The sequence below is a fragment of the Atractosteus spatula genome, chromosome 4 (assembly GCF_055471065.1).
Source record: "Atractosteus spatula isolate fAtrSpa1 chromosome 4, fAtrSpa1.hap1, whole genome shotgun sequence".
Lineage (NCBI taxonomy): Eukaryota > Metazoa > Chordata > Actinopteri > Semionotiformes > Lepisosteidae > Atractosteus > Atractosteus spatula.
This window is the reverse complement of record NC_142709.1, coordinates 66,012,481-66,068,312: the sequence shown is the minus strand read 5'-3', so window position 1 is coordinate 66,068,312 and position 55,832 is coordinate 66,012,481. Positions and strand designations below refer to the sequence as shown.

The following is a 55,832-nucleotide window of genomic DNA, read 5'->3' as shown; positions in this document are numbered from 1 at the left end:
GTTGGACATGGAGCGATCACAAATTTCCAGTCTTCTCTGTCTTGGAGACATCATGCAAGACTCTTCTTGACTTCCTCCATCCCTCTGACTGCTCCTTTTTCCTTTTAATCTGCTGCAGCCTTGAGTTATTAATTACAATTAAGTTATTTTGTTTCTTTATGTGTGAATAATGAGCAGACAAATCTGTAATTTAATATTGTTCATATTTCCTAAAGCATAAGCCGAACCCTAACACTCAGCTCATTTTTTGGTTGCTCCAGCACTTTATCTGCTGTGCTATCTGTATTTTGAAAAACCAGTTTACCTTTGATAAACTTACTGTAGACCATGTTTTTATAAGACCATTATTAGTACAGCAAAAACTCACTGCAGGTAGGTTTCAGTATAATTTGTTTGTTAAGCCAACTAACAGCTAGGGGGCTGAAGCATCTGGTTAGAGCTCCAAATCCATAACTAGGTTTTTGTTTGTGGTTGGTTTGGACTGTGTGTTGTGTAAACTGGAAAAAAAAATCCTTCTAGTCCTTTTTATGCTTGAGGATGAAACAATAAAGAGCTTGTCTCTTGTGGTCAGCACTCCAAGGTTGTGGGTTTGAATACATGAGCTAAACAGGTGGGATTATTTGTTGCTAGTCTACCAGACTAGTTAATGCATCCGTTATGAAGCTTCTGAGGTCACCCTATTTAAACTAATTGTTGAAATAATGTCTTCCATGCTCAGAAGACACAGATTAGATGGGAGTAACTGCTACTGAAGTATGAAGTATCCAGTGCACAAAATATATAATTTGGAATGATCTACATGGAGCTCAAGGAGATGAACAAAACTACAGGGATTCAGAATTCTTTCAAATAAATGAATCTCCTTCAACTGAGAACTGCCATAGAAGGAAAACAGTACAGATAAGGGATGGATGCAGACTGAGGTAACGTGGTAGAGTACCACAGGGATCTCTATTAGGTACCACTGCTGTTCTTAATTTATAGTAATGATCCTGATTTGGGAGCATTATGTGCAGGTAACAGATAAGAAATTATAATTACATGATGGACAGATGAACAAACTACTTATTTCTTTTTTCATTGACCATTTCAATGTTGTGTTTATGATGTATATCTCTGGTCAGGTTATGATTGGAACTGAGAGCTTGATCTCATTTTTTCTAATTAAAAGCTTAGATACATTTTGGTTCAGTGTATTAATAAGGCAATGCTATATACCAGTCCAGTTTACAAATTGACACAAATAAGTGACTCATTCCTTCGGCATAGGTAATATATTAGGCAGTTTCTCACTTCACAAAGTTACACACATCAGTGTAACTGAACACCAGGAATGAACTCAAAATAATTGTTAATTTGGTATGTGATTAATTCTTCACAAGTGTTTTTTTTTTAAATCTGTGATATTATGCTAGCAACAGACTGTGTAAAGAAGGAAGTTAATATGAAGGATAGTGGGAGAATTAACCTGAGTGTGTAAGATTTATAGGATGTTTGTGGATTATTTTTAACTCTCTGCATCCCCATGTCTTAGCTGATATGGGGAGATACATTTTATTTACTAAAAATGATTCTGTAATAAAAAACGGAAATAATATTATAATAATAAACAGAAATATAAAGTGTGCATACTGTCATTCTTTATCTTTTTTGATCCATTTCAAAGTCCTAAAATGTTATAAGATGTATTTGAGATACATGGCTCATTTATTCATCCATTTTCTAGCCACTTTATCCAGTTCAGGGCTGTGGGGCAGCCAGAGCGTATTCCAGAGAGCAACAGATGCAAGACAGTCTACGCCCCTGGACAGGAGGCCAGTCCATCACAGAACATGAGGAAAACATACATCTCCACACACATGGCTGGCCTGGTCTGGAATTCACCCCAGTGCTCCAGCAGTGCAAGTCAGAAACACTAACCACTGCACCACTATGCCACCCAGAAGTAGTATCAAGTAATATAAAATGAACCTGGATACCTCTCTTGAATCTATTTTTACACTTTCCTGGTGCATTAACTCTGTAGTTAATATGAAGTCAGGAGGAGATGAGTCATCACATACAGACTGGTTGCCAGGCAGCAGCTAAAGTTTTTCTTCAAGGTTGTGGAATGTGTTTGTTTTAATTGTGTGATTTTGTTCCATATTTTTAAAGTGTAAAATTAAAAATTGCTTTTAATCAAAGTTTTTATAGACTTTCCTCTATTTTTTTCCAATAGATTTAAGTATGTAGGTATGTGTAGCAAAATATAATTGTTGGGTGTTATGTTATAAATAACTGCAGTGCTTTGTTCCTTCTGAGAACGATTTTCTGCTAAGTGCATCATAGAAAGTCAGGGGCAACAACAAAAGCAGACAATTATTGAAGTCTTGCAACATAACAGAAAGGTGTTAATGATCATTTTGACAAGCAGTCAGAGAAGGTCCTGGAAATCTCTCAGCAGCTGAGCTGAATTGTGTAAGTAATACACCCAGCAGAGGCTGCATTATTAAGAACAGTGTGCATTTGCCAGACTGTGGGCAAAGTAGGCGTTTGACGTCAATACCTATTAAAAGATAAATTGTTGTGTTTCCTCTTTAAGTTATCCTAACTTCTCTCACTGGAAGCAAAGGATTGCTATTGTTAATCTCTGATATACATGAATAAGGAGAGCTGGAGCCATTTAAAATGTTGACAGGGTTTTAAAAAGGCATATGTCACACTAGCAATTAAAGGCCTAGAAATCGTTTTTTAGTGACATTACTTGGTGACGCATCCTGACACAAATTTCCGCATGCTGTTTACTTTAAATGTTAATTGGCATTTTCTTTCTGCTTTGCAGCCTTGAAGGTTGCAGTTCATAGGTGTGATCCTTCAATGTATTTCATTAGATAGTGATGGTGGCTCCAATTTACACCCTGCTTTGAGAAGAACTACTGCTTTGATCCTGTCCACGTTGTTCCAAGTGAACTTGCCCAAGAGGGCAGAAGAAAATCTTTCACAGATTTTCCTATAAGAATTGTATCTTTCCTTCAAACATTAAATCTAGAATAAGCAGGTAATTATCTCTTGAATCTATGGAATGCCTGTTGCCCATATATGCACTTCTGGATCAGTCAAAATAATCTTCCCTGAATTATTTTAAAATGTAGACTTCAACCATTGTTTGTTGTTTGTTAAAAGGAAATTTTATAACAGTGAACATGTTTTTTCCTTTTCTTTTTTCCATTATAACCCATAGTAACATCACCTTGCAACTTACAGCTGGCAACCCACTGAAACTGAGCAGGTGTGAGCCTGGCTGGGAGTAGCCTTGGGAAAGCTGAGGTTGCTGCTGGAGGAGGTGTTAGTGAGTCCAGCAGGGGGCGCCCACCCTGCAGTCTGTGTGGGTCCTAATGATAACACTATACTGAGAAAAAGGCACTGAAAAAGTATGTTTTAAGGAATTAAAAGAATTGCTTCTTTTGGTACGGTATCCCATAGCTTTGATATACAATAGCTATAGGCCCTATAATCCACACAGTGTTGTAGGGATGTAAATGGGTGGTGCAGTACCTCTGTGGCTAAGGATCTGTGCCTGTGGCTGGAAGGTTGCCCGTTCGTATCGTGTGGCCGGCAGAGGAATCCTACTCCGTTGGGCCCCTGAGCAAGGCCCTTAACCCCAATTGCTCCAGGGGTGCTGTATAAATAGTTGACCCTGTGCTCTGAACCCTAGCTTCTCTCCCTCTCTGAGTGTCTCATGGAGAGCAAGCTGGGGTATGAGAAAAGACACATTCCTCATACAATAAATTGTATATGGCCAATAAAGGGATCTTATCTTAAATTAGTCACACAGAGAATCTTATTTTAACTAGGTTTGTATAGTAGTAATAGTCAACTTTGAGGAGTCAATTATTACAATTTAATGCAATATGCTCCCTCATAGCACAAAAACACAAAGGCCCTCTCATTGCTGTACTTTTCTCTCAGTATTTCTTAATAATCAAGTTACACGTGTCATTGCGGAACAATTGGACATTAGGGTAAATGGTTTGTTGCTGGCATGAAAATTGGGTTTTTGTCCTTTACAACAGCAAAACAGTGTAAATTTAGTCAATATTGATAAATTGGGACAACGAGCTCGCACTGTCAGTGTACAACCGGCGTACTGGGTTATAACCTACAGAAAGCTTACGAAGGAAGTTAGGAACTTGTTTACACGCTGCTGTAGGACGGCACTGACATCAATCTTTGTTGGTGTGCTACCAAACAAGACCCGCAGAGGGCGCTCAAAATCAGACTGATTTCTTGCTGAAAACTAAGCAGTGCTTAACTTAACAAGTTATTTTTATAATAAAAAAATATAAGAAATCAGAATCACAGTAATGGCTTGCATTTAAAAGGTACCTTTCACCCCCAAAGGATTCACAGAACCACAGCAGTGTAAAACAGCTCAGTCTGAGAGGTGAGAGAAATGGCATCACCAGTTGAATTAAGACCACGTCATATATCCCTGGAGTGCAATTTAATCAGGATGCCGGGGTTGTCCCCCTTAAATTTTCAAACTTTTGTGGCCATGTAGTCAGGCCTTTAGTTTAGCTTCTTACCGGAAAGATGGCACTACTGCATCTCTGGTCACCACACTGGGGCAATGTCTTGGAGTTTCTAGATGAGTAGGAAGAGCGTCACCTACTGATCCAACAACACCACCCGCAGCAGCAACAAGGGTTTCTTCGATCCTCTCCTCCCTTGTCTCCTGGTCTTTTCTGTTCTGTATTCACAACATGTATGGTCACTTGCTTTGTTAAGCGCTTTGGGGCAAGCTTGGTTTAAAAGGCGCTATATAAAAATGAATTGAATTGAAGTTTCTTATCCCCATATTGGCCAGACTCAGTTTTGCTTAGCTTCCGAGATTTGAGAGATGAGCTCAGGCAACAATGTAGTAATGCTAAATCCTTTTTCACACACAAAAGTAAACAAGAATGTGGAATTTCCTAACCATATCTTAAAAAAATAATAATAATAATTCACCTTTATGGGGCATTTCTGAACACTCCACTCAGAGTGCTTTACAGGTAATGGGGATCCCCTACACCACCACCAATGTGTAGTCCCCACCTGGATGATGCGACGGCAGCCATAGTGCGCCAGAACGCTCACTACACATCAGCTATCAGTGAACAGTAGAACAGAATAACGAAGCCAATTCATAGCTGGGGAGGAGACATCTTTTTGAGAGGCACCCTGGGATTTTTAATGACCACAGAGTTCAGGACCTCAGTTTGACGTCTCATCCGAAGAATGGCCCTTTTTGTGCATTAGGAATCACACAGACCACAGGGAGCGCGCCCCCTACTGGCCCCACTAACAACAGCAACTTTGCTTTCCCAGGAGGTCTCTCCGCTAGGCCAGGCTCACACCTGCTGTGCTATATATCCTAACATGCTGTTCATCTTTTAAATTGCTGCTGCACATTGCCCAGCTCAGGAAGAAGAAAATGGCAGCAGAGACATTTTTCTTTTTCCATAAGTAGTTTCTTCAAGCTCTGTATCGCCCATCTTAAGTGTTTGTTCCTACAAGACAAAACCCAGGCTGCATCGCAACGAAGTTATCCTTTTATCTAATTACCTGTTTGTAACGCTAGCGCTACTGTGTCCTGCATATTTGCAACCTCTTTCAGACTCTGTGGTATCAGGAGATGGACCCGAATTCAGGACGGGCTTGGGGGATGTGAAGAGTGGAGAGGGACGTGTAACACAATGTACGATAATCTTGGTGGGAATCTGTTCTCCCTGTTAAATCGTGTTCTACCACCAGGTGGAGCTGTGAGCTGAGCTGGCCCTGGCTAAAACCCATTCCATTTCTGAGAAAAATGTTTAGTCGGAATAACCCCCGTTGTGTTTGATTTCTTTAAACATTTAGCTCTTTCTTCCTGTCCCAGTAATTTTCTTTTTCAGTGGTGTTCTTCTTTCTTTTACTTCTCTGACATATTTGAGATTTTCCTTCTTAAAGGAAGAACTCACTAACATACTGTCCATTTGAGTTTCTTTCGCGTCCATGAATCTCCTGTTTCTGCACCGTCTCACGTCCTTCTCCATATATGTTACATATAGACTTCCTATAAGGATTAGCGGTTTTGAATAGTTTAGTTGCATGAATGTTGTCGATGCAGAAATCCTTAGACTATGGAATGGGTTGGATTAACCTAGTTCCATTTTTTTGGTATATTCTGCAGGCCAGCAGGAGACGTGCGGAACTCATTACAATTGAGAATGTTTATAATATGTAGCTGTAGACTAACATAAGCTGACATGATCATTGCAACTGTAGATGAAGCTTGTTAGTCCAGGCCTCTCTATTAACCGTGTGGTCAGTGTATTGCAATTGAACCCCAATTACCGCAAATGGGAGATTTTCTTAAAGGGTTTGCAAGGTTTTGTCAATGGCTTTGTGTGAAAGGACTGTACAGGACAAGACTGCACAGAATGACTGTGGTAACTGTGGCTTCAACGGTCGTTCTTTGTGTGGAAGATCGAGTGAAATGGTAGAATTAGTGAGCTTCACACATTAAAGTTTCTTGGCACTATACTACAGAACAGTGCCCGTGTTTTGAATGTTAAATAATAGATACAAACCATGTCACATTGGAGCAAAATAAATCTGGGCTCTACCCACGCTGGCTAAACAGAGGCAGCTACTCTCTTACCCAGGTGTATATAAAGAAAAAAAAGGTCATTTTAATTGAGTTCGGCTTCCTCACTCCGTTTATTAGGCTGTGGCTGATAGCTCCCGGTTGAAACCTTTTACACTTTAATAACTTTCTATAATAAGATAGATGAGTCAACAAGCAATCTCTTGAGTTGAGCTGCTGAGCTAGTCTGCTTGTTGCCTTCCCACATGCACCTGCACGACTAATTAAGAGAGAGAAGACACTTTCTCTCGCCTGCCACTTTCCCACTGGTGTGCCTCCGTCACGAGGGCTCCGGACTGTGTAATTGTGTCTATGGAGCAGTGGGTGTGGGCGGGTTATCTACTGGCTGTTTTCGGGAACTAGAATTTTACCCAGCTTGTAAAATTCCCACTTTGTAGCCCAGCTGGTACAGGCTCAGTAGTATGCAGGCCAGGGATTTCGCATGGATTCAGTCAGCTGACAAGACAAAGAAAGTGGTGCATGGCCGTGGACCAGGAGGAAGAAAAGATCAACTCTTGCCTGCCGAACTGCAGGATCTTGTTACAATTCGGGCAGATTACGTTATTCAAGGAGAGCTGGGTTCTGGAATGGAATAAATTTAACATATTTAATTGTTTGCTCTATCCAAGACACCTTTTATGCAGTGACTCTCCATATACACTACATGTGACATTATGAGCCACAGCCTGGGTATCTGAGCCACACTGCACAGGCTCACCTCGGTTCAGGTGCACCAGTGGAAAAAGGGCATCTCCCCTTTCCGTAGTGTTGCTGAGGCTTCAGACTAGCAGCATCCTCTGGAGACCACCTCACAGCAGCTGCACCTAAAACATCTGGTGCAGGCGGACGGTCAGAGGCCTCATGGTAGATTACCATGCTATGCCTCGGTTAGCCTGCTGCCATTTGCTAAATTGAGTGTTGTCTGATTAACCTTGAAACTAGACACTTGTGGAAAATTATTCAGCTGCTAAACTAATTTCCAGATGTGTTTCTTAAGGAGCCTTAATCTGAGATCATTTTAATAATCAGCCACAGCAGCTTTGGAAGTTCTTGAATTTGTATGAGAGGGTATTCTTGACTGTCACCTGTTGCTCAGGCAAATAGAAGGAGCTGAGAAGTGGTATTCTGAGGTCAACACACTTCCCAACGTGTCTTAATAACATCTGTTTGGATCCCAAGGATCACCCAGAGGGGTGGTGGATCCTACCACCCCAAACTAACATCAACAGGGGTCACCAGTGACATACAAGTGTGAAGGAGATCAATTTAACAGCAGAACAGCCCAAATATACATGTCGTGCCCATTTCTATCGGTAATCAACAGGTCAAAAATCCTAATCTCACAATAACCAAGCATTTGAAATCTCCTTAAATATTCATGAAGTGTCAGAAATTCTGAAATGTTTATAATACACAAGTCACTCTGATTTTGCAGAGTTTCTTAAGAAGTAGGATTTATTTGTCCTTTAGTTATTTTTATCTCGATAACTTATATGCTCTTATTCCACAAGTTTCATTCCTTGGTTTGGCTTATTATTGGAAAGTATGTGGAAAGACAGACTGCACTAAAGGAAATCCATATTATCCCTGAGGACAGCTACATTCCATTCAATAGCAGTATTTTTTTTAAAGATTGCCATCCCTAATTTTGTAATAGACCGAATATGGCTCCCAAAAAAAGATTTTTGTGGGTTTTTTGAGGGGGCTGGCTATCGGTCATTTTGTTGTAATGTTTATCTGAAACTAAAAAAGAGCTTTTTTAAAATTCAGGAATATTTCAATGGAAATACTTTCCTAGAAACAGGAATTTCTTGTGGCTCCCAGCCGAGATGGAGGTTGAAGCATGTGAGCTCACACTCGGTGACTGTGATTTTTTTTTTAACTAACATTGTTCAAATTCATTTCAGAGCAGTTTATGCAGTTTCGTGCCTTTTTTTCAGCCCTTACGAGAAGCATGACTTGTCAGCAAAAGAGCTAGGAATTCCTCTCTCAGAAGCAAAGATCAGAACTCGAGACAGCAGCATCCTACCCTGCAGACCATCACAATAGACACCCCACTGTCTTGTGATGACTCACTGGGGGACTAACATTGATCTCTGACGCAGCCCTCCACTCACTGAAGGATCTTATGCTGGGTTGCCTCAGGGGCTCTCTGAAAGCTGCATTCACTGAAATTAAAACTGTCTGCTCCACTCTGTATACTTTTTCAGTCTCACCCTCCGCAGTTACAGAACGGCTTAACAGCAGCAGATAATGAAAGCAAGAGAGAGGCCATCCTCCATACAGCACAGTCCCAAAAATACAACTGCATCAGAGTCTCAGAGCAGGACATATCCCTGCTTCAACCCTGTCTGAACAAATCACAGCATAGAAGCCCCTGACCTAATTTGTGCTTTGTTCTTAACTTAGTTCAGACATCTCTCCCAAAATGACTACCCTTTGCATATGGGATCGAGTCGACCCTTAAATGCTATCCATTCACCTATTTTCAATCCCCCCTGTCCTTAGCGGCTTGCGGTGAGCTGGAGCCCAACCTATCTGGCACAAGGCACAAGGCAGGACGACACCCTGGTTGTAACGCCAGCCCATCACTGGGCACATTCACAAATGGAAGCAATTTAGAAAGGTCCGTCAACCTGAGCACTATGTCTTTGGTCTGTGGAAGAAGACTGGAGCTCCTGGTGAAAATTGCTCCCGTAAAAAACTCAGCACAATAAATTGCTCATTTTTCATGCCTTCATATTTGCTACTTTTAAGAAGCCTTAGTTTGTAGAGTAATGTAGATCGTTTGTAAAATGATACACACCAAACGTTAAGCAAAATGCTGGCCTGGCTGAAAAGATCCCATTCCAAGGCTGCATATTTAACCCATTTACAAAAGAACTAGTTTCTTAGAGTATATGCTTTGCATATCATGGTAATTTAATAAGCAGTAAGGTTTTGCGGAGGTACTGAAGTGTTTTTAATGGAAACAAATCGTATACCCCAGGTTTTGGCTGAATTCCGATGCTTGCTTCAGCTGTTTTCTGAGGTCATCTTCCTGTGGTTTCCTGAGGTTTTGTCTGTACATCGAGTACTTTATAAAGCCACTGAATTTTTTACATTTCAGCTGCTTTAAGCGGTTTTGAATTTTAAGGAGGATTTAGACCATCTTAGGAACGTCTGATTATGAACAAGCCAGGTCAGAAGAGATCTGTTTCTGTACAGACCAGAAAGTGATTTCACTGCAGTTCCTTCAGGCAGATCATTGCTTTGTTGTGTTTGCAGGTAGTGGAAGCAATGGAGATGAACAAGGAGCAGATGATCGACTCCAAGCTGTCTGAACTTGATGAACTCATCCTAATGTGAAACCAGCACCGCAACACTGGAAGGAAAATACAGGTGGAAAAGCCACTGAAAGAAATAATGCACATTATTGCAATTTTCCAGATGTTGCTCCAGATTATATCCTGGTGCTGGATACCAGGTTAGAAGTTATGACTGGTGTGCTTATTTTTAAGCAAGACTTTTTAATGTTTGTGCCACAGTATTAGAATAGGGAAGCAATTTTTTTTCTAGCACGAAAAAACGTTGAAAATCCCCCCTGTTAAGGCTCATCCTGGGGTCTTCCCCATGGTGTGGAAGGAGCCCTCCTGTGAAAGGTGGAGTACAGTGACTGCACTGACTACAGTGTACTACTCTGCAAGGTGCCGTGATATAAAGTGCAGAGCCTGTAGGCAGAAGAGCACGCTCAGCCCTCGCCCACCTAATTCATCAAAGGTGCTCATCCAGGAGGTCATGTTTACACAGTTTGAAGTGTATCGTGAGCAATACTAGGAAGCTGGGAATAACGGGCAATGCCAATATTTCTAGCACTGTAATACAAGTCATTTCAGATTGTCCCTTCCTTTATAAGGAGGATTCACTGTATTAACAATAAAATGGTAAAAGCGTGCCTTATTTGGTTGGTTTTTTTTTGCAATAAATGTTATCTTGGAAAACAGATATAATGTAGAATGTTTAAAAGAATGTTAAAAAGCTTTTGTAGTTTTACATTTTTTGTAGTTTCAGTCACTGTTCATCTCTCTTTATACCATTTTGTTATTTTCACTCCTTCTCATAGATGATAGTAGAAGGACTTTGTGCAGGTATTGTTATCATTGTATTAGGATATAATTAGCAAGGTAATTGCTTGTTTATGTTTTTGTTGTGCAGTGTTGAGAAACTTTAATATAATGTGATCATCCATCACTGCACAACATATGGACTTCTATACTAACATAGATTGGCTTCAAAATGCATTCTGAGGATAAAGACCCTTGCAAACAGGTGCACTATAGATAAGATGTATGCTTCAGTTCAAATAGCAGCCAAAAGGCATACAGTGACAACATTTTCAACACATATTCATAACTCATACAGCTGCTACTACCAAACATTTTCATTTCAAGTTGCAGTCCCAGTTTTATAACCTCTGTAGGCTGTGATGAAAGATTGCACTGGATAATGGAATCCCAGCTCCTGAGGTCTAGGGTCCTATTGTCCATCACATGCACATAGAACACAAAGTTAATAGAGGTCCACTGTCTACAACAGTCTTACCCGTCTCAGCAGTCTCTGGAGTCACAATGATTACAATTTGTATTAGTCCAGATTATTACTCTATTTTGAAGTAAACAAATGACTACGATTCTGTCAGGAGCCTGAGCCCTTCACAAGCCAGGAAGTGTGCACTTGAAAGAAGGCATGGCAGCTGAAAATGGCCACATCCTAGCCGTGTACGCTTTCTCTCTTGACAGTACAAAGCACCGTTTACTGCATGCAGTGAAACGTTTGAATGAGCACAGAATGTTAAAGGTTAAAATGGCCCCAAACCAAAAGTATAAAGAAGAACAAGAATGTTATGAATTACACAGACTGGTAAATCATATCCATTTATGAAAGCTCATTAGGAATTCAAGTGAGTTTTTATTAGTGAGCTGTTCAGTGATATTCATCAGTGCTTTTGTTGTCAGACATCTTCTAAATTAATTCACTTGTTCTAAATATACCACTTTATACTTTCCCTGTATTGCATTCGGTTTCAGGACTGGGTGGTAATCATTTGGCTTTTCTTAAAGAAAATTGAGTTTCTTTGTGACGGCTAATGATATTAACGTGAATGGACATCATTTTCTCATTCCTGATTCATGTAATCACATTCTGAAGAATGTTTATTGATGTATTCTTGGAAGTGCTTTTCAATGGTAACCTGGGAACCAGGGGAGATGACTGACGTCATACAGCTGCGATAACTGTGTTGTACATACGGGCAGATAAACAAACAGGACTTATTTTCAACTCTCTAAAAGTATCTTCTCTGGCGACAAAACTGAGATATCATTGTATGAGTGAAATGTATGACTGACAGCAGGCAATGTGTGGAATGCATATACCACACACTATCATATGTTTCCATGAGATGGGTAACATTTCAGATTTTGTTGCTTCTTTAAAATATTTCTGAGTACTGTGTGAAAGGGAGCAGAGTAAGGTGGCTGTATTAAGAATAGAAAATCAACATGATTGCAGAAAAAGAAATGTAGTGATTTCAAGACCCTTAACGCCATCGAATTATCATACTGGAAAAACCACCATCCTTTTTTAACCATTCTTTTAAACAAACTTTTTAACACGCAGGGTTACCTTAATCTTAACTTTTATTCCCAGCAAAAAACTAAATATTCTTGGTAGCCCACTGTGTTTCTAAGATTTACACTGGTCAAAAATGAGGAAACATTCTGTTCTTTTCATTAATCTATTGCAAGAATCAACAGTGTGAAATATTAAACAGCCAATGAAAGCAGTAAAGAAACAGTTTCGTTGTGAATGCCTATACATTCATATCCAGAACAAATGGCTCATTCTTTTCTGTTCTGCCCCTCTGAAGTCCTTTGTGACCATTACTTATTCTTTCATTTGTATAGCAGAGACTTTCTGTAATCTGTATTTCTTTTTTACTGCAGTTTATTTTGCACCGAAAGAAAGGTTACAAAAAACAATTATATGCATCTACAGTATATTATCTTTTAAGACTCCTTTACTATATTTGCTGGTTATGTACCAGAGCTTTGCTTTTAACAATTCTTTGTTATAGTTAGAATGTATGTTAGAATACTTTGCTCAGCACTATGGAGTACTGTGTTTGACAACTGTAGCAGCTAAACACTGCCAATGTTTTCTGAACAGTCAAGTCTATCACGTTTTAATGTAATATGTCTTATTTGGAAGAAAACAGTCATTCATAATGTGCTGTAATATTGCTCCCTTTTCTCTGCTTCCATCACAGTTTACTCATTCCAAAAGTCATCTTTGAAACGCTTAATTTTTCTTGTTAAATTTAAATAATTCCTAATTTTCTCATTATATTAAGGAAAATCTTTGAGTTATTCAATTTAATACATCACAAGAAATTAGGAAATATGATACTGTCTGAATAATTGCTTTTAGTTTATGAGCCACAGGCTAATGAAGATAAAGACCGATTGCAAAACATGACAGAAATTGTGAATTGTGATTGGGGATTAACTGTTCTTTAATCTGATTGTTATGCTTTTATTGCCAATTTGTTTGCCTTTTCAGTGTGTTCAAGAACTGTGATCAGTTCTTTATATGTACAAAAGTGTGTGCTATTACATTAATGCCAAATGGATAATGTCTTCTTCAATTGCCATTACAGCTTCTGCAACAGAACAGAGTTAGCTTGCTTCATTTTGCCAATTGTGTTTACTAGAACTAACTATTATAGATATAAATGTTTTTCTTAACTTTTTTTCTTGATTGACTCATATTAATATTTTTCCTAAAACTGCAGAAATATTCATTTGGGATTTTAAATTCCATCTCTATATCTGCAGTTGTTAAATCTGAAATTACTAAATGCTTTCCCTCTGCTACCCACAATCCTCAATGCTAAGATAAATAAATCTGTTAAGATGATTTTTCTCTTGTTCTTCAATCAGTTGCCTTCTTTGTCCTTTGTTTAATAAATCTAAACGCGACAAATTAAGGGCAGTTAGATGAACTAAACAAGAAACAGCTGTTTATTTCTGAGTAGCAAAAGGTGGCAGGGGTGCAGTATTGAATGGCAATGAATATGAAGATCGGTAAATAAAAGCTGTTGTCTTCAAACTGCACATTTAACAATGTTCATTCTAATCCTCATTTTACAAACTAAACCTTTGCATCTGTGCACAAAGGAAGCTTCAAATGAACAAAGGAAGGCTTTACTTCATTAATTTAGCTTACATTCATTAGCTACCTGTAGTTACAAGCCACTTTACCTTCCTTTAAACATTGGCTTTATAACAAACTATAAAATAATACCTTGGTAGTTTAATGAAGAAGTCTGAAATACTTGTCATTTATACTCATTTGCAGTAAGTCTACTATTTTTATTGTTTAATCAAGCTACAGTTCATTAATTTTAGATCCTTGTTTTAAGTAAGCAGTAATTCTTCTCTGTGCCATAATGATAGTGTGAATCCAACCGAGAGCTTGGCTTTTGGTGGTGGAGGAAGATGCTGATCTATGCAAGAGTTTTTTGCTAGGTTGAGATTAAACAAAGTCATGCTAAGTCAGGGGGATGTGATACTGGAATCCTATGGCACTGAAATGTAACAATGTGACTTCAGGGGGATGCTCACTACTTCATTTATAATTGGAGCCATTCCTCAATTCTACTCCCCATGTTGGACACCATACTGACAATAAACCTCAAGCATCAGCCATCCCCTCTGCCAGATGCCAAAGGGAAAAAATCTGAAGACGTATTGGCCACTAGACAGGAAATCATTGAGTGTTCTCTAATCTTTACTGTCTGGAAGGAGTATTTGCTGAAAAAGGTAGAGATGTCACACAGGCTTGGATAAGATCACTTCTCCTCAACCAGTCAGAGATGGTGTTGAAAAAAGTGGGCAGTGATTCATTTCATGGTAGAAATTAGGGAAGGCATCTTTTAAACAGTTCACTGTACCTCCTCAGCTCGATCTACAATCCTCACAACACAACCTCTATATCCTGAGCTAACATATCTCTAGTTCCTGGCATTTTTCTTACATTTCTGGTCCAAGCAAATTTGGTGCTTGTGATAAAAACACTTACAATAAAATAATATTAGCAAGACATTTTAAAAAGCTTCTTTTAGTTAGCAATTATGTTCCCAATCTCTGTAACACAAACAACATTCAGCTCTTTATTAGATATTCATGTAACCTTAAAAGACAAAAGATAGTAATCAAAACAGTTTTGTGAATATGGATTTTTTTTCGTGCTATAAAAATGCTTCTTCAGTACTCTTTTTATTTACTGTATATTCACATGTCGTCTTAGTAATGTAACTTTTAAAGTGTAATGTCAAAATACTTAAAAGTTTATTTAAATTGTTCAGCTGTTGAAATTTCAATGGTGCAATTAATGTTTGGACTGTACACTGGTATTTCTGCCATAGCTCGTATGGAAATAACATTCACTATATTTATCTTTTGTAAGAGTTAACCACTGTGTCTGTATCAAAGAAGTAATCCAAATAGCACCTGCATAGATCACTTACAACTTCATCAAAGGTTCAAAAGGATTTCACTTTGAATTTTTCCAAGGTAATTCTCCAGTGATTCTTACGAATGTTTCCATACGACTGAAACCTACTGAGGCATAAATTCGGAAAAGGGCATGAATGAAACTTTCCAAAATGTACAGCTGTTTTAGTTTACTTTTCCAATCTGTGGTGAAGTTGGGCTTATAACTTTAATTCAGGTATATCAGGTATTAAGAATATACCTACTGTAATGTAAGGTTTCATGGAACAAAACCTCCTTTATGATGAATTATGTTTTAAAGGATTAACTGTCTCAGGCTCTATCACTAAAATAATTTAATTCTTAGTCAGAGTAAGACTTTTCCACCAGACATCCTGCTGTTACTTTAAAACATTTTTTATGTGTAAGCCCAAGTACCCAGAGACATTCCTTTCTAGTGGAATACTTGCCAAGATTTTTTTTTAGCAAATGGAAGTTTTACGTCATTTGTCTCTTCAGCATTTCCTTGTGTTAACCAATGATACAGTGTATGTGCCAATTCTGGAAGTCATCTTAAGGTCGCTCCCAATTCCTTAATGTTCCTCCTGGAAAATACACGGTTCAATTTTGTTTGATAAAAATTTTTATTTTGATTGTTGCAACAGTGAAAATTCTTACAGTGCATACTTTATATCTTGTTGCATGGTAGATTTAAACATTCACAGAGTTTATTGGTACTGTGCCCTCATGTTAAAGCGAATGCAGTTGTTTGAATTTGAATACAATTTGATGTGCAAGCAAATATCACAAAAAAAATGTACTGTAATATAACGCAAAAATAAAATACATGTAACAGAAGTAAACAACTGAGAAAGAAAGCACAGTAAAACTCAAACACTCAAAATCTGATGCAAAAACTAAAATCAATAGTAACTGGGCTCAAGGAAAACAAATAGTTGTGGATATGGTGTTATACACAAAAAGATCTGTTGCCTGATTATGAGGAAATTGGGCTTTGGTAGTGTAAGAATCTCAGACTAAGAATGGGAATTGGACTACATTCATGCATGAAGTATGAACCCATGTATAAACTATCTCCTTAGGATAATCTGGAGCTAGACTGTTCAGTGCCTTATAAAGTAGCAGGTTAAAGTCCTCTGACAGGGAGCTAGTGAAATGTTCACAGCATAGGAATTTCAAGCTGATGCACAAGTATATTTATTGGGTGGACCATAAGGGGTCACTCTTACCCTTACACTGGGAATTCCAATCTGTTCCTCAAATATGGAAACAAGGACCGTTGGACTGCAAGAGGTTCCTTCCTTCGGATGTGCCTCTAACCTGTGATCCTGATTGCTTGCCCAGTCAAGACCTGACAGCACTGTCAGAAAGAGTTGTTCCCTCGGTGCCCTGGCCAAAGTCCAGTCTTCTCAATTCAATCGGTGAAGTAATTTCTCACTTCTCTACCTGATTTGGTGGTGCATTATAACTGCCCACACGTTACCTAGGTATCCAGCAAGAGGCTTGTGAGAGGGACTGACATTTCAGTAGTGAGTGTAACATGCTTGCAACCAAGATGGATTCTCAGGCTCATGTTCACTACATCCTTCTTTGACACTGTCTGGACAACCACAGTGTAAAAAGAAGTCAAATCTAACAACTGTCATATTGTTTTAGAATTTTAGGGGTGTTATTTTTCATAACTGGCCAACACTATATAATTGCAGTTTTTACAGTAATTATAGCAGAGAAAAATAGTCAGTACAACCAGGGCTTGAAGAAGCTTTGCACTTAAATTGCTCCTGTGAGGATGAATTAAGTATTTTGAATTGAAATGTTAGTGCTCCCTGAGTGCAAGCCTGTAACAAAAATGTTTTTGCCATTGTGGTAATACACACATGAACATGACCCACTCCTGCCCCACACACTGGGCCTCAAGTGGCCCCAGGAAAAAACCTCAAAAGACATTTAAAAATTCATAAAAGATGTTACCGCACATCACAGAAGGATACTTTCACTGAAATGTAAGAACTGTACACTGAAGTGTATAATCTGAATTTTAAGGGATCTATAACATTATGGGGCAGCATGGTAGCTCAGCAGTTAGCGTTCCTGCCTTGTAGCGCTTTAGGCCCTGGGTTCAGGTCCTGGGTTGCTGTGTGGATGGAGTTTGTATGTTCTCCCCATGTTTATGTGGGTTTCCTCTGGGTGCTCTGGTTTTCTTCCACAGTCCAGAGTCATATGGTAACTTACTGTGCCCTGCAATTGGACTGGTGTCCCATCCAGAGTGTATCCTGCTTTGTGCCCATGGCTTGCCAGAATAGGTTCTGGCTCCCCCATGACACTAAAGCACTTATAAAATGTTATAAAAATTACACATGCTCCACCCAAAAGGGGTTCTACTGCTCTACTAGCTCTACTGTACTACTTTCTAGACTAAAGCACATAGGAGGACGTTTTCTCTTAGCAGTAGTTAAATGACAATATTCTAAATGTAGTAAACGACTTCTTTCTGTTTTCTGCTTAGAACTTAATACATTTTATTCTGCCGCTTTGCCGGTTCTAACGGTTTTACCGAATAAAGAATCGTATAAAAGAGAAAGACTAGCACAATCCACGTGAAAAGTGCTGAGATAAGCCATGCCTCAAAAATACCGTCTGTTTTGGAGGTGTTTTAATAAAAATGTAGCTCCATATGACAATATGGCCCGCAGAGTCGCCTTATGTAATGGGAAAACATAGATCTTTGTGATTGTGTAATGATTCAATTAAAACAGCATTCCTGTCAACACAGCGTAGCGCTTTCACTCATGACTCATCTGGTCCAAAAATGATATACGGCAGTAGCCTTCTTTCATAATAAAAAGCCATTTACCATGGGATTAATGGAAGTCTTATAGTAACGGTTTTCGTCCCTCGACGCAACAACCTCCATCTAATAATTTAATTTCTCTTTACTATACAGTACTGGATAATGCCTCATCCCCAGAAGACTTTTAGGAACAACGTGGGCTGGTTTCGCTATTTAAGCCCCGATGCAGAATTATATTCAGTGGAACACACTGAATTTCAGCCCGTGCACGCGTTCTCTCCTGTTACCTCAGAACCCGAACTGGGTTTCGTGAAGAAACCTCGTCCACACGGACAGCATGAGACCACGGAGCAGGTGTCGCCGGCGTTACACAACAGTCACCAGGACAGACAACAAAACAAACTCCAAAAACGCATGGACACATACTGTACGGTAGGTGCGGTATCTGCAACAACCACACAATCCCAGGACCAACAAAAAAATAAATACGGAGTATCTGCACGAGTGATCTATAAAATTATTCCGAAATGATCAACGATTTGTGAAGGAACTGCATTGTGTAGACCTTTTTATACATGCTTAAACTTTATTCTAACGAATTCATTTATCTGGTAAGGAAAGAAAATGGTTAATGGTTGTTGTGCATTTGATAAATAAACATTGATTGATTAATCAGAAGTCTGTTGTATTGCTGGATGCATGAATTTCATAGTGTCTCCACCACGCTATTTCATAACATTAAAAAGGTAAGTGCCAGCCGACAAATGTCTCTACGCAACATCATCCAGACGTGCAAGTTGACAAATGCCGTAATCACTTACTTACATAATTGTGCATGCGTGCCCTCTTGGAAAAAACTGCACCACAGAGTAGTTTAGAAAGGTTCACCCCCAGACTATTACGTGTTTAGTAAAGGGAATGCCAGCGAAACACACACAAAAAAATAGTTGTATAATAGTTTAGATAACAATCAACGAAATTTCACCATCCAATACCAAACCCTCTCCTTCCAGCAGCATCGTTCATTCAGTTAGCATAGGGCTTACTCTACTACGAAATCGCCCACATTGCCTGCAAACATGGTTTTCCATGTGAGTCTTATGACAGCCTTACATAAATAGATTGGCGGCGCGTCGAGCCAATTGGCGTCCTCTGACTTCATCGCCTACTATTTGCCATGGAAACCCGGGGCTGGGAGCCAATGGGCGCCGGGCGGGGGGCGGAGCCCGTATTGAGGTCACGTTTGCCACTCCGGGTTTTCGGGGCAGCTGTGGAGCCGAGCGAGACTCAGAAACTGGAGCGCAGCAAATGTTCCTGAGGACACAAACGGGAGGCTACCTGCCGTAAAACCAAACACAGGAGAGCAACGGGAGCTTTTCGAGGGACGAGCTGACCCCCGTTTTTTTACTTTTTGGGTTTCCGCGCAAGGTTTGTCTTTGCTTCTGTGCTCTTGCAGCTGAAGAGTTATCCGTGTTACTGTGCTAGACCGCCCGCTAGCAGGTTGTGTAACACTTAACGAGAGAATGGGTGACACGCTTTTGGATTGGTGATTCTGTTTGCTTGAATGAAATAAAGAGTGATGCGGTGCTCTAAAGTTTGCCTGCTCTTCCCAGTCTGTTATTGCATGTATTGCCTTCTCACAGATGAGAATTTTCCGCCGCGCTGATTTATTTAGCGACTTTATTTTTTTTAAAAAAGGGGGTCTGTTATGTAAGCATACCACCGGTGGGTCAACGTTTTTTTTTTCCTCCTCTGGGATTGCGGTGGGTCACTGGAGTAGCACTTGCTTGACAGCACCTGCCCTGCCTACTGTACATAATCGTGTCGGTTCATTTTCCTGCACGGAAAGAGCTGGGGGGGGGGCACGAATAAGTTGCCTCATCACGGAGGCTGACGGAGCTGCAGGCGCTCGGAGAGTTTTATCTTCAGTCCTGCCTCTCGGTTTTAACCTCGCTGATCTAGTTAAAAAAACCGTGCAACTTTGCTACAGTCAGTGCAGACCCTGCTGTTCGTGAGCTTGTGATTCTGGCGTTTTTAAGTGAATAAGGCAAGTATTTATTATTATTTTATTTCTTAGTGATGGGTTATATATATCAAATATTGAAAGGGGGAAAACTAAAGTACATGGAGCTGGAAAAAAGATGCTCTCAGAGCTTCACTCGGTATCATATCAAGCCGGTTTTCTGTTCTGCCAGGAAGTGATATATTTTCGTCACCCATGGAGGCTCATATGCTGTAAATAAAAAAAAATATAACGTAGAAAAAAACTCAACCTATTAGCACTGGGACAGTATTATTCTTGCACTTAAAATGACGACATCATTTCTACCATTATTGCATTTCTGATTAGAACGAATAAGCCTGTTAACAAGTTAATTCGCTCATTCGACTGATACAGTAATGTATAATTTGGTATGTGAAATGAATCGTATTGGATATACCTATGCAGTGTGCTCTCTATAAGCGTTGGGGTATTTAAAATAGCAAGTTTTTGGTGGCGCTATGTGGGTCAGTTGCGAAGGGAGGATGTAGGCTAGTGTAGCCAGTTGCTGACTAGACGCGTGATATGGAGAAAATCTTTTTTTTTCCTCCTAATTTTCAAATGGAAAGTGAACTAATGCCTTATGCGTGGGTGTAATTCAACAAAGCTGTGTAATCCTGAATGTGCGGCTATTCCAAATCAACTGACAGAGATTCCGCAGTTTTTTTTTTCTTCAGCGTTTGCGATATAGGATTCTGCTTTCATTCTGTTTTCACCCTTGTTTGTCTCGACATGTTAGATGACACAAATATACACTCCTTAATATTTATTAGTCCATTTATTGGATATGCCGGTTTTAAGAGACTGTTAAGGGTTAGCTGCATTGGTTTGCTTCATGCGAGATCCCTACAGCCCATTGTCCCACTGAAAACAGGTTATTAGACATACAGCATGATAGTTTCTCCTACATTATATGCCCTAAATACCTTAAGCTGGCTTTACTGAGCTGTGCCTCTATATGCTGAGTTGCCAGTCACACCTGTTACATGGATATCTGAGATGTAAGGAATTTTAAACATTATGTTCATTATTTTTGAGATGTAGTTTGGTTGTGTTACACTATATTTCCATGTTTCTTTATTGATGTAACATTTTTGTGGGTGTGGGTGTGTGTGGACTACCTGTGGGTACTACTGTACATCTATGGATTTAGATAATCAATTGTCAGAATGACAAAAAAAGGTTTAAGTTTTTATCTGGGAATAATGAAACTTTTGAAATGAAATGATTTCCCCACCTTGAAATCAACCTTCATTTTCTATCGGGTTTTAAAATCCTCCTTATCTTTCATTTTCTGAACAGGCAGGCAAATAAATCTTTGAACCCTAATTGCATGATAAAGGAGAACTGCTGAAGCATATCGAGTACAGCTTGTTCCATCTAGCTAGTTTTACAAAGTTCATTACAGTTTACATGATCTTGGTGAGTGAAAAGGGTACATTTTTATTTTCTCCTTTTATACATGTATAATATATTGTGATTGCAAAACAAGTTGAATCTTCATATTCATTTAAGGTCGTATATCCAGGTAGAAATATGATTAATATCAGAAAAAAAAATGATACGAACATGTTTCTTGGAGGTCTTTTGTTGATGAATGTCCAGTTTTAGCGTACTGTGGATTATATACTTTGATGGCTTTTAATTTGCATATCAAATGAGAGGGGTTTTATATCTGCCCTTAATTTTCCATCATGCTTTTATAAATAATTCATATAATATAAGACAAGTTGAAGTCCTCCATGTGTTTTAGTAGCATGAGATCAAATGCAGTTCTAGGTTTAATCAAACTTCATTACATTTTTATTAGTTTAAAGGGAAAGTGGAATTATTATAATTAACTTAAATGGATTAGACCAAATCTGTCCACATTCATATAGCAGAACATTTTACTGAAGCAGTTTAAGTCAAGCTCCTTGCTCAAGGGGTAGACCCAAAATTTGAACCCACAGCCTTCAAGTTGAGAGTCAAGGGACTTAAATGTTGCTTCACACTCTGTCCTGATCTGCTGCTACTTGAAGGACAATTGTTTTTTTTTGTATTGAAAAGCCAAGACTAAACTATCTTCAGTTATTTGAATACAGTGCCATATGGAAAGTACTTATTATAGATGTTGCATTCAGTTTTTAGATTGTATTGAATTTCATATTGAAGCTTATCTGCAGCCTGTAGAGGCTGGTGGGGGGAAAGCTGACTATGTACTGTAAGTGCTACTGAAGGGCAGCTCGATAGGAAAAGGCTCATTTCATGAGTCTAACTGTTTGGTTTGACTGGAAAAACTGCCGAAGAGCAGAATCTTCACTTGATTCATAAGATGATCTTTTGGAGTCACAAATGGAATTAAAAAAACAGGAGTTTGCATCCAGATCATATCAGCCTGTTCTGGAATGTAAAATTATTGGACTTTGCTGACCTTAGATATAATACTTTTCTGCTGACACACTATAAAGACATCAAGTATACAGAAGAAGAAAAAAACAGCAAAATTAAACGTGTGAAATAACTGTTGGAGTCCCATCATGGTATTGTGTGAAGGAATGGCAAAGAAAAAATGTATTGCAGTACTTGTAAATTTGAATGTAGTCTTTGAGGATGGCATATTTTAGTCACGTTTGGTTTGTGTCTTTTTTTCTTGCTATTAACCTCAAATAATTAGTAAAGGTATGAGAAAAGCTAGTTTTAACTTATTTCATTGAGGAGTTTGGAGATTGGTGAGGTGAGATTGCTATGAAACTGGACCAGTGTTTTTTTTTTTTTTTTAGATTTGTGAAGGAAATTGACTTGCGTAGAGGGAAGTAGGTAAATCCAAAAACCTTCAAGGAATCTTAATGCAGAAGAAAGTGTTTGGCTGTCCTTGTGATACAGCCAAAATTTAAATTGCATTCTGTTTCAAGCAGAACTTGTTGTTGTTTGTATGGAAAGAGTAATATTGATTGGTTTACAAAGAGCATGTACCATAAATAGATGTATCATCTGGGTTGTGTGTTGAAATAGACTGGAAAATGGTTGCGGGGAAAGTGACAGTCAGTAGGAGTGCGCCATTACAGATAATCTTTGAGACACATTCAGAGCTTAAGACTATGGCACGTTTTGTGTAAGGATGGGGGGCCATCAGTTTACTTCTTTGGCTCTTGGAGTAAATGTAGTAGATGGCAACAGAGACTGACTGAAGATCTAAGCAGTTTAAGCCTATTATAGTACCTTAATCAATCATTCAGGTGGGGACTACACACTGGTGGTGGTGGAGGGGAGTCCCCATTACCTGTAAAGCGCTTTGAGTGGAGTGTCCAGAAAAGCGTTATATAAGTTAAGCAATTATTATTATTATGATTATTATTAATGTACCACAGACACTTATGTACAGAAATTGTTGAGTCCTACAATTGGGAACTACAGAGGATGGGCTAGAAAACCTACTCAAAATGGAAAATGAGCCAGAATCTGAATAAAAAAGCGTGTGTTTTTTTTTTTAGATTGTAGACCTTTTCTGAAGGGGTCACAAGTGGGTTGTCATGAGGGGACACCGAATCGTGCAGGAAGCCTGTTGGGCACTTGTGTTTGACAGTGAAGTGAAGGTGGAAGCTCGGTGCGCCATTGGCAGTGATGACGCACACACAGGCCTGCCAGGGGTTATTGTAATGATTATTTTCATTGCGATGTACAGATGTGCACCACCCACTCTCGAATCATATTACAAATAGCGGGGGAGAGGTAAAAGCAATTTCTCTTGTACAGTCTATTCATTTATATTTTCACATCCGGTAAAGTTGCCTAGCCTGGTGAAAGCATGGAAACGCATTTCAGGTGGTTTTCCAGAATGCAGAGGAGGTGCTGTGCATTTCTGTACAAGTAAACGTCGAAAGTAATTGTTGGTTTGGGCCTTGGGCCAGATCTCAGAGGAAGGTTCAAGTTATAGGAGCAGTATAAATAGCCTACCCATCATTGGTGCCTTGTACAGACAGCATTGCGAAAATTAATATGATATTTATTTTCTTATTTTGTGTATCTAGCTACGCATTCGTGCTAAAAGCAAGTTGGGTTCTTATCTGTATCCAATTAAATTATGTAACGTATTATATAAATTGAGCCTTCAGTTTAGTTTTGTACTTTTGAATTATATAAATGTCTTGAATACAATACGGTGTTATGAAACTCTTGGTGGGGGGGAGGGGGGGATAAGAAGCCTGAGTTTAATCAAATTAAAAGTACACCTCAGACGAGTAAAAATAGTTTACTTTACCTTTACAGGATACATTAAAAAATTTCCAGGAGACATTACAAAAGTACTAACTACAGTATAGGTACAGTAGAGAGATCATCAAATAACCTGTTCCTCAAAAATAATGACTTACAGTAAACTCATGTTAAATCAGTGTGTCCTCATTTATAATTTGTTTTTCCAGTATTTATAGGAAAGATAATAAGCGTCTTACTCAGCAATGTGCTGATTTTCAAGACATTCAGCATTTTGGTAAGCTTTCTTCAGACCAGGTTACTGTTTTTTTTTTTTTCTGGGGTCTTTTTCATTAATCCATTATTAGAAAGTGGCACATTCTTGATAGGAGACTAGTAATCTGCAGCCTGTCCTGGTAGCTTCTGATTAATAACATCACAGGGCATGCAGGGGCAGTTTAGATATGCCAGTTAAACTGTCCAACCAGAGGAAACCCATTGAAAAAATGTAGGGTCCCCCAGTATTAATCCACTTAAGAGACCAAGAAAACTTTCTGTACTACATCCCTAGAAAGATAGGGAACCTTTGCTTTTTCTAACCTGATTGATTTAAAATTTATTGATTTAATAATAAATAGATCTTTATTGTGATATTATGGGAGATTCAGCTGAATTAAGAGTATTTTGTTTTCATTAGGAAGGTATTTAGTTCTTTGGTGTTTAGCCTGATGGTAGCATGAGTAAGAGGCAAAGATTTTTAATTTCTCAGAATTTAATTCCATTTAATACAAAAACCAGACCAATGTCAGTCCAAGACAAAGCTGAACTTTTTTGGATGTTTTTTTTGTGATGAAAATGCTCTGGAAATAGAAACATTTTCTCAGGTCCCTGGGAGGTGTTTGTAGACACTGCAGTTTGTTGCAATAACATTAGGACGTCATTCGCATGTATCACAGCTAAAGTCTGCAATTAGCTTTTTTTGTACATTTAATGGGAGAGATGAGAAGTCCTATTCTGAATCATTGCATCCCATTTTGGGCACAAAATCATAGTGAGAAAAATGCCTTTGGTGAAGATGGTGTTTCCAGAAACTGGTGATACAGATTATTCTGTTTTAGTAGGTCTCATACGAAAAGACTATTCCCACAGATAAATGTCCTACTGTTCTTACTGTTACTGGCTGCATAAAAGATTAAACAGTGAAATAGGATGTATATGTTGTCTCCCAGGTCACATTTAAAAGTAATTGTAGTACAAATATATTGATTTTTTAAAATGTTTTAATAATTCAGAATTATTTTTGAATTGAGAAGATATTGATGTCTGTTAAATTTGTTAGATATAAATTGGTTTTATTCAGTACTAAGGATGCGATAGCAAAAAAAAAAACCCTTACAAACGTAATACGTGCAAAATGGGATGTTGTGCTGCAGCTTGCACAGGAAACTCGCTGTCTCTGATTGGATTAAACTGGGAGCATTCGAACAGTTGACTGTCATAATGATGTTAGAGAAACTTTAAGTCATGTCTTTCCATTGCCACAGGAAACTTCTGATCTTACAAAGCGGTGCTGCTGCTTGTAGTCAAAACTTGGCATGGAGTGGAGTTGGGTTTTGTCAGTCGTTTATGCATGACTAGCAGATTGAACTCAGTTTAATCATAATTCCATAAGCAGCGTTACCACCCTGTAGCCTAACCTCATCAAATCCCAGAAGTTCAGCAAGTTTGGGCTCTGATAGCACTAGTGTGGGAAGCCTCCAAGTTAAAGAAAGCTGTCGTTGTCGCTAGTGTCAGTGGACCAGTAGGTGGCGTTCTTTCCTTTCCACCCTTTTTCCAAACTAAATCCCTTGTAGGTTCATCAGGGACATCGACCTGTAGTCCACATTAAGCCAAGGTCCTGTCTACGTGTGCTCATTAAAGACCGCATGGCAATGTTCGTAAGGGTAGGGGTGCTCACCCTGGTGTCCTGGCAAAACTCCCCTTCAGGCCTGTACTGCCTGGCCTAAATTAAATGGGCTGGTAAAGCAGTTGCTCATGTCTCTGCCTGGTCTGCTGTCTCGTGGGGTTCCTGGCATGTCATGGCCGTCACATGTCACCTGAGGGCTACTGCACATCTCTGGAGGAGAAGTGGGTTCCTTCCTCAATGTAGAGTGCTTTGGGATGAAAGTCTTATACATATGTGAACAGCTAATTAGTCTTTTAAACATCCCTTTACTGGGTGAGAGGTAAGGGGCATCAGACAATTCCCAATAAAACAGGACACTATTGTCTTTCCGGTACATGGAGCTTCAGCCCTGGAAAAGTAGTATTCTTGTTTTAGAAGTTACCCCACATTTTTAATGTTGAGTATCAAGACGTGTGCACTGAAACAAAATCCACTTTTAACAAAAAAAACAGTTTCGTTGTTAATTATGATATATAAGCAGTCTAAGTGAGCTTCACTTACAGTATCTACTACAGTATACAACATCATTCTGTTGTGATTGTACCGGTCTTCACTTAATGAAATGGCTTCTCTTGAATATCGCCCAAATTCTATCTGCACAGGTCACTTTATTCATATGTTTAATAGAAAGTATGCGTCATCTCACTAATTTAGTACAGATGTGCGTACAGTATTGGTGTATATATGTTCCACGCACAGTGCTCTGTTAACAGCTGTCAACTCATGAAAGCTGGCTTTATGTTGCTCTTTTAATGAGACTGTTTACTCGTTAGAAGGTGAAGATGTGAATAAAGCCAGTAGTTTCACCTGTGGTAGGAGAGATATAGTATATTGAAACAGTGTAGGAACTGTGAATTTGAACAAGCTTCACAATTATTATATAGATTTATATAATTTGAATTATTTGCTTCATTGTCTCATCTTTTTCTGGGGAGGGGATTTGGTATGTGCAGTTTAGTGTACAATGCGGTAGAAGTGTGTATACATTGGTTATTAGGGCTTTGAAGCGAAAAGGGGTTTTGCAGAAGGCTATTCAATTACACCTTCGCCCACGACAGACAACCACATGGTGAAGCAGCTGAGTCATGTGCAACAAGCTAGTGACGACTGACTGTGACGTGTCAGGTTGGCAGCAGATCTACACGAATGAGCTCCATGGTTTGATGCTCAGTACAGCCTTGCTGTATGTGACCTCAGAATGCCTCTTGAACTTTTTCCATATGCCACTTTCGACTTTGTGCCAGAGATTGAGTTTGCAGAACAATGAAGCAGCGGTTATCAAGTTGAGTAAACTGAAGTGAATTCAATTTCGCTGGCCTGGGTGCTGTTTGCATTTGACCTCTACAGTCTTGGTGTGCAGCCACATGGACATTTGTGCAGGACGTAATGTTCCCGTAAACTGAGTGTTAATTCTTGTCTCCTTGCAGTTTTCAATGTGTCTCTAAAAATACTTGGGTATTTTTAGTTCACGCTTTTTTTAGTTCATGTTAAACATAGTCTCAACTTGAGGATTTTCCCCTACTTTGTTCCCATCTAACTGGCTGGAGTACTTCTTTAAACCTGTGACCTACTGTAAGCTTGTTTTCAAATTGCAACGAAGCCTGTTTCTATTTGTAGATACAGTAATCTTGCCATCGTATTTAGTGCTGTAGTAAACAGCTGCTAATCACTCTTAACATGTTGTACAGTAGCACATATTACTAACCCAAATTTAAATAACTGTCCATTGCTACTGTATGTTTCAAGTGGCTTCTGTGAGCTTTACTTTGTGTTGGGATAAATTTATTTTCCTATGTAGTCTCGCTGGCTTTTCTTTATACTCCTCATCAACAAGCCTGGAATCCCCTTGTGGAGTACAAGGCCTTCAGTTCTCCATACTACTGTGACCTTTTTGTTTCAGACAGATTCATTTGAAAGTAAGTACACAGATACAAAAGAAAGCAAGTTAAAATTATTCTGTCTCGTCTTTGAACCTAGCGGCTCTGGTAAAGGGCACAGAGAGACAGGTAGAATATACCGTTCACTGATCTTTCTTTGAAGATAAAGCATTGCTGCTTCATGTGCTGGCTTTTGGCTTTAACTGAAGGTGGTCTTTATAATTGTCAATAAATTGTGAAACCATATATTTACCAGAAGTGTTTATTTTTCTTGCCAATCATTTGTTTTCTGGTTGAGTCTTTTGCGACCTGTTGGCTGTGATTTTAATGCGAGACGCTCTGCGCTGCAGTAGTCCTAGAACTTTAAACCTAGACAGCAAACTCTGTATTTTATTCTTAAAATGGCAATTTAGACTGGGATCCATTGGCCTCAGATGAATGTTTGTATAAAGTTAGGATACGTTGCAATTTTATTCAGTCTCATTACGCATTTTGTTCATCACAATACAGCAGAGGAATGCTTTCTTGAGGTTGGTAAAGGTGTATCTTTAATAAAGCACATAAGGGGGCTTCTGCCCTTCTCTGGAGTATAAAGTGGGTTGCTTCCTAAATGTAAAGCGCTTTGGGATCCTTGGGATGAAAGTCTTATACATATGCAAACAGCGTATTAGTCTTTCAGACTGATTTATAAGAAGATCTTCTTATGTATTGTTTCCTTTTTGCACAGGACTCGATTTGCTTCTGAGTTTCTCGCCGGCACACAGCAAGAAGGGAGATGGGATGATTTAATTCCGTGCAGAATCCGACCTTTGCAGAATTCGATGTCCGAAGATCAGGGTACCGGAAGGTACCTGTACTCCACCTTAGAGGAGCAGACCCCCAGCCCGCGCTTCTCCTACGGAGACGACGCGCCGGGCGGCTCGCCCGTCCCGCCGCGGCACAGGATGAGCGGCTTTGCGGGCGCGGGCCGGCGGGAGGCGGAGCTGGCCCTCCACTCCGACGGCAGCGACAGCAGCCAGGACCAGCGGGCCTCCCCCCGGCAGGACCCGCGCGCCTTGCACGAGGACGTGGAGATGAAGAGCAGCGGCTCCAGCGCCAACGACTCCAACGGCCACGAGTCGGCGGGGAGCTCCAACGGCCACGAATCACTGGGGAGCTCCAACGGCCACGGGAAGGACTCCGCCCTCTTGGAGTCGTCGGAGAGCAACAAGAGGTGCCCACTCTGACTTCCGCCTCGCGCCGGCGTTAAATCGGGGCTTGTTGCGCTTTTCGCAGGCGGCGCGGAGTGTGTGAAACAGGACGATGCCACTTGTGATGAAGCTCGGCAAACGCTGGGCTTCTTTCTCACTCTGCAGGGTCAATACCAGTATAATCCAATTTCTGAGAAGTAAATGAGCAATAACAGGCCTGTTGGGTTAAATAAAGCAGAGTTGTGTGATTGGCAGTTTTGTGTGAATGTTAGTTTGTTTTGTAGAAAGGCCTCATTCTTTAAATCATTTCTTAAACCTCTTGCTTGACAAAAACTGCATTCATTTTTTTTACTATGTATGTCCAATTTTGTGTGCTTTCTATGAAACATTGAAAATGCTCCCATTTTGCTGTTTTGTTAGGAGACCAAACATTGGTAATCAAATTGTGAAAATCTAATTCTGGACTTCCTTTTTTAAAAAAATTAAATTCTTGTGCTGTTTTTTTCTTATATAGTTTATTTTCAGTGTTTTTGCCTTTTTGTAAGGTGCGTGAAATATTTTTGTAGCATCAGCTTTTTCATTAAGGTGAGACTGCCTAGATACTAGACGAATTGATATAAAATGTACATTTTATAATCTAAAATTTTAAAATCTGCAGTTTGTACAGTGTAGGAGCCAGAGCTCAATAAACAGAGAAGACCCTTTCAGAATCAAGAGCAGTAGGCCTGTGTGGCTGGGTGTAATCATATTCCTGTCTTCTGTCAACACTTCCTGCGAAAAAATGGGAAAATAATTTTCCTATTGTGAACCACAGTCCGTTCCCATAGAAACAGACTGCTTTGTGTATATGAGTAATCATGGGCCGCCCATGCTGCAGTTGCACTAAATTAATTGTTGGCCCTTCCTCTACATGTTCTGATGTGCAGCGGTGACACAATATTTGGAATTGTTGCCCGTAGAACATACTTGGCGAAACACCAGCTGAGCACACACCCATTGATGTTCTTCACATGTTGACGTCACGCGTCCCATCCTTCAGCGAAAGCCTTTAGTGTGTGGTATTGGGTGTATTACAACGTCGGTTTGTATGTAGTAAGACCAGTATTGCTCTCCGAGTTACTTTTCAAAATCTAAAACACGGGGGCTGTACAGGCGTGTGCTTGTCCTTCTAGCTGTGCAAAAAAAATCAGTTGAATTTTAATTCTGGGGAGAAGTAGGAGATTGTAATAATGTGCACAGGTTTTCACTTCCCTTCAGAATGTTTTCATGTCCTGAAGAATTTTTGATCATAGGCTTGCTAAACCTTTTCAAGGAGTCCCACGTGATAAAAATCAAATTGAAGCAGGTCATCAGTATATATCATGCTGCTATTAATCGTAAAATAAGCAAAATGTACTGTATTTGGAAATGTCAGGTCCCCTGTAAATGCTGTCCAAGCTGTGTGATTTTACCCACTATTTGTTTCTAGGGACCCCTTGGATAGTCTTTGAGAAACCTCAGGGGCCCATAAAGCTCTGGTGAACGATACATACCCTAGACAATATGTATGGAACTGTGTCACTCTGAGCCTGTTCAGACTTTTACCCACTTGCAAATCTTCTGCAGTTGTCCCATCATTAATATCCTCAGATAAACACTATAATATTACCTTACAGTGTATTTAAGAAAAGCAAAGGTAGTTATTTTTAGATGTTGTGTTCTTGTTGTGGATTATTTGTGAAGTTGCTTTCTAAAATAAGCTCCTTGCATGGCTAAATAGCTCTGCTAACCCATAAGCAGTGTACTGCAAATAGATGGCTGCTGTTTATAGCACTTCTATTTCTTAATACTTAATCTGGATGAGCAAGGCTATGGTCCAGAAAAGCGGGGATTTACAGTACATAGTGGACACACAGAAATTATTATAATCTCTTGAGTCTATTAGCAAATAGTGTAGTCTTTATGGATGGCATCATTAAGGTGCCTCGGTGCTTTTGTTATCTTAGGTCAGACTCAATTACATGTTTACAAAGGTCTTGATACTTTTTTCTAGCACTACCCACATATCCTTAAAACTGCCCTTCAGGTACTCTGAAGTGCTTTGAAGATGTCTGCAAATGGTTGTTTCTTAAATCTACGAAGATAAATGCTCTGCAATTCTGTCTACTGAAATGTGCTTTGTTGTGTATTAAGCTGCCATTGAAACCACCATGCAGTGTTTTGTGTAGTTAATAAGAATGTCCTCATTTTGTCTTCGTAGTTCGAACTCTCAGAGTCCATCTCCGCCCAGCAGTTCAAATGCCTTCAGTCTCCTCAGTGCCAGTTCCGAGCCTGACAACCCCTCCACAAGTGGCTGCAGGTTAGTGTTTCTGAAGGTTATGAAGGAAGAGTTAAAGTGAGGTTGCAGATTGTCTAGAAGTTTGGTTATGTCTGCTAGTGGTTTATGCAATCTTCATATTTTGCTTGTGTTTCATATTCCCCAGTGTACATTTTCTGTTTATTTGCTTTTGTTTGCGTTTCTGCATTTCTTTCGCGTGAGGAGTCTGAATTACAGCGCAAATAGCCTGGCTCTAGTTACCGTGCCTTTCTCTGAATTGTACCTTGCAGTAGCGAACAGTCTGCCAAAGCCAAGACCCAGAAAGAGTTGATCAAGACGCTTAAGGAGCTCAAAGTGCACCTCCCTCCGGAGAATAGAAGCAAGGGAAAGTCCAGCACACTGAGCACCCTGAAGTACGCGCTGCGTTGTGTCAAACAGGTCAAAGGTAAAAGGCTTGCAATGCATTTTCATGATATTTCGGCAAGTAGTGCTGAGCTATGCCTGCTCAGTTTGACTGAACTTTAAGATTGGATGTAATATGAATGTGGCACAGCAGTGTGCAGCACCATGGATTTTAACATGCTGCAGGGTTTGAATGTGAGCTAGCCTTAGATGCTAACGTAAAGGGTTGAAATAATATATATGTAAATGTGTTCAAATTTGTTAGAACAATTAGTACCTATTGTGCAAGAGCTTGAAGCTTTTAACACCTGTGCTTTTTTAGAATTCCTAAATTAGCAAGGATCCATGATTAATATATGGGAACGTGCATTTTCTCCAAGTAAAACAAGTTTTATGTCTGTGTTGACAGCCAATGAAGAGTACTACCAACTGCTTATGATAAATGACAGCCAGCCGTCAGGCCTTGATGTTTCCTCTTACACAATTGAAGAGATAGACAGCATTACTTCGGAGTACACATTGAAAAACACTGTAAGCATGCTGTACTGTAAGGAAATATCTGTGGAACTCCCTGTTCCACAAATGTTGTGTTTTTTTATACATTTGCTGTGAATAATTTAGCATCATTTACAATTAGGGGGTCTTATTAACATAAAATTGATAACTGTTATTTGTGACAGTTGTAATGCTGTGTAGTGTTCTAAAAGCCTGTTGCGCAGCTAATTAGTAAATTAATGATTGGATCACATTTCTGAGTTGATCCTTGTTTCCTGTAGTGTGTGCTATAGTGCACAGTTAAATAAAAGAAGTTGACCTCATTGTAGTCCGGAACCTCTGTTTTCTTTCTCAAACAGGACATCTTTGCAGTGGCAGTTTCTCTGATCACAGGGAAGATTGTTTACATCTCTGACCAAGCCGCCTCCATCCTGAACTGTAAAAGAGATGTCTTCAAAAACACCAAATTCGTGGAGTTCCTCACCCCCCAAGATGTGAGCGTGTTCTACAGCTTCACCACTCCCTACCGACTGCCCTCATGGAGTATGTGCACTGGTGCAGGTAACATGCTCAGAGCCGTCGCAGCTCTTCTTAAACCATGTTGAATTAGGGCTCTGCTCACAGTGAGGAAGCATCCGTGTGTTCCTGAGCTGGTCCCTTGTTTTAACACAAGTAGGGAGCTGTGTCAGCATGCGTAGGGTGCAAAGGAACAAGTAATAGGTTTGTTCCATGCTGAAAAGAGAAGAAGAGAAACATGACATTTCGGTTGTGCTGCCTTCTTTGGGTGTGGGGGGTTTCTTTTCTGCTCTTTTCAGCATGGAATAAACCTTTACTTGTTCCGTTGTTTCAGTACTGCTGCTATCTGAGTTTTCTATGCAAATTTAATTTGTGTAATAGTATTGCCTTTTGCTTCTAAAAGATAGATTTGTGGATGCAAATTGAAAAATGAATACATGCATTTTCATTATTCTGTTTTTATTTTTTCAGAATCCTCTCCTTCAGACTGTGTACAAGAAAAGTCTTTTTTCTGCCGCATAAGGTGCGTGTTAATCTTAAACCAAAACCATTTTTTTCTGGTTTCAGTCCTTTTATCATTTCATTGTTTGAATCTTAATCGTGCACTTTAAATCACTTTCTTTTCTCAGACTTTCTGATTAGTTTACCTTACAGTTCTTTAAAATCACTGCTTCCTGTCAGTTGTACAAATTTGAGTACTTCGTGCTTTGCAGAATCTCATTCTTTTAGCCTCTTCTAGTGTTAGTTGTAAAAAAGTGGTGGCTCATTTGTGCCACCTGATGGAAAATGAAGTAATTACATCGTTTTTGCGTAGTGAAGGGAAAGTCCTGTTCCATCACTTTTGACTTTGCCCAGCTTGTTTAACTTTATTAAAAGTATTTAAGAGCTCTGAGTTACTGCTTTTTTCACTTATGTGTATTGTGAAACATGAGCTAAAACGTAGTGAAACAAAGGTAAGATTTTAAATGTAATTTTTCATTAATAAAATAATCCAGCAGTGTACAGGACATATTTTCACCCATACATTAAAATAAACCACAACAGCCAAATAAAAATCCCAAGATAAAATATTCAGCAGTCGTTTATTTGCTGGAAATGTTTATTTTCTTGCTGCCGTTCATTTCTGGTGTCCTTGCCTTGTGCTGTGTGCGTGGTTCGGCTGTGCGGTCTTACTGTGTGCTGCGTGTTTCACAGCGGGGGGCGGGAGCGAGACGGGGACATACACTACTACCCTTTCCGCATGACGCCATACCTCATGAAAGTCCAGGACACGGAACACACAGAGGACCAGTTCTGCTGCCTGCTGCTCGCTGAAAGGGTTCACTCTGGCTATGAAGGTAAACTACCAGAGCAGCATGCACGTACTGTACATCTAGAAGATAATAGAGTTCCATTATGGACAGTATGTGAAGAATCTGTCTTTGAAATTTACTAGTCAATTCTAAACTTTAAGGTACAACAGAAGTCAGTTATTCTTGAAATTCCCAGGAGAGTGGTCCTTCATGGCCATACAATCAATTGCTTGGAAAAAAAAGAGTATAATTTGTCATTTGGAAGGCTACGTAGTATGATTATTGTTAATTATGTTTTGGTATTTTTTATTTGCATTACAGCACCCAGAATTCCAACCGATAAAAGGATATTTACCACTACTCACACCCCAAGCTGTGTGTTTCAGGATGTGGATGAGAGGTGGGAGGATTGTTTTTTTAATTGTTTGTCATCTTTCACTGAAAAATTAATGAAATTGGAAGTTAATGAAAACTGGTTTAGTATACTTCTGCATGGTCCTATATAGTTTCACATAAATGACAGCACTGGATGCTGAACAGGTCCTTGCAGTCTTGTTCCATTTACTTCCATGCAAGCCTCCATCCTGGACACAAAGTGTGGCATTCGATATGATTTAGTGCCCTCTGGTTTATTGCCCATAGGAGAAACTTCCCTGAGGTCCCATTTCTGTGTTCACCAAATTTTATTGCTGCATGATTCGCAATTTTCACAGTGCAATTGTATGCATATATCTGCTTATCTTATTGGACACCTGTTCGTTCACAATGACAAAAATGTAAGCAAGCCCTTCAGATTTGTTAATAGACGATTTAAAAGTAAAAAAAATACTGTTGTTTATCTTTATCAGAGCTGTTCCTCTCTTGGGCTATCTGCCTCAAGATTTGATTGGTACACCAGTTCTGCTACATCTGCACCCCAATGATCGTCCATTGATGTTAGCCATTCACAGAAAAAGTAAGTTCATTCTTAAGATAAGAGTGAGGGATTTTCAGATCCAGGAGTTTGTGAACCCCAGTTGTTGATTGTTCAGGGGCTGCTGCAGGTTTGATTTTGAAAAATATAAGTTGTGATGCATCCAAACTGAGAATCTCACTGTTGTCGTTCTTTTCTCAATTAAAGTCCTTCAATATGCTGGCCAGCCCTTTGATCACTCCTCAATCCGGTTTTGTGCTCGAAATGGAGAATATGTGACACTCGACACCAGCTGGTCAAGCTTTGTGAATCCCTGGAGCAGGAAGGTGTCCTTCGTTATTGGGAGACATAAAGTCAGAACGTACGTCTACCGCCCTGACTTTCTTTTCCCTGTTCATGCTGCAGCTCTCTAGCTATATCAATAACTCAATCCAGCTCTGTTCATATGAAATCAAGCCTCTCTTTAAAACTTATATTATGTTTGTCATTAGTTTCAAAGCTTTGAAAGTCTTCTTGATTTCTTTTTGTTTTAAAACAGAGGCCCTGTCAACGAGGATGTGTTTGCAGCCCCTGCATTTACAGAGGGCAAAATCGTTGATTCAGACATTCAGGAGATTACAGAACAGATTCACCGACTTCTGCTCCAGGTGCGTCTGAAACGCTTTGCATTGTAAAACAGAGCTTCAGAATTGACTTTGGAAAAATTAACGCGTTCAGCACTGTTTTGCTTTGGGGGGAAATAAAATGAATACAAGTTTGTTTTTCTTAATAAATAATTTTAATGAATTACTGTCTTTTTTTTAAGCCTGTCCACAATAATGGTTCCAGTGGCTATGGAAGCTTAGGAAGCAATGGTTCACACGAGCACATAATGAGTGTGGCGTCTTCGAGTGAAAGCAACGGGAATGCCAATGAAGACTCGTGCAAGCTGAAGCCTGTAAGTCTGCTCAGAAATGGCATACACCGTGCGCTGTACTTAACACATGGTGCTCTGGGCACTTTTGAGTTATATTTATTTGAAAAAAGACATGCACTGTACTTTAGTGTCTTATGCGGTTGTGTACTACAGATATACATTAAGTATTTTGTCAGTGTCAGTTGAAAGTCACACAAACTGTCTTTTACTTCCAAGTGTTTACTCTCTGTCTTTCAGTGTTGTTGTTTTTTCCGTGCACCTGATTGTGTTTGTGCACTACATGTTTTTTTTTTGCAGCTTAAAACTGATTCAAGCGCAAGCCTATGTTGCACAAACACAATCAGCATGTTGTACCTGTGCTACATTACTTCCTTCATCCTTTTTTTGTCTCGCAGCGAACGTTCCAAGAGATTTGTAAGGGTGTGCAGATGCTGAAGAATCAAGGGCAGCAAGTGTTCCTTACGTCTACAGCAAAACCAGAGGGCAAGAGAGCCTCTGGTGGTGAGTCCCTTCCTTTTGCTCCATGCATGTCATCAGCAGACATTTTATAAATCTCTGGCTGTGTAGCTTTGTTTTTGACACGACTGGCCTCTTTTTGTTTTATATCAGAATCTGCGAAGAACGCGATCGCAAGAGCCAAAGATTCTCCTGTGATCACTGGGAAGGAAAATGTGAACCTTGATGATAAAACATCAGCTCATGAAGAACTAAGCTACAAAGATCATACTGTGTATTCATACCAGCAGATGAGTTGCCTTGACAGTGTTATCAGGTAAGTAAAAGAAAGCATTGATAAAGTGTTGAACAAACCTTCCGAAGCCAAAGCATAATTTAGTCTCGTCTTGCATAGAATGTTGTAATTGAACGTCTGTTAGTTTATGTACAACTGGTTTTTAATTGCATTAGTGTACAGTGTCATCTCCTTTCATAAAGTTTCTAATCATCGTGAATCGAAGGAGGCCTAGTCTGGCACTTGTGCACTGCACAGTTTTTAACAATCCGGTGTTACTACAAGGAAAGCACTGCTTGGGTAAAGGGGGGAGATGGGTGAGAAGGTGACTGGGGAAAGGGAGAAAAGTAAAGAAAGAAAATAGGGGAGAGGTGGGATTATTCTTGTATTTATGTATTTCCCCATTGGCTTAAAACTATTTTTGTGAAGACCTTAAAAACAGGTTAATTAAAAAAAACAGCACTGCAGTCCAGTAAATGGGATTTATCTCCCAATATAGTGCTGAACGATAGCTGTTTAATCGGTTCCTTCAGACTTTTGAACTTTATTTTTTTGTTTGGAGTTTAATAAATTTTCAGGGGATTAAAGTGGGTTCTGGTGTTTGGCACATCACAGCAAAAAACATTAAGGTTTTCTACTTTGCTTTGTTGCCTAAAGGTATCTAGAGAGCTGTAACATCCCCATCACAGTTAAGAGAAAATGTGAATCCTCTTCTAACACCACATCATCCAACTCTGATGATGATAAACAGAAAGTTGCGGATGACAACATGCAAGTTTCAAAAGGTTTGTACTTTTTTTTCCATAATTCTTAATCATTGATAAACTCTTAGGATGAAATTGAATTTTTGCTACATTACTGGACTTAAAAGTTTAACCATTTTTGCCTGTCTGGTGTATATCAACAGTGAAAGGAATAAAAATTAGTACCTAGAGGTGGTGGTACTTTTAATATTTGCAGGCAAACACGCAATGATCAGTTTTTGGCTTTATTTGTTTAGTTTAAACAAAATAATCTCTGTCAGATGTCAATTCAAAATCCAGTTTAGTTTTGGATCTCTCCAATTATGCATATGATAGAAATAATAAGGAAAAGAATATTGTATTCTTATTTTAAAAGGTTTGTAAATAGTTTTGAATGTGTTAGATGTGTTGGCATCTTTTCTAAAATTACCCACCCATGGGTATGTACAGATTGGCAGCAGAAGGGTTATTTTTTTGTGTGGGGGGAGGGTTTCATGATCTTTGAAAAGAATAACTAGTGTTAAACAAAGATTATGCAGTTTAATTTTTCCATTTTGCATTTTAATTAAAAGAAATGCAGAGACAAAGATAAAAAAGCTTCACGCACAATGGAAAATATTTTCAGTAAAGTGCAGTGTACGAAAAATATTTTAGTCCTATGACAGATTTTAGTGTTGTGGTTCTAAAGAAGGGCGATTTACATATTGTTACGCGACGTGTGCTTCTCAGAGTGTGCTATACATTCTCTACCTGGATACTTGAAGTCATGGATGATTTTTCTGCTTCAGCAGCCCCCCCAGTGTTAGAGGCTCAAGCTGGTCTCCCTTCCCTGAAGGCACCCAAGAAAACGGCTACAGCAGCGGTTGTTGGCGCTTCACTGACCCCACTTGCTCTGCCGAGCAAGGCTGAGAGTGTTGTGTCCATTACCAGCCAGTGCAGCTACAGTAGCACTATTGTTCACGTTGGGGACAAGAAACCACAACCTGAATCTGGTACAGACATCACCATAGCCTTTTTGGTTTTTAAGATACAAATTTATTTATTGCATTTGAAACGTCATTCAGTCTTCAGTGATGTACAGTCAATTTCTTTCTGGACAGTAGTGCTGTTTGAGACTTCAGTGTATGCTGTTAGTGTTACAGCTGTTTCTTACTTGGGTTGTCTTACTGGTCCCTGAATGAAAGTGAAGCATCCCAATATGATATTTTATTATTATTTCCCACTTCAGTTAGGCTGAACTGATGCTAGCCACTTTCAAGTTCGTACGACTTGAAATATAATCCTTATAGAGAGAGTTACAAGTAGTGGACAAAAACACCAGTGTAATGTCCCTAAGCAGGGGCCACGTGTAGCTAGTATGGCTGTATGCGATGTGGCATAGAGTCTAGGAGCCTGTGGTATTCTGCAGGAGGGATGCAGCACCATTCTGCCACCAGAAAGTCAATCAGCTCTCTCCTAGTTGATAGAGGCAGATAAAGCTGTTTACCAAAATATCCCATAAATGCTCGACTGGGTTCTGGTGGCTAAGAATGCCATGATATGTGGACAACATAAGTCGTGCCCATCGAATCTTTGGGCGACCACACATGCTCCATGGTTGGGAGGCATTGTTATCCCGGAAGCCACCCTTCCCAGCAGGAAAGAGGTGCTGCAAAATGGGGTGAAGATGATCACCCCTAGAACGCGTCACCATTGGAGCCAAGCACTCAGAGCTGTAGAGCTCTTGAGGATGGTGGGAAACAGTACGTGCACCCATACGTTGAGAACATGGTGAAGGAGAGAAGGATCACATGGCTCTAAACTTTATCGCCTGTGCTCTGTGTACTACTGGACTCCCAAGCTTGCGCTGGTGTCCCGCTCTGGGGAGCTGTTCCTGATGAAACTGGCTGCTTGTACCCCAGATTGAAATCTGCAGCTAACTGATCTGCAGTGCCTCGCCTGTTTCGCCTTGCGCTTCAAATTAATCCATGGATATTGCTTTGTTGCCCTTTGCTGCTGATGTCTTTTTAAAAAGTGTTAAAAAAAAGGGGAAGAGTGGTGGCTCTGTGGCTAAGGATCTGTGCCTGTGGCTGGAAGGTTGCCGGTTCAAATCTTGCAGCCGGCAGAGGAATCCTACTCCATTGGGCCCCTGAGCAAGGCCCCTAACCCCAACTGCTCCAGGGGCGCTGTACAATGGCTGACCCTGTGCTCTGACCCCAAGCTTCTCTCCCTGTCTGTGTGTCTGTCTCAGGAGAGCAAGCTGGGGTATTAAAAAGATGAATTCCTAATGCAAGAAATTGTATAGGGCTAATAAAGTGATGTTAAAATGTTATGTTTTCTTTGGAGTTCCATACTGACATCGCATTAGACACCATTGCTTCTGAAACATCAGTGTTTGAGCTGTCTTGGACACTGAAGTTCCTACCAAGCATTCCCCAGCAATCACCCCTCTTTCAAAGTCTCCCCTTGCAGCCATGCTAGTCATAATTACAGGGAACAAGGTCAGTTCTATACATGAACCTAAGCATACTGGGATGTTTTTAGCTTAATACATGAACCACAACTGTGGAGAAGTCCTTGCTTGCTGTATACATGGCGACCCTCATTTACCCAGATTCTTCCTATTTTTGTCCACTACCTGTAGATTATTAACACATAAATTATGTTTTGATTATGCATATAAACTATTATTTAAAAAAGAACATGGTTTGCCAAACAGTTCCAATTTCCATATACATGCAGGGAGGGACTAATCAGATCTTTTTATTATTGATCATGTGACGTTTTGAATACTGTATGTTTTTTTTTACTCTTCGGAGCATGCTGGTAAACTAAATGTTTTTGTTCTAAAAGTTTGCTTACATGAGCTTTAGGCTGATCTGTTTATCAATGTTAAAGCAGACCTACAACTGCTTCACACTATTAATTTGTGCATTTTTTTAGTGGAAGGCATATTGTACTATAACATAAAGCTCCTCGGCGTCAGACAGAAGAAAACATGTAATAAAGAAATCTGCCAGACTTTTAACAGTTGATAATTAAAAGCATAACTTTGATTATGTTGAATTAATTGATTTGCAAGTAGAGTTGAATTGCAAAATCAAAGGATGATATGTTGTATATAAAGACAGCAATGGAATTTTGTGGAGCTCGGAATAAATCCAGGATGTCATATCTCACTGTCTCAGAAATAATTGAGGACGGCCCCAGTGGCGCTGATGCTGCCGAGAGCCAGGCCCCAGCTCCGGCTGCCAGTGCGCTATCGCCACTGAGCCAGGAGAAGGAGACCTACAAGAAGCTGGGCCTGACGAAGCAGGTCCTGGCAGCACACACCCAGAAGGAAGAGCAGGCCTTTCTCAGCCGGTTCAGGGAGCTGCGCGGAGTGGCCACTGTGGAGTCCACCTGCGGCTTCTACCTGCAAGAGAAAAACAAGCGTTCAGAAGGTAAAACGCACTGCCCCACGCCGTTTTCCCGAAGAACAGACAATCCAAATGGCCATTTTACTGTTTTTGTTTGTGGTAAATACTAGAGGGATGTTTAAAGGACATTTTTAGTTTTTCACCCATAGGCAATTTTGCCATAGTGCCTTTAATATCAGGTTTTCAAGTTAATGTAAAATGTGTCAGACTGTTAGATAAGAAACAACCTGGAAAACAGTTGGGTAGTTTAACATGGCCTGCATAAGTATACAGCACTGCTCTCTGTTAATTTGCCCTAATGAGTGTAAAGATCTCCACACCAAAAGGCATTTTATTACACAAAAACTGTCTGTGTCAATCCTCCAAAGAAGGAACTGAATACATTTGAAAACGGAGCAAAATATTTAAACTGCAAGCTGCACATACAGTACTACAGAAGCAATGTTGATGTCGTAAAACATTTGAGTTCCTGCATTTTTTTACATCCTCTTATATGGATTATTGTACATACGTAAAACTGCTTAAGAAAATAAGTTTTGCAAGCAGTTCAACGTGTTTAGTGTGTTGTTTTCTCTGCTTTTCTCACTTCAGGAGTTCCTGGTCCACGTGTGGCCAGGCAAGGTGGGCGCGGCGGTGAGGCCGCCGCTAAGAAAAGTGGGAAGAATAAGAAGACGAAGTCCAAACGGATCAAACAGCAGGAGTCGTCGGACAGCACTGCCTCCCACAGGAAACAGCCCCACAGGCCCCCTCTGGTGGGCCTCAACCACACCTCCTGGTCCCCTTCGGACACGTCTCAGTCCACCTTCCCTGCCATGCCCTTTCCGACGGTGATGCCTGCCTACCCGATGCAGGTCTTTCCTGCTGCGGGGGCCATACCCCCGGGCGCTGACCCGGCCATGTCCTGCTTCGGGGACAGCCAGAATACCCAGGACATCCGCTGCCCAGTGCAGCCCCCTGCCTACTCCACCCCTCTGGTCACTCCCATGGTGGCATTTGTGCTGCCCAACTACATGTTCCCCCAGATGAACGGCTCCGCCTGCCAGCCCTTTTACCCCGAACAGACTCCATTCCCGGCCCAGGCGTCGTTCCCTGCCCACTCGGCCTTTCCAGGCCCGTCCCAGTTCGCCCCCCAGAACCCCTTCCCCGTGCAGCCCCCGTTCCCGGGGCAGCCGTTCCATTACGGCGTCCCGCCGGAGGCTCCGAAGACCACCGCCGCCGAGCCGCGGGAGGGCCCGTCGCGCTCGTCCACCCCCCAGTCGGTGGGGGCGCGGGACCCCGCCTCCCCGCCGCTGTTCCAGTCGCGGTGCAGCTCTCCCCTGCAGCTCAACCTGCTGCAGCTGGAGGAGGCCCCCCGGTCGGTGGAGAGAGCGGACGCCGCCGGAGACAAGGGGGGAGCGTCCAGTACAGCCAAGCCTGACAAGGAGTCTCAGCCCGTACGTACCGTCGGCCTGCCTTTCCCGTGCTTTGCTTGCGATCCTGAAACCTGTCTGCAGCAGCTTCCTTTAAACACGCGGAAGCTGCTGGTGTTTCAGTCTAACATGAGTTATTCTGTTTTTTGCATGACAAAATGCAAATGGGTTTTTTTTTTTACGTTTCCTTAAAGAAAGTCTTTAAAGAAGGACTTGTGCTTCTTAAGCTTTGGTGCATTGGGTGATATCTAACGATAGTTTGCAAAAAATAGAACAGTTGATTTTTCTTGATCTTGTCTTGATCTGCAGCTTAATTTAGTCACTTAACAGTTGCAGGAGTGGGTGTTTCTATATTTGTAAGCATCATGGAATCCATGTTGCTCATTTAGATGACTAAATTAAGTTATAGTTATTCCATGTTAAAGTAGTTAATTGTTTAGACAACTCATGTTAATCAATGTGTCCTTACACCTTTTAGCTGTCCCTCAGTCTTCCTGGTCTAGTAAACTCGTATGGAGCATCAGCCAATATACCTCTTACCTCAAGAGCCTTTATTTCCAAGGATACACTCAGTTTATTGATGTTAAAGTCAGAAGAGAATCTCGTTTGGAATAAAGTGTGGTATAGAGGTTGTTGCAACACTGAGGTAGGCCAATATCGCAACAACGTGGGCAATAAACTAATAGGATTGAATTCCTTTAGTTATTGGTCTTGCAAAACTTTTGTCTCCATTTTCATTGTTTTTTATTTGGTTATCTATGTGAAGTGAAAACAGTGGAAACTAACATGTTTGGGATGATGTACCAAAACATGTACAGTATATCCTGGTATTTCTTGAGGTTTTTGTGGTATTTGGAAATTGCTCTTTTTACCAAAAACAAATTAATCAGCACTTAAATTGAAACGCAATTGATATCTACTTGGGCACTGCGAAGATTTACAGTGTATTTAAGAGATATTTTGAAGGTTTTGAAAGACAACTTTTTAAAGGAATAAATAATTTGATATATTTCACATTTCTGTAGTGCAAGTCACAACTTTTTTTTTGTTTTCATCCAGCATTATTCTATTTTTAATCTTGGGACTATTCAGTGCTATTATTCTTTCTGGAAATTTCTCACACAAGGAACCTTATCTAACTAGTTGGACAGAGTAGCCTTGAAAACATTCTTTAAATCTCAGATTTGTCAAGGCAGACGCCATTTTCTTTTTGTGAATATGAGAAACATGGCTTCTGCTTCTTGTTGTTTGAAAGAAACATTACATCTTTCCCGATCTGCAGAGAAATTGTAAAATAAGATTAACTCCAGTTTTCATACACATTTGACATGCAATAAAACTTATGAGATCTCAAAAGGCAGCACAGAAGTTGTAATTAATCGTACATGAACACAAAAACGTCTCACACCAAATGATTTAATTTTTTAATTCAGTATTTTCAGTTATTGAGTCTTTGAAAAATACATTGAATTTCTTGAAATTGAATGCTGGGAGTTGGAGTACCTAAAAACATTTATTCTAAGTGGTATTGTTTTTTTTGTAGTCTTGCGGTCATGAGCATGGCACTGATGCATTGCATCAACGATTTTTGTGAATCATTTAATCCTGTCTGCATTCCTATAAAGTGATCTCCTATTAGTGTGGTTATTTCATGCTTGTTAGAGGGTCTTTGCCCCCCAACAAACCATTTTAAAAGGCAGCAAAGAAACGGGTTAAGATTTATTCCATGTAGAAAGGAAAAGAAAAAAGACAACATTTATTAGACTTTACACCACTCTCCTGGCTTTTGAATTATACCTTTTGCCTCCTCTTCTTCTCTTTTATGGGAATTACTTTATATTGAATCCATCTGTAATCAACACGAGTTAGTAAAAAAGTGTTCTGTACTTTTTACCCTTTGCAGCCATAGGCAGAGTTCAATGACATTAGTAGAAATGCACGTAGTAGTGCATTAGTAGAATGTTTTTTTCTTTCACTGTGTATTGATTGCCTTAACCTGTACTTTGATATAATAATAAATAATATATAGGTCCCTTTTCCATAAAGGCCCATGGGGGAATGGGGGGCAGGGGCCACCGTTTTTCTCAACCATCCGACACTGGAGGTGGAGGTGATGTGGTCAGCATCACGGTCCGGCTGGCCTGTTACCCCCGGAAGGATTAACCCCCGGTACTCGTTTAGAAAGCAGGCTGAGTGGACCTGGGAGCCGTCTGGAAGGAATTAGAACAAGCTACATCGCTTGACCCTACCTGGGATTGAACCCGGGACCTTCCAGTCCGGAGCTAGATGCCCTTGCTGTCTGTGCCACCACGGCTCCAAATAATATATAGTGCCTTTTAAAGTGGCTTCTCAAAGCGCATTACAGTAGGAAAAGAAATAAGCACACAAGGAGAGGAGACAATGCAGTGTAACTCGTGATGCAGCGACGTGTACAGAGCTGGCTGGGTGGTGACAGCGCGGTGGGCTCTTGTCTTGCAGGTCGGGTCGCCCGGGGATGGGCCGAACAGCGACGCCCACTCCACCTCCAGCGACCTGCTGGACATCCTGCTGCAGGAGGACTCGCGCTCCGGGACCGGCTCGGCAACCTCAGGCTGCGGCGGGTCCGCCACCTCGGGTTCGCTCGGCTCCGGATCCAATGGCTGCAGCACGTCAGCCAGCGGCACAGGTGAGCAGAGGCAGCCTGTCGCTGCCTTCTGAAAGCTGCCACCCTTTGACAAAAAGGGCTACGAACGTCTTATTTGTGCAAGAAGTGAGCCTGTATCAGGCAGTTTGAAAGCTGTAATTACAGCACAGTTGTTGTTGGCTGCCTCGTTAATTACAGTGACATTGTGTTGAATCTCTTGTCTAGTTTCTCTTATGTTGCTGAGCTGCTGTAATTACAGTTACTACAGATGAATGCGAACATCATCTCTATTTGTATCATTCAGCACAATTGTACTGATTCGCACGGAATCTGTGAAAAGTCAGACTGTAATTGATCGGTTACATAAATTCTCTAATGTCATCAGTGATATGCAGATCTCTCTGTGATTTGCATTGTTGAATTGTAATTGTTTTTACTTATAAAATGCTGTTTGTTGTTTGTTGTTAATTAACCTAATTTCTGAAACGAAGTGAAACAAGAGTCTGAGTGTCTTACAAGAATACTTGATTTACTTAATTAAAGGCACTAAAATATCTGGGACTATAATGATTTAAATTAGGATACAATGTCCGTCGTGGGGGGGGAAAAAACCACAACGTACTCCTGAGCGTAGCTTTAACTTGCACCTTATCAGCTGATAATTGAATATGGATCAATTCAAGTTCGAGCCAGTCCTGTTCTTTCCATTAAGGGAGCAGCCAAACGAGTAACACCAGCAAGTACTTTGGAAGCATTGACTCTTCGGAGAACGACCACAAAACGAAGAAGGGGGAAGGGGGCATGGAGCTGGAAGAAAGCGACCACCTCATAAAATACGTCCTGCAGGAACCTATCTGGCTGATGATGGCCAACGCAGATGAGAAGGTTATGATGACCTATCAGATTCCCTCGAGGTGAGTGCGCCAAGGTTAACACCAGTACTACATCTTCTCCCTATTTGTGTTGCATTACTGCATGTCAGCTTTACAACCACAGAGGCAGCCTGATATATATTCTGGTTCATGTGTCGGGGCAGTTTGTATGTTCTTGGAATCTCTTATACCCAAAGGCACAGAAGATCCTTTCAGTCATAGAAATTGCACAAGAATGGTTTTGGAAATGAGGCAACTTGGGCTTTTATTAATTGGTACACTGATAAGTGTTCTTGACAGATGAGTAGCCAGTTGAGTAAGCCTTGGCTTATATTGGAACCACTCTGATACACTGGTGTTACAGGTCTGTTCTGTAATCTTCAGGGATTTGCAGACCGTTCTCAAAGAAGACCGGGAGAAGTTGAAGCAGATGCAGAAAAGGCAGCCCAGGTTCACGGAAGAGCAGAGAAAAGAGCTGTTGGAAGTTCACCCCTGGATGAAGAAGGGTGGCTTGCCTAAGGCTATCGATGTCACGGTAAGATTCCTGAAATCGAATTTTGACTTTTAACATGAGGGACAGAGCGGGGGCCTCTGGACAATCTGTTATTGTGTTAGACATCTAAATGGTTTGGGCAGCAGCAGTATTGCACATAAATAAATTTAATGCTGTGAGATATGGCTGACTGTAACCATTGAATCCAAACCCTTTCCTGACCTGCATCTATTCCCACCTCATTCTGAAGTTTTTTCCCGTTGTCTCTCCTTAATCAACACAGCTGCGGTCCATGATTTGTGCAGTGATTGTTGTGCCTCAAACAGAGCCTTCTTTGTGTTCCCCTCCATTGATCTGGTGTTGTTCCTTTTCAAATCACTATGTTCTTTGTGTTATTACTTTAGGAATGTGTTTGCTGTGAAGATGGAGCATCAGCCTTATTTGAGGTGGACATGCCCGACATTGAACTTGAAGCCATGGTTGACCCTGGCGAGGACACTCATTTAAAAGCCTTGAGTAAAGGCAGCGAAGAGCAAATACCAGCAGAAACGAGCTGCTCTACAAAGACTGACTGCTACCTGGCAAAAGAGGAGAAACCCTCCAAGTAAAACATCAGCCATTCCATTGACACAAGCTTGGGCTCTTTGGAAAACATTCCTGATGGATACTGTGTATTGAATTCAGTTGTCTGTACTGAATTGAATTCTGTAAAAAGACTGCTTAAACATTTATATAGCAACAGTGTTGTCACTGACATACTTATTTTTGTCGAACTTATCAGCACTTATTAAACTGTGGCATTTTTCTCCTCCTCTCTTCCTGGAACGACTTTTGTTTCTGTTGTAAAGTCCGTTTTGCTCATTAACACAGTTTGAATGGACTGGAATTTTATCTGAGCTGTGTTTTTTAGTCTTTTTTTATTTATTTTTTTATATTAAAATAAAAAAATATTTAATTGTGTTACTCACGTCACATAGGTTCCATTTTAAAAACTACATGCAGAAGATGTTCCTTCGGGAGCTGAGGCGTCCTAGTGTTGAGTGAGCTATCCTAAGTGACCGTTTGAAAAGATTGCACTTGGATTTGTTAGTTTGGTTGTGGCAAAAGTTCTAGTGTTTTTATGCTGGAAGGAAAAGTTAATCCTTTTAGCTGATGAGGGCAAGAACTTTTTTTAAAATGTAAGATAATTTCAATACACTGAATATCATAGGAAATGGAGTTATGTTTTCAAGATGTATAATGATTCTGATTGGGATCACCTATTTTTTATAACTGCACACAAAATCGGTGTCATACTTGACGTATGACAAAAAAAAGTTATGTACAGATTTTATTTTGACACTGAGTAGTTAGATCAAAAGAATGCTCTAAGAAGAAATATTTTTATTTTATTTTTGTAGCTTCAGGCCAAATGATGGGATATTCTGTATTTAATTGTGTGTAAGGATTGGCTGTTACTGAGCCTAGGTCACCGAAATTCAACTAATGATTATTTTCACAGGTTTTACAGATGTAAGATGCGTTATACAACAGTTAGCACAAGTAGCCATTTACCCAAGGACCAGTCACTGAGCTTGGACAGGGTTTGAGAGAACCTTCTGAACTTTAAGGCAAGTTGTTCAAGATGTGAATCTCCTCTGAAACTGAAAAGTTTTAATTAACAAAAATTAGCAAACTATTGAAAACGTGTTGCCCTCATTAGTATGTTAGTTGGACTCCAGAGAGCATGCCAGCTGTTCATTACTTTGAAAAGGAAAAAAATAGCCAACAAGGTTGATTAGAAAGATCTTCTAAATCAGAATGGCATAGCAGAAAATTAACAGCCATTTCAATTACTGTAGTGGTAGCCTTCATGGACTTTACTGCACATACAAAAATAGACTTTTAATGATTGTGGGCAAACAATGTCAGCACTCTAAAACTATTTATGTGAATGTACATTTCCAATCAAACTTCTGTTTTCTGTTTTTTATCTGTTTGCCCCTGTACCAATGAGTGATATGTTTTTTATCACTGTCTTACTTTTGTAGAAAATGGGAAAAAAAGACTTGTCTTGTGTTGTGAGACAGACTGTTCATACAGTACTGTAATAAACATTTCACTTAAGACTGTGTATGAGTTATGATTTATGCTACTGGTACTTTGATTTGACTGCGGTCTTCCCAAATACAGAAGAGAAAATAGGATACAGTAAGTAAATAGGTAGGAAAATGCATCACCAATATTTAAAGTTCAAGAACGGAGTACATATAAAGGTTATTTGGTTCTATTGAATTGTTCAGCACCAGGTCACAGAACAAAAAGGAAGTTATAGGATAAGAAAAATCCAAAAATAACACTCTGCACCTCTTTGAAAAGAGATTACATTAGAATAATTTGTAGAAAACAATTCAGCCTTCTATGATTTGTAGGTGTTCCAATGTCTTCCAACAGTAGCAGCTGCTAATCCTACTTGTGCTGAAACTGCTGCTTCACTTGTTAAAGAACACCTGCAAAATAACTTTTTCTTCAACACCATCTTTTTTTTTCCTTCCATTAAAAGTAAAATGGAAATGGAAGCACACCTTTACAAATCAGTTGCTCTTGCAAGTGGTTTCAGAAGTATAGGTTTTCCTCAGAAAAACTCTAAAACATCAAAAACGGCCACACACGAGTTTGTTTTCACAGTGGATTCCTTTGACAATCTGTAGGATTTTGGACCCTCTGGGATGATTTTGCATAATGTTGGGTTCAAATGAGTTACACAGTGGGACACTTGTGATGGTTTCAGCCATTTTATTGAAAATATCACATAACAAACACTGTGAGCTGAGGCTCCACTCTTAAACCAGTTCGACAGTACTTGGTCTTATGCTCTTAACCGAGCATCTAATGTGACTGAACATGTTTAGCTTTCTGCCCTACTTTCAAGTTCTTTATGACTTATTATAATTTAATTAGTTATTAATTATTATTTATTAAAAAGATTAATTTAATAAAAATCTATTCAAAGATCAAACCCATTTCAAATTATTTATGTAGTAAAATATGAATTAAAAATGGGATTCAATTATGAAATAACTCAGAACAATCTGCAGACACTGAGGTCACATAGCCCTGGATTATTACCCTCTTGGTTCATCAGTTCATTTTTTTAACAGCTTCATACAACACATGGTCGCTAGGGTGCCAGAATATATCCCATATCCTTGGACTGTGGGAGGAAACACCCAGCGTGAACCTGTGTGAACATGCAAACTCCGTGCAGATAGCACACCAGAAATTGAACTCGGGGCCCCAGCACCAAAGTGCCATCCCTTTTTAGAGTGTTGCTGAAAGTAGCTCAGGAGACCCCTAATCCAATAAGTTTTGTAGAAGGGCAACATTTATCTGATGAGATGTGAGATGTTAAACAGAGGTCCTGACAGTCCTTGGACATTAAAAATCCCAGGGTGTTTCTCAAAAAGAGAAGGGGTGTTATCCCCGTGTCCTGGCCAAATTTCCCTGTTTTTTTTTCTAAATCATGGCCTCCTAATAATCCCCATCTAATAATCGGTGAGCGTATTGGAGCACGCTGCCTGCTGTTGCATTGTCCAAGTGGGGGATACACATGGGTGGTGGTGGAGGAGGGGAGTCACCATTAATTGTAAAGCATTTTGAGTGGTGTGTTCTTAAAAAGTGCTATATAAAATTAAGGAAATTATTAGTGTTAAACTGGGAACACTTGTAAGCTATTAATTAAGCTATCAATCATTTCAGGAATCATTTCTGTGCATGGAGAAGCTCTATCCATTAAGGACTGAAAGCTATTTCAAATAATGCACTGTCTAATTTATCAATGGTCTCTAAATTACTTAATTTAACTAGCCTCCTGCTTTAATTATTTCAATTAAATTGTTGCTTGCCCTTAGAACCTGGTGTGGTTTACTAGTTTCAGATGTGGATTGTCTCACTGCCCTGAGGTTTTCCTTGCGCCTTGTAGCACACTGTTTGTCAGAGTTCCGCCAATAGATGGCAGTGTTGTTCCAGCAACAAACAAGAAATGCCCGCATTGCAAAACGGGACCTGTCAACCAATTTCGCGAACAGTAACACGCAAGCCACAGCCAAGATGCCACTCGTATGGCTTTTTTCGGGACAAATATTTTTCTAGTAATTCAATATTTTTTAATTAATAATTAGCTGGCACAAAACGCACTTTGTTTAAAGTCAGCAGTAACTATTCAGTTACCACTATATGTCATTATGCAACATATGAAACATTTCTAAAGAAATACAGGTAACATCACGTGCTAAATTATTAAATTTTAGCTGTAGGGTCACGAATTTGTCTCTTTAGTTGTCTTGTTAAAGCAGTTTCCATCATGTCTGTGTTCTATCATAATGATCATAACATCGTGTCTTTAGTCACAACTGCGTGGAACAGATATACAGCAGATCATGGCAAAACAGCAAGAGATTATTTTAGAAATGTGATGAAGACGGAGTCCGGAAATATTCTTTAGACTTATTAGTCAAATGAGTCCTATTAATTGTCTTTTGTGTACTTTTTTTCATGATTTGAAGCACTCGTACAGTCTTTGTTTTTCACACAAAGGGCGTATCGTCGTCTTCATTAGAAAGAATGTAAAATGAAATGACTCACTTTTGATGATGATTCCTTTCACAAGTGATCGTTTACTGATAATGGCTGGTCGCTTTAATGAGTTATTAGCGAACGACCTTCGTCGAAAAAAACGTTTTTTAAAACGAATGCCAGAACAAAAAAAAAGAACAGGAATGTTAAAAACCCTAACTAAATTATGTGTTAGACGTACCTTTGACTTTAACTAGATTTGGAATTTCAAATTTAATCACACTGCGTTTTCCCACTATTAGATAAACCCTTAGCAATGTACAAAAATACCCCGGGGAGAGGGGGGTCAGTTTAATACGTTTACCTCTAATAACCACGAGGTGGCTTCAGGATCTTTTGGGATTTGATTCTTTTTTTTTCTTTGGGGTGAACAGCGTGTTTTTATAATTAATTAGGACTCCCCCTTACAAAATAACGAAGTGGCTTGAAATCTGCATCTCTTCCAGGTTTTTTCGCTCAATTCCGGCCTGTGTCCAGAGTAAAAGAAAGGTGCGAAACTGCCCAGAGGTGCAATTAGCACTACAAAAGGGAAACCTGAAGACGTGTGAGTTTTGGTACGTTGCCCTGCCAGGCAGTATGACCACGGAATTTAAGATAGCTTTAAAAGTTTTAAAAAGCCCTGAAATGTTTAAATGTTTATTCTTGGAATGTTTGCGAACAAATTGAGTGTATGCCATGTCCTCACATTTCCACGTAGTTTTTATTTGACAAAACGGGGCACTGATCAAATGACTGTTGCCATAGGTGAGGCAATGCTGTTATAGCGCCACGTTTAATGTCACCCAGGTAAGAAAGGGATCATCTCGATTTTTTAATGCGTCTTCAGCTCTCTTTTAGCTGTCTTCAACCTGAACCACTTTACTATTCTGTGCCGTATTATAATTTACACCGAATTAAAAACATACCTAAAACGTGCCCTGACACGAAGAATAGCATTTTTTATTGAAAAAGCGGATAAACTGTTACTGCTGTTTTTCTCACCGACTGCTGGAATGAAATTCCAGGATAGATCACCTGCTGGAAAACCGTTACATGGACAGAACGGTACTTTCTTAAGACCTATACGTATTAACCATGGAAGTGTCCATAAAGGGTGAAATGTTTGTTCTTATTTGATTAGTTTAAATACAATGCGTGTTGAGAGCATCTTGGCCTTTAATATGACAGTTCGGTATGGACACCTGGGGTTGAAAAGCAAAACCTAACTGTCCAGGATTGCGAAAATTGCAGGAAAAATAATTGGGGAACATCTCCAACAGCCCCAGGTCAGCGATTTATATCATAATATAAAATCAGAATGGCAAGGAACATCACACACCCACTCCATTCTCAATTCATAATACTCCCACCTTGAAGACGGTATAGGGTACCGAGTTCAAATAAAAACATTTATAAGAAGCCCTTTGTCCCCCCAGCAGTAAAACCGCTCAATTAATTATTGTAAAAGTAATCCCACGTCTACCTATTTATTTATCCATTTATTTATGTATTACATATTGTTGTTGTGATGTACTTCATGTTCTTCGTGTGATTTTATGTGACTTTTATGTTTTGCTTGTGTGTTTTTGTAATTTTATGGGAGAAGCCGAAGACAAATTTCCACAGTAGTGGACAATAAAGTATCTAACAAAAACAAATAAGTATAAGGCTCTTAGAGACAGTTCAATTCGTTTCTTAAAATGACTATGATATAGGATACCATGAAAGTACACCACCGACTCGAATCATTTCTTTATAACTTATAACCGTATAAATCAACTACTAACTTGAAGCACTAAATAGTCCCATAGAATGCACTGGCTGGTCGGGTATTTGTATTATTTTTTTACCGTTTCCTCTTTGAAACCTTTGTTAGATTAAAATTTTGCTTTCATACTCACGACGTAAACGCAGTCTCCTCTTCCCTGATAGGAGGTTATTCTGAAGAACGTGATTTTATTCCATTGTGGTTTTATCTGCACCATTTCAACTTGCACTTTCTCTTAAAGAACTTTTACTCTTTTATCTACCGTATATTTTAAATATACTGTATACTATTAGGACGTGGTTCTTTGCACGTTTCCTTAAAACAAAGACAGTCGTTATTGTTGTGTTTTTCTGTTTTGCAAGGATTGAGAAAAGAACCGTGTTTATGGTTACGCCTTTGATGCGCTTGCTGTCACCTAGTTCTGTAGTTTTGCATTTTTGTTAAAGATCTTAAAGGGAATTGTGATTCAGATCCGCACTTAGGCGCCACCAGTTATCATGGCCGAAGACCCTACGTATCATCTTTCACATAAATAAAGGCACGTAGTTTTAGGGTCATGTAAGTGTGTTAAAAGGTGACTAGTCTTTGTGGGGAAAAGCACACGCATTCAATGTTATTCTTTACATGCAACTCCCAATGAGTAACGCTTTTTTGCTTAACTCATTTTAAAACGGGCACAATGATTTGGAGTAATCATTTTGATTTCTAAAATTAAACAGATGAAACGTATAGCTAATAGGTCTGTGTCAAAAACTGAGGGTAACATTAAAATGATCATGATCATGTTTATTAAAGCTGATCAGAGCACTGATCAATTCTATCTGCATGGAGTTTGTGCTCTCCCTGTGTTTGCTGTGGGTTTCCTCCAGGTGCTCTGGCTCCTTCCCACAGTCCAAAGATATCCCAGGAGGTTAATTGGTTTCTGGGAAATTTGCCCCTGGTGTGAGTGTGTGTGTGTCTGTGTTTGTGTCTGAGTCTGCCCTGCAGTGGACTGGTGTCCCGTCCAGGGTGTGTCCATCCTTGTGCCTGCTGGTTGACAGGACAGGCTCCGGCTCCCCTGTGACCCCGAATTAGAAAGAGCAGCTAGAAAACGGATGAATGGGTGTTTGTTAATAAGCCAAGGTGGAATAGATTAGTACAATTCACATTATGCAGACTTTTCCAATGAAATTACTCAAACAGAGTAATTCAAGTAGGGAGCTGCATCAAGAGAAGAAAAGAAACACCACGTTTTGGCTGTGGAGCCTTCTTCCTTCTTCTTCACCCTGTTTCATTTCTTCTCTTTGCAGCATGGAATAAACATTTACTTGTTCCTCGTTCGAACATAGCCTGGGCCCCAGTCTTGGGCATAGTGTCTGCAATTTTATAAAGCAGCAGGACTTGAGAAGCAATTCCATCATTAGTCCAGTTAAGACAGTAACCAGTTGGTTTAGCTCGTTAAACACAGAGCTGGGAAGAAAACCTACACACACTCTGGCCTTCCAGGAACAGGACTGGACAGCCCTGGTCTAGAGTTTACCCTGTTCAGAAGTGTCAGTTAAGAACAGGGATTTGCTTTTGAGCGTTAAAATCCCCAGGGGTCTCAGACAATCCCCATATACTTACAGCAAGAAGACTTGGAGGGCCTTTTGAAAAGAGGATGAAGCAGATGAAAGAGCATATGGCTACACAGACAGGCAGGCAGCCTGACAGAAAAACTGATAGATTTAGATTTCAAATTTGCTGTGAGCTATTATTCTCTTCAATACAAACTAGTATCCATAAATACATTACCGGAATTACCAAAGATAAAGCACAAATACTTCACAAAACAAAAGGGAAAAAGCTCTATAAAATAGAAAAATTGGAAAACAAATAACCATTCAAAAAGTATCTTCTGAAGAGAAATGCTGTGGTTGTTAAAAAGTGTCCAATCCATCTGGAACCGTATGTAAATGTACACCTCTTTTCATCTTACATGATACTTTCTGCATTCATTTTGCTTAAAAAGTAAGCAAATTTATATTTTGGACTTATTATTACTGCAGATTTAGTCTGCGTAATGATAAAAGAAGAGAGATCTGATTTCTAGATGTGTGTGCTTTGAAATAAATGACCATATATAAAAAGTACCTTCTTGAACTGCACATTTAGATACTTTAGTAAAACAGAGGTTCTAACCCTGCACAGTACATAAAGCAATGAAATGCAGTTTGTCTTTAATTACCGAAAGGGCACCCATTTACAAAATAAATGAATCCACAGTGATAGTGTGCAATATCTACTGCTGTAGATTCCTTGATTTTAGGTAATGGTGGTTAATACAGTGACCTCCAGGCACTGGTAAGGTGGTAAGTGCTTCACTGCCAGTTACTCTCTCCAGGTAGAGGCAGTAACAATAGAAAATACAGAGTCTTCAGTCTGGACCTGCACATCTATTTAGTCTCTACTGAGGACAGTCATGGGTCTGCCAGTCCCTCCTACTTGGCTCTTGACGGTCTGGACTGGGCGAAGGGGACACAATCAAACCAGTGAGTTCTGGGGTGGTCTGAGGTACAGCCCTGTCATTGTGAAAGTCCTCTGTCAAATCCAAAGCTTCCTTAAGTAAAGCAGTCTTCTCTTCCTTAATGAAATGTCCAGCTTGTCTGAGTGAGTACCCCCCTCACCCAAGAGCCAAAGGGTTAGGGTCTTCCATTTAAGATCTAAAGAACCATGCATTTATAGTTTCACTGTTACCAAAACCTCCAGAAAAATAGGAGACTCCTCTTAAATTAGTCAGCATTCCATAGTAAAAAACTAAAGACTTTTCTTCTAACAACCACAACACAATCATGTGCCATGTTCATGTTCTCTCAGGGGTCTCGACTGACTGAATTTAATTTTCTTCTCTGCATTGCATTTATAGAGCAAATCTTCACATGAAACACAGCCAAGTTTCTTTCAGAATCTACTTCACAATCTAGTCGTTGCCATTTACCGTGAATAACAGTTTGCTGATTTGAAATGCATATGCTTAAAATTACCTTCATTATCATGATCATCATAATCCAAATGATGAAGGAGAGAAATTATCCTTTAAATTCACACTGCATTAAACCATAGCCATCTTGTTCCAAAGTGTGGGTTAAGAACACCACTGTGAATTAGTTTTGAATGGTTAAAATTACTAGAGG

At 39.8% G+C, this 55,832-nt stretch overlaps 1 protein-coding gene across 3 annotated transcripts; it reads left to right on the top strand.

Annotated features, from left to right (window-relative positions):
- The first annotated feature begins 19,267 nt into the window (after nucleotides 1–19,267).
- On the top strand, nucleotides 19,268–47,277 carry per2 (period circadian clock 2). Of its 3 annotated transcripts, none has more exons than XM_088914508.1 (23): nucleotides 19,268–19,423; nucleotides 28,759–29,244; nucleotides 31,461–31,559; nucleotides 31,808–31,962; nucleotides 32,329–32,450; nucleotides 32,774–32,975; nucleotides 33,402–33,453; nucleotides 34,125–34,267; nucleotides 34,544–34,622; nucleotides 35,071–35,177; nucleotides 35,343–35,496; nucleotides 35,674–35,782; nucleotides 35,941–36,072; nucleotides 36,447–36,552; nucleotides 36,661–36,823; nucleotides 37,439–37,566; nucleotides 38,316–38,516; nucleotides 40,692–40,946; nucleotides 41,514–42,355; nucleotides 44,810–44,996; nucleotides 45,667–45,868; nucleotides 46,211–46,361; nucleotides 46,724–47,277. In XM_088914508.1, the coding sequence occupies exons 2-23, from the start codon at nucleotides 28,853–28,855 to the stop codon at nucleotides 46,925–46,927; spliced, it is 4,185 nt and encodes a 1,394-aa protein (XP_088770634.1). In that variant the 5' UTR covers nucleotides 19,268–19,423; nucleotides 28,759–28,852; the 3' UTR covers nucleotides 46,928–47,277. The 3 variants fall into 3 exon arrangements, with proteins under 3 accessions (XP_088770634.1, XP_088770633.1, XP_088770635.1); XM_088914507.1 differs by having other exon boundaries at nucleotides 38,313–38,516; XM_088914509.1 differs by lacking the exon at nucleotides 38,316–38,516 and having other exon boundaries at nucleotides 46,724–47,053.
- The last annotated feature ends 8,555 nt before the right edge of the window (nucleotides 47,278–55,832 follow it).

Coding starts and splice junctions, on each gene's coding strand:
- per2 (XM_088914507.1), top strand. CDS start 28,853: ATGTCCGAAGATCAGGGTACCGGAAGGTACCTGTACTCCACCTTAGAG. Junction 36,073..36,446: donor ACTCGTGCAAGCTGAAGCCT/GTAAGTCTGCTC, acceptor TTTGTCTCGCAG/CGAACGTTCCAAGAGATTTG. Junction 38,517..40,691: donor GAAACCACAACCTGAATCTG/GTACAGACATCA, acceptor TCACTGTCTCAG/AAATAATTGAGGACGGCCCC.